Genomic DNA, 70,948 nt, shown 5'->3' on the forward strand with positions numbered 1-70,948 from the left:
CGAGACATAATATGGGAGCAGATTCTCACATTTTCCTGATGCAGGGTTCTTGGTGAACTTCCTGATGAAGTTTCTGGTGCTGGTTACTGCTAGAGACAGAATAGTGGACTAGATAAATCTTGAGCCTGATCCAGTCTGGTAATTCCTAAATGTCTGTTGTTGTGTGCTCAAAGGAAACATGTTGCATAAGAGAAGAATTTAAATCAGTTTCACCAGGGGAGGGTGGGAGAGTTCCATTATAAGGGAGCAAAGAGGAGGGGAAATTTGGCTAGGTGCATGATTGGATGAAGAGGTTAAATCTTCCTTTTGAATTAGAAGATGTTCACCACCATAGGGAGGCAGGTTGTCAAGCTATAGATAAATCATTGGTTTGTTTTGGTATGATTTCTGTGCCACTAAGTACAGTAGAACCCCATTTATCCAAGCCTCCATTTTCTGGCTCTCCGTATTAACCAAATCAGGCAGTGTGGATCAGACTGTCAGCCCTGGGCAGGGTGGGTGGCCCGACTCTCTTGCTGCACAAGAACGAGGGGTTGTATTTTCAGTTAAGTAGATAAGAAGGAGGGGTAAGTTTTAATGCTTTTCCAGGAGGGGTCAGCTAGTTTAAAAGTAACTCTGCATCTTTAAATAACAGATTGGGCAAAGAGCTTTCTTTATTCTGATTATATGAATTTTTCATTATCCAGTCTGGCCCCGGTCCCAATTAGATTGGATAAATGGGGTTCTGTTGTATGTAAATATGGTGTTGGTCTTGCTGGGAAGTCAGTAAACTAGATGTGACAGATATTGCAGTTGGCAGTCTTATTTCATTCTCATTTTCGAATAACATGTCATTAACTTTGTACATGAATTGCCAGAAAATCTTAGAGTTTTGTAAGTATTTTGGGAGAGCATGGGTACACTGAGCTAATGTATAATTGAGAAATGATGGTAGTTTTCATGTTCTTTAGCATGGATTTCAGCACTTTAATTTTTTTTTCCCCCCTCTTTAGCCCCTGGCGGATAGTGGATGACTGTGGTGGTGCCTTCACAATGGGAGCCATAGGTGGTGGAATCTTCCAGGCTATCAAAGGGTTCAGAAATTCCCCAGTGGTGAGTAAAATAATTTCTTGTAGATAAACTAATAGTAGCTTTGCTTCCCTTTCCTTCCAACAGTAAACGTGTGGGAGTGACCTAAGAGGAGAAAATAGCTCAGTGGTTTGAGCATTGGCTTGCTAAAGCCAGGGTTTGGAAGTTCAATCCTTGAGGGGGCCATTTAGGGATTTGGGGATTCAGTTGTGGGATTGATCCTGCTTTGAGCAGGGGATTGGACTAGATGACCTCCTGAGGTCTCTCCCAATCCTGATATTCTATGAAGTACTTCTATGAAGTCATCGTATTGAGAGGCAGGGCAGAACAGGTTGCAGGCCAAGTAAATCACCCACGAGCCACATGGATTCCAAGTCTATCTGTTTAGAAGTCTTGTGCCTCTACACCAGCTCAATGCCTTCTGCATGTTCTCTGTAGCTTATACCGCTGGTGGCAGCTCCAGGGAAACCTCTTTGAGACATCTTCCTACAGGGGGGCCTAGAAAATCACCGGGATTCACAAACCTGGGTTGGGTGCACGTGCTTTCTATACAATGAGTGGAGAGAGATAAGCACCTAAGAACGAGATTCACGAAAGCCCGTCCACTAGGTCAGTGTTTCCCAAACAGTGGGTCCTGACCCACCAGTGCATCATGGGAAGGTTCTAGATGGGTTGCCATGTCCAGGGCCGGATTAAGTTTGTCACTGGGCCTTGGCCTAGGCAGACATACACACATGCAGGCCAGGAGAAGTGTATGAGAAGAATAAGCCCACCCCGCACTCACCTTGCAGCAGTGGCTCCTGTCCCTTCCCAGGCATTGTGACCTGGTGCCTGGGGTCGCAGTGCCACTTGGAGGGGCAGCCGGACCACATCTTTCATCAGCCAAACTAAGTCGCACTCTGCTCCCTGCACCAGGTCGCAATGCTGAGAGCAGGGAGCTGGACTGAGCTCAGTAAAACAGGAGCTGTCGCTGTGGGGTGAGTTCAGGGCAGGCTTGCTCCCCTGGCCCAAAGCCTCCTCTCCACACTTGGCCAGGATTAGGATCAGTGTCATAGCCAGGTTCTAAGAGCCGGGGGAGCGAACACATTAAAAAAGGTGCCACCCTCTGTGAAGCAGCGAAGGAAAAAAAGAAAAGAAAAACAAAACCCAAGTCTTGCCACCGAATTACCCACCACTGAATTGCCGTCAAAGACCCGAAGCGACTGAAGCACCTGCTGCCGAATTGCTGCCGTCACCAAGAGCTGCCTGTGGGAAACCTGCGCTGGATTAGTCCTCAGCCAAGTGCAGCCGGAGCCACAAACTAACAGGCACTCCCCAGCGGGCACAGAGAGGAGCATCACCCGGCTGACACAAAGCAAGGGCGGGAGGAGCAGGAGAAGCACTGGCCGCAAGAGTCGCCGCTGCAAGATGCACACAGTGAAGCCCCAAGTGAGTGCCGCCAAAGACCCGACTGTGCTGGGAAGCGCCGAGTGAGTGCTCAGGGGAGCGGCCGCTCCCCTTCTCCCCCCGCCAGCTATGCTACTGATTAGGGTTGCGGTGCCAGGCTGGAGGATGCGTATATGTGATGGTGGTTTGCAAAAAAAAAAAAAAAAAAGACACACAAGGTTTGGGAACACTGGGTTAGGACATACACATAAGAGGTGGCAGATCTCTGTTTAAACCCCTTCTCATCCAGTGGTTGGGGTACTACTTGTGCACATTGAGTGGATGTTTTCTGAGAATCATCATTTTGTATGTATAGTTTGAGATTGTTTTCCAGTGTGCATTACTTTGCATTTATCAACCCTGAATTTCATCTGCCATTTTGTTGCCCAGTTACTCAATAGTTCTTCTCAATCTGCTTTGGACTTAACTATCTTGAGTAATTTTGTATCATCTGCAAATTTTGTCACCTCACTGTTTGCCCCATGTTCCAGATCATTTATGGATATGTTCAACAGCAATGGTGCCAGTACAGACCCCTTGGGAACACTTCTATTTACCTCTCTCCATTCTGGAAAGGTTATTGATCTTAAAAGTTGAATTCCTCTCTGTTCTGTGTGGAAGCAAAAGTGACACCATCTTAATTAAAAAAAAAAAAATCTAAGTTTTTTTTTTAAGAGTTTAAAATAGTTTGATTGCTACACTTTTTTTGAGTTCTATTAAATTTGAAGATAAAACCGTATTTTCATGTTTTAAAAATATTTTTCTCTTCACTGTTGCGGTGTGAAAGACACAAATGATGAAAACTGATTATATGGGAGAAACAAAAATTCTGTAGGAGAAATAGTAAAACTGACTATAGAAAAATTGCTGTAAAACTGAAAATTTAAATATTTTCACTAATATCTTTCTAGTATAGCAGTCTTGGGAGTTGCTTGTAACAGTAATAGATGATATATTTTTAGACAGAAGTGTAGTAACAGTTTCTCTTTAACATTCCCATGGCAGTCTCTCATAAAAGTAGGTTTCCCTAGCATATGTGGATGAAATTTCCTCTCTGTTCACTTGTGTGCATTATGTTGTACAAGAATTATCTGTTGACATGCTTCCACTCTGAATTTCATTGGTTTTCTGCGTGTATACTTTGTGAAGCAATTTGGGATCATTCAGGAGAAAAGGAACTACAGTAGAACCTCAGAGTTATGAACACCTCGGGAATAGAGGTTGTTCGTAACTCTGAAGTAGTTGCAACTCTGAACAAAAGATTATGGTTGTTCTTTCAAAAGTTTACTACTGAACATTGATTTAATACAGCTTTGAAACTTTACTGTTCAGAAGAAAAATACTGCTTTTCTTTTTTTTTAATAGTTTACATTTAATGCTGTATTTGCCTTTTGTTTTTTCGGGGGGGAGTCTCTGCTGCTGCCTGATTTGTGTACTTCCAATTCCCAGTGAGGGGTGTGGTTAAATGATCAGTTTGTAACTCTGGTGTTTGTAACTCTGAGGTTCTACTATATATAAATGTAAAATACTATCATGTAACATTTGTTTTTTTAATGTGGTAAAAACATTACTTGGTGTCTTGGTTTAAAAAAAAAAAAAAAAGAAAAAAGTAAAGGAAAAAATAAGTGGTCCAGCAATTAGACTTTACATCATCACAGACAATTATATACAACTATTTGTGTAGTTTACAGGCGTTATAATTACATACTAAATATTAACCGAAAATGAAAATGTCAGAAAGCATTGATAACTATATGAATTATAAACAATTCCACTTCATCAGTTTATGTATGAAATGGCAGTTTTTAATAAATTCCTGACAAAAACAGATTTATAATGAAAACTTCCAGATGCTTAGTAATAACTATAACTGGGTCTGAAAGCATGCAATTAATTAGCTGTAAAAATTAAATGTTCAGGTTTTTTTCATTCTGATTGTCGTCTTTGGTTTATTTTAGGGTGTAAACCACCGGCTGCGGGGAAGTTTGACAGCTATTAAAACCAGAGCACCACAATTGGGAGGTAATTGCAGTCTGTACACTTAAGTCTGTTTTAAGTCTTTTTCCAACTTTAAAAGAGAACTTCAAGGGAACAGAATAGCTCAGGGGATTTGGATGGGATTCAGAACCTCTAAGGACTTGATCCACAAAAGCACCTAACTGCCATTTGAGGCACTTAAGTCAAAATTTAGACCCTCAATACTCAGTTGCCATCTAACCCTTCAGGTGCCTACATTTCTGCTGATAGTGTGCACACCTACCTGACACCTGCTTCGTACCTAAGCCCCAGTGAGATTTCCAAACTAGATGTTTGCCACCTATCTTGCCTGTGGGGCCTGATCCAGTAAGAGTGCTCAAAGGTCACCTTAGAGCATGCCTAGTGGATTGGGCCAGAGAGAAAGTGAGAGTGACGTTAGAACTCAGTGATTAGGGAACTCCTCTGGGATATAAAGAGTGAGGCTGAAGTGCCTATTCCAATGAATATTTAATTATTTTATACAAAGTTGACCAGCTTTAACAGGAACCAGAGAGAGAAACCTATCCCAGGATACCCCATAGCCCAGTGATTAGGGCACTCACTTGGGAAGTGAGAGACTGAACTTCAAGACCCTGCTCCTCTTTGGGAATTGTATGCACTGACCACAGAACTATAGGGAACGAAGCGATAGCTGCTGCCACCTCTTCTTCCTCCTTCTGCTTTTTGCTAGAAAGGATTGACCTAGCTTTGATGCCTAACTCCAGGAGAGGGTTCGTGGCTGTGAATCTCTCCCTCTGACTTGGAGTTAGGTGCCTAAGTCCCTTTAAAGGGCTGGGCTTATACCACACCCTTCCTTGCCATTCATTAATGACTTGGAAATGGAGTGGAGAGGATGCTTATAAAATATGTCTATGACACCAAGCTGGGAGAAGTTGCTAACACTTCAGAGAACATGATTAGAATTCAAAATTCATTTGACAAACTGGAGAACTGATCTGAAATCAACAAGGTGAAATTCAATAAAAACAGGTACAAAGTACCACACTGCAAAATGGGAAATAACTGACTAGGTGGTCACACTGCTGAAAAGCATCTGGGGGTTATAGTCTATCATAAATTCAATATGAGTCAACAATGAGATGCAATTGTGAAGTTATCATTCTGGTGCGTTGTTACCAGGAGTATTGTATGTAAGACACAGGAGGTAATTGTCCTGCTCTATTTAGCACTGGTGAGGCCTCAGCTGGAATACTGTGTGCCAGTTCTGGCTGCCACACTTTATAAAAGATATAGACCAGTTGGAGGGAGTCCAGAAGAAAGCAACAGATGTGATAAAAGATTTAGAAAACTGGACCTGTGAGGAAAGGTTTAAAAAAATTGGGTATGTTTAGTCTTGAGAAAAGAAGACTGAGGAGGAACATGGTAAGTCTTCACATATGTTAAGGGTTGTTATAAAGAAGATAGTGATTACTGCTCCATGGCCTCTGGAGGTAGGAAGAAGTAATGACCTTAATCTGCCGCAAGGGAGAATTAGGCTAAATATTAGGAAAAAATTTTTAACCACAAGGCTAGATAAGCACTGGACCAGGCTTCCAAGTGAAGTTTTGAAGAACAGATTAGGCAAACCCCTGTCAGGGATGATCTAAGTGTACTTGATCCTGCCTCAGTTTGGGAGGCTGGACTAGATGACCTCTCAAGGTCCCTTCTAGCTTTACATTTCCTATGGGCTAACTTAGGCAGCTCCCCACTCTGTTGGCTTTTGTAAATACACTTTTTAGGTGCCTAACCCTCCACATACATTGTATAGGGAGCTTGAGCACCTAATTTGGAGCTATGGATTCCACTAAGTGTCAGGGCACCTAAAGTTAGGCACTGTAGTGCTGAGCCTGAGTCCCCTTTTTGGATCTACCCCCAACTGGTTATCTGACCTACAGTATGTTGTTTTTGTAAAAGGAGTCGGAGGTCTCAGTGGACAGCTGTCCAAAATCACAACATTATTATCCATATTTGGTCTCTTGGTGGCTGTTTCAAGGATTTAGTCAAAATGAAGCTTTAACAATCCTATCACCCGTAAAGGTTATTTGGTAATAAGGTATACATGAAGTTATATTCCTTGTCTCACTGTTGCTATTCTAACAAAAAGTTGTATGTTCTGGGTAATTTTATTTCAAGAAGGAAAGAGGAAGGAATATTGACTAGATCTTGCAAGAGGGAAAAATTGAAGGAAGAAAATGCATTGATGGCAGCAGACTTCTTGAAGAGCACAAAAATTGGTATTGCATTCTGGAGAAGCTATTGTTGCTGTTCATCGTGCCCTTCTTAAAATAGAGGACTGAAGTCTCCTGTTTTTATTTTCTGGCATTAAGCTTTTACAAGCATGAAGGCACTGCAAAATAAAGAGAATTGCAAGAAAATGTACTGAACTAGATTTTTGTTAGGTAGTTTTTTAATTTGCCTTTCTAGAAATCTTGCCAGTGGCATTCTGCTGGCAGCTGCCATACAGACTAATATTAAACGTTTTGGAGATGACAAAAGCAGTATTGAAATAAGATACTAAACTGTCATACAGCATTTGTTTATGATTTATGATTTTTATGTATTAGCAGGACTGTTGTAAGCAAGACATGAGAAGTAGTTCTGCTGTACTCTGCACTGATTAGGCCTCAACTGGAGTATTGTGTCCAGTTCTGAGTGCCACGTTTCAGGAATGATGTGGACAAACTGGAGAAAGTCCAGGGAAGAGCAGCAAAAATGATTAAAGGTCTAGAAAATATGACCTATGAGAGAAGATTGAAAAAATTGGATTTGTTTAGTCTGGAGAAGAGAAGACTGGGTGGTTGGGGGGTATGATAAGTTTTCAGGTACATAAAAGGTTGTTACAAGGAGGAGGGTGAAAAATTGTTCTCTTTAACCTCTGAGGATAGGACAAGATGCAGCAAGGGTGGTTTAAGTTGGACATTAGGAAAAACTTCCTAACAGTCAGCACTGGAATAAACTGTCTAGGAAAGTTGTGGACTCTCTGTCATTGGAGATTTTTAAGAGTAGGTTAGACTAATACTTGTCAGGGATGATCTAGATCAGTGGACTCCAACCTTTTGACGCTCAAGATCACTTTTTGAATCTAAAGGCAACCCAGGATCTGCCTAGCCCCTTCGCCAAAGCCTTGCCCACTCCATCTCCCCTCTCTCCATTGCTTGCTCTCCCCCACCCTCACTCACTTTCAGGGGGTTCGGGAAGGGGTGTAGGCTCTGGGCTGGGGCTGAGGGGTTTGCAGTGTGGGAGGGTGCAGGGGGTTGGGGTACAGGAGGAGGTGAGGAGTGCAAGCTCTAGGAGGGAGTTTGGGTGCAGGAGGGGCTGGGGCAGAGTGTTGGGGTGCAGGAGGGGGTATGGAGTACTGTTTCTGGGAGGGTGCTCAGGGATGGGATTTGGGGTGCAGCCTCCCACCGGGCAGCACTTACCTCTAGTGGCTCCCAGTTGGCAGCAGGCACAGCAAGGCTAAGGCAGGCTCCGTCCCTACCACAGTCCCACACCGCTCCCAGAAGGGGCCAACATGGCCCTGTGGCCCTTGTGGTGAGAGGGGCATGTGCCTCTGCACGCTGCCTCTCTCTGCAAGCACTGCCCCTGCAGCTGTCCCGACCAATTGGAGCTGCAGGGGTGGTGCTTGCAGGCAGGCACAGCGCACGGCGGGAGACCTCTGTCCCCCCCACCCGAGGCTGTGCTGGTCTCTTCTGGGAGCGGCGGGTGGCTGGGGTAGGCAGGGAGTCTGCCTTAAAGGCAGCTACACTATGCCACTGGAGGTCGCGATTAACTGGGACATCCTCTAGGATCGACTGGGGTTGGTGACCACTGGTCTAGACAATACTTACCTTGAGTGCAGGGGATTGGACTAGAAAACCTCTTGAGATCCCTTCCAGTCCTACACTTCTATGATGGTTCCATTGGCAGAAGGGAAAAAAACCTTTAAACTGTTAAATTTATAGTTAAATACTAAAGATCCTCTGATCATTAAGTCAGCAGTAGTAGGATGGCTTAATGGCTTTACAATCACTGATATTTGGGAGGCATTTTGTTGTCTAAAGCAAAACAGTAAATATTATTACCCACTTTATTGGATGAGTAAGGATATTTCCTGATTTTTGTTTATTTAATGTTTTAATCTAGTTTTTGTGAGTTTGGGTATATTTTAAGGCTCAAAAGTAAATTTCCTAAAATATTCCAACACACAACTTTATAATGTGGCTGGAGTATAGCTTTGGTTACTGTGCTTTAAAATTTTTTTTTCCCAAACAGGTAGCTTTGCAGTCTGGGGTGGTCTCTTTTCCATGATTGACTGTAGTATGGTGAAAATGAGGGGTAAAGAAGATCCATGGAACTCAATCACAAGTGGTGCCTTAACTGGAGCCATATTGGCCTCAAGAAGTAAGGAACTGCGACCTGGGGGCAATGGGTATTGAAAAGCCTTTATATTAAACTATAAACACCAATTTTTTGTGCCTGTCAGACATTTCAGTGATGATCAGGTAATTAGAAAGAACTTCATTTATCTTTTATGAAACTTTGGAATCCCATATACCTAAAAAGCAATATTAACCCTTTTTGTTTTCTATTTTTAAGAATATAGTATGTTGTAATTGTCTTGACTGTTTTATCAATAGTGGCATAATACATTCAAAATGGTTATTTAAAGATCTTTTAACATGGTGGATTAGAGTTTACTTTAAAGTTGCAATACTCCATTTAGGCCCAATTCAGGAAGTATTCTCAGTAGTCCATGGGACCTAAACATGTTCTTAATGCTCTCCTGAATTGTTCCATTTGTAAAAATTGGAAGTAGAGCAGTTAGACCTTCTCAACAATGTTTTGTTGAGTGTGTTAATGATGACAACACTGTTAGTTGAAAGGGTTTTTTGTGGGTCTTAATGGACATTGAAGATCTAATTTTGTGGATGACAAATTAAGCATGGATAGTATTATTTTACATATAGTAAGTACATTTGTGTTTATAAATACAAATATTCTAAATAGTCTAGTTTCTTAATGGTAAAAATGATCTTTAATCTGGATAATAGTTGAATTAAATATGTCCACGAATGACAACTTGGACTCCCATCTATTAACTCCAGCACAGAATCTGGAGACTAGACACTTTTGTGAAAAGGGATGGACTTAAGCATGTGCTTGAGTTTTTTGTTTGGCCACTGCCAATACTATGAGGAAGGATTGTGTAGTGATTAAAGCACAGAACTAGGAGTCAAGATTTGCCACTGATCGTCTGTGAAACCCTGGGCAAAATACCTTTTCTTTGCTTTCATATCTCCCTTTGTAGAATGAGGATAACGCTACAACACCTTGCACAATGGAGTCCAGGCTAGGGCCCTTAGGCACTACTGCAATACAAATAATAAATAGCACCTAACTCATTAGGGCATCATGAAGTATTTTGAAGTCTGTGGATGGAAGGTGCTAAAGAAAAGCAAACTAAAATGTCTGTACTCTTAAAGAGTACCAGTACTATCTTGTTTCATTAGGGACAATTATGTGTGGTAATTATATCTTTACTTGTAATGTCAGTGGTGACAAATCTACTTCACAGTCAGATCACTGGAGTGGTGGTAATTTATTAAAAGTGATGTATAAATTGCCAATCCTGTACAAAACAGGGTTTTGAAAAGCAATCTGTTTTGTATTCTGACATTTTTAGATGGACCAGTTGCCATGGTTGGTTCAGCTGCTATGGGAGGAATACTTCTAGCTTTAATTGAAGGAGCTGGTATCCTATTAACAAGATTTGCCTCCACACAATTTCCAAATGGTATGTGTTCTGCACTTCAGATTACAGTACCTCAAAATGTTTGTAATGCTTTCTCAGAATACAAACACTCAAGCACAACAGTTTATGGGAAATGAAATGGCCAGATTCCTTTTTCAGGTATTGAAATACCGGATTCATTTTTTAGGATGTCTTTAGGATTCTGATTGTCTTCATTCTATATTTGTCTTTCCAATGTATAGTTCAGTTATGCAGATTTTTAAAAATATATATAATAGGTACTGTAGGAGTGAATTTGTTTGCATCCCTTCCTCCAACCTTATCACATTTGTACCTTTTTGTCCCCTTCTCATCTTCCACATTATTCACACATAGGCAGGTCAGCAGAACAGATCTCAGTACGTAAGTAAACTTTGTCACAAATGTACATGTGAATGGCTTTTGCCCTGCAGATAATAGTCTCTCTTCTGTGATGCAATTGATCAGGTATATTCAGGGACCTAATGAAAAAGAAAGGCAGATTAATGTTGTAGGCAGTAATATGATGTGGTGATGCCATTTCTGAGAGAGACTATTATCTGGAGGGCAAAAGCCATTCACATGGACATTTTGTGACAAAGTTTACTTATGTACTGAGATAAGGCAGGTGTTCCCATCCATTTTTGCTGTGTCAGGCCCAAATAGCACATCTGTGCTGGTACAAAGTATAAGTGTTGTTTAGTGTGTGCATTTCCAAGAACATGAAGGATCAATGTCACTGATAATTAACATGCAGCATCAAAACATAAATAAGATTAATTTGGGAAGCTTTTCCTATTTGATTGCAGACTAACATAGACCACAGTTCATGTTCTAAAGGCTCTTTTCGACTGGAAGGGAGCTAGAAACAACCATTTTAAGTTAGTGAGGACCCCAAATCTCTTAAGTGACTGTGGAGATCCACTTTCCCTGATTATATTTCGATATTGCATGATATTCCAGGCCACCTACTTTACACCTGGTCTCTACCACCTCATCATTAGGAATATAGCATTCCTAGATATATTTGGCCTATGTTCTTGTATTTGAATAATTTTCAGAGGAAGGACAGTGTAGTGTTTATAGCAGCAGGACTAGAAGTCTGTTCTCATTTCTTCCTCTGACTTACTGGTTCAAATCAGTTAACCTGTCTGCCTCAGTTGTCTCATATGTAGAATGGGGATAATACTCATAGACCATTACAGTGCTTAAAATATTGAAATCTTCACAGAGAAAAGTTTTCTTTGCAACTATAATAGTGAGAGACTATCTCTTTAAAAGAAAATGAAGTCAGAGACTCTGGTTAACTGAGTTTGTAACCAGTTATTTACATAGCTGGCTGTAAACATGGCCTGGATCGATATAAAACATGTTTAATACCTGGCTGGTATCCCTGGGAGTTGCATGTGCTGGCCTTGCCAGCAGCTGACGATGATGCATGGTTGTGTTTCTACAACAAGGTTATAAAGTTTTCCAGTGTAGACAGAACCTTCCATCTGTGCCTATGTAGTGTTTAGTTAGGTTTGCCCATCTTCCTCCTTCCCAGTTCTCTGTGCAGTAGGACATCCTAGAGTGCACTGATCTCTGTATTGCTGGTACCATTCTTTGTACATGTCCTCTGAGCATTCTGTCTTCTAATGAGGATAGCTAGGATAGCTGCCTAGATTTTTTTTTTTTTCCCCAGAATGCACTGAGATAAACAGGCAAAAGTGTGATAGCTGTTGTGAAAAAAGCTTATGTGTGAACATACCTCTGAGAGTTGTAACAAAGTCATAGGTACCTTTCACAGCCTGGGTACAAAAACACTATTGCACATGCAGTGTAGACTGGATCTAAGTAACAGGCCAACCTGAAAATAAAACAAAATTGCTCCATGATGCTGCCATGATTTAAAAAAAAAATAAATTGTGATTTCTCAGGGATTTATCTGTACAACACTATCTGTGCTCCCCCATAACAACAAGCTGGGGCAATGTTTGTATTTCATGGGGTATGCATGGCAGCCAAAAGACTTTTCCAGTTGCAGGGAGGCAGAAGTGAGCATCCCTGCTTCCACCTCCCTGCTGAGGCTGCAGCTGTTCATGGGAGTTAGCAGACTGTTCCAGTCCTGGACCTGTCCTGGGGAATGGAGAAAGATGGCAGGGTGAGAGAGTGTCACCATATGCTGCTGGGGTAGGAGTTGGCATCCAGCTTGCCCTGCACTCAGCTCTGGACCAGGCCAATTCTGCTGCTTTCTGTTTGGGGGGAGCATCAGTGGAAATGTGGTGATTAGGACCTTCAGCCTGCCCCACAGCAACCGGGCTCAGGGGAGACATTGTAGCACCAGCTGGCAAGGAATGAGACTGGGAACCATCCCTGCACCCCAATTCTTCTGACTGCGGTCGGCCCTCTCACACACCTGCTTGTGTTCCAAGTGGCGCTGGCATTGGCTTCAGTTGGTGGATGGCTCCTGCGCACAGTTTCCCCTGGGCCTGCTGGGGACCACTGTGGGCTGGGCCAGGCTGGAGCTCCTAATCACTGCATTATCAGTGCCTCTCCCTCTGTCAGCTGTGGAGTCCTGGGCTGAATCTGAGCACAAAGCAAGCTGGGCCACGATCCCTGCCCTGGGCCAGGCTGAACCAGCTGCACTATGTGGTGAAGCTGCTCCTCTTAGTCCCTGGGATAGGACTGGCCCACCACCTTCCTGTCCTCCTCCAGGATGGGTCAAGGCCTGCTAACCTGCAATGAGCAGCTGCAGCCTCAGTGGGGAGGAGCTAATTTCACTATTTCCATGGAGTCTGTGAAGTCGTGACTTACACAGGCCTTTAGGTATATTTAAGACACTAATTCCTGCTGACCTGGTATTTCAGCGTCTGTTCAGTAGCATTCTTATTGGTGTCTCCAAATTATCATAAACTTTCTTCTTTGATCCAGAATTGTTTTGTAAATCATGTTTGAGTGGTAACCGTGTTAGTCTGTATCAGCAGAAAGAACGAGGAGTCCTTGTGGCACCTTAGAGACTAACAAACTTATTTGGGCATAAGCTTTTGTGGGATAAAATCCACTTGATTGGATGCATGCAGTGCAATATACAGTAGAAGGATGTATATACACAGAGAACATGAAAAAACGGGTGTTACCATACCAACTATAACTAGACTAATCAATTAAGGTGGGCTATTATCAGCAGGAGAAAAAACCTTTTGTAGTGATGATCAGGATGGCCCATTTCTAACAGTTGACAAGACGGTGAGAGTAACAGTAGGGGAAAAATAAGCATGGGGAAATAGTTTTTACTTTGTGTAATGACCCATCCACTCCCAGTCTTTATTCAAGCCTAATTTAATGGTGTATAGTTTGCAAATTAATTCCAGTTGTGTAGTTTCTTGTAACACATGTGAGTTATTAGTGAAGGAGTGTTAACTGTTTACCTATCTTACGCTGCATGTGTCTAAATAATAAAAACCTGTGCATGTAGTGGTCAGAGCTAAGCCCTAGAAGTCAGGGCTCCATAGTAGTATTCATTCAGCTACACTGGCTAACTGATACTGGGCAAAGTGTCTAAATCCCATTGGAAGTCATTGGGATTTAGGCTCCTAAATTATGCAGGTAATTCTGAAAATCTTTCCTTTCATCTCTCCGTACCGCATGTCTTCTGTCTGTAAAATGGGGATGAAAACACAACCAACCTTGCATGAGTGAGGCTTTATTTTTGTGAGTAATGCTTTGATTTCATTGAGTGAAAGAGACTATGTACATGGAAGCCTTCTTTATTCTTGGTCCTGCTAATCCAGAAAGGATTTATGCAAACAGACAATACTTTGAAAGTGTATCATAATATTTTGTCATAAATCACTGTCCTACTAATCTTCCTTTTGCCTTTATTATTTTCTTCCCTTTAACAGGCCCTCAATTTTCAGATGATCCCTCCCAGTTGCAGCCCTCCCCATTTGGAGATTATAGGCAATATCAATGATTACATTGTTCTACTGTTTCATATTGTACATGTGAGCTGTCATTTATAAAGTGCTGGAAAACCAAGATACAGAAAATTGGAAGTGTATGGTAGACCTCTTTGTGCAAACTATGGCAAGAGGACACTTAGCACTTTTTCATTGTAAAGATGCACAAGAGAACTTTTAGAAGATCATAAATATATTTATTCATCATAGGATTCCATTGTTGTAAAGTTGATATGTCTGACATAACACATTAATGCGTAAGATGAGGATCAAACAGAATGCTATACTACTTTGGATATGGAATGAATTGAATTTCCTTGGGGACTTCTCTGAAGTGTGGTATTAACAAGGGTTCGATTTAGTCACAGAATCCATGCCTTCAGCCAGCGCTGGCCGGAAGCTGCAGGGTCCCCTGGTGCCTGTGGAGGCCAGGAGATGCAGGAGCCCCCTGCTGCTCCCGGCCACCACAGGTGGCACGGGGGATCCCTGCAGCTTCCTGCCACGGCGGGCAGCACAGGGGATCCCCACCGCTGCAGTGGCAGGGGGGACCCCTGGAGCTTCCGGCTGTTGTGGGCAACTGGGGGAAACCTCGGCCACTTGGAGCCACCAGTGGAAGGGGACCCTGGAGCTCCCAGTCCATGTGCAGATGCCTAGGCTCCCAATTTTGTCATGGATGTTTTTAGTAAAAGTCAGGGACAGGTCATGGGCTTCCATGATTTTTTTATTATTATTATTGTTATTACTATTGCCCATGACCTGTTCCTGACTTTTACTAAAAATATCCGTGACAAGATCTTAGCCTTAGGTATTAACCATTAACAATAGAACTTGTCCTCTCTCTTCACAATCAGTATCACATGTAGGTCACAATACTGAGCATTTCAGTTTATTTTAAGAAAATTCATTCACCTACATGAGTTCCAATCAACACTCCTGAGGTGAATTTTGGGGAGGATATTGTGTGTTGAGCCAATGAAGAGTAATACATTTTTGTAACTCTCCTTTGTGCTGCATAAAGTATTTCTTTCCACACAAATGAAAGCCAAATTGTAAGTAAAATATCTTGCTTATAAAAGGTGCCTGTTCCAGAATTCTTCTTCCTACAGGGCGACTGTGCCTTGATTCCTGACCTTTCTCTTAGTTTTACTGGTGTGTAATGCTCAAAATACTTCAGAAGAAAAGTTCTGTATTGATGAGTGTTATTTGCATTAATAAAAAGTTACTGATTTCCTCAGGTGCAGTTGGAAAGAAAATATTTTTCATGTTTTTTGAACATGGGCCGGGTATTAATTAAAGCAGAACTTCAATGATTTCCATGCTTTTATAATGCATAAAAATGTTTGCCTTACTCCACTGCTCAAAGATGTGATGACAATATGAGACCTCAAGGATTTCATTATTTTTACAAAACTGTTTACCACACTAGTATATGAAATAGCATAATAAATAATTAAAATGACACTACATCTGTGTGTTGGGGGGGATGAGCAACTCAATTTTGTGATGCAGTATCCTTAGTTTGTGGAACTTTAGGTACTAATGTTTGAAATGTGGTAGCTTTCACACTGTGTCTCTTTCTGTCATTAATGGGAATTAGTGAGGTTTGGCTGTAGCTTATAGCTCATTTGAGCAAGAAAATGTAAATACATAGTGTCTATAATGCATATTTTTTAAATCTTGTCTGTTTGTGAGCCTGAGCCTTGAAATGGGTCATTTTAAAAGGATTGGAACAAATGCTGTACTCAAATAAGCACAATATGTTTAGTCAGCCATATCTTCTTCGTGGATTGGTACTAGTAAGTGATCATGCTTGCTTAAATAGAAAAAAGAATGTCAGAGAATTACCATGTATCTAAAGATGCTCGTGTACAAAATGGGGGGGGGGGGAAATAGTTTATAATAAATATTCTTAGTGCAAATACCAAGTATGTGAAGTGTAAGATCTATTCTGAATTTTAAAATCTCCTTCCTTTTTAACTGAGCTTTGTGATGATCACTTGTGCAAAATACATTTATTTTTGATAAAGCAAGACAGAAGCTAAAGGTGGACTGAGAAATTCCCAAAGTACTGAAGTTTTTTGCTGACTGAGGCCATAGCAAAGATGGTTAATACCTCATGTACCTGCTCCTCAGTGCCTCCTGAGCAGAGGTGGTGGAGTATAGCACCATCCTTTGTGAGGCGGCAGGGCTTTATTCCCATTGGGAACAATGATGGTAATGGCCATCTTTGCAAAGGGCAGCTTGTGACCTTAGTCCCATTGTTAGAGGGCAGTTCTTAGGGAGTTCTCTGAAGATTTTATGTACCCACCTCTGCTGAAGGAGAAACTCCCAGCTATGAAGAATAGGATGAAAGGTTATTTTTGGTCAAACACAAATAAATAAACCCAACCAAACTGAAAATCCATTAGACTAGAGCTACTCAACAGGGAGAGGAGGAAAGTGGCGTGAGCTGTGCTGTGTGAGTGAGACAAAACTGCCAGATGACTCTAAAAGCGAACGTTTTATAAAATTGACTTAAGACTGACGTTTCTAATCTGAAATTATAATCACATGGTAGAATTCTCTTTGGGTCTCTTGGTTACTGTTCCATATATGAACAATTTAATAATTAAAAAAAGAAACTCAGTCCTAAACTGTTGAGTGGAGTTAAGGCAGAGTATATATCAATGTTTTTAAAAAGCCTTACAGGAATTCATGATTTTAAGGCTAGAAGGGACCATGGTGATCTTTTAGTCTGGCCTGCTGCATACAAAGGCCACAGAATTTCACCCCGTTATCTCTGCATCAGGCCTATAATTTGAGTTAGTGTATCATTTAGAAAGACATTTAATATTGAGAAGGGTGACTTTAAGACAGTAGTTGACCACTACAATCCCTTTGAGAAGCCATGGTGTGTGATGTGGGAGAAATGGGTCCTGCTCCTGGAGGAGGGTGATGGGGGGATTGGAGAGTGAGCACCTGTTCCATTGGCTCTTACGCGTCATGTGAGGCTGTGGCATCTGCTGACAGGTGGAAGTCTCCCCCCACCATGCCCCAGCCTCCTCCCTTCCTGGCTCTAATGCCACCAAATTGCCTGCTCCAAACTGGGCTGTGGTGGGCTAAATAAAATGAGCTGCTGGTAGTTGCCCAGTCCTGATGAAAGACTTCAAGTGATGGAGAATCCAGTACATCTTTTGACAATTTGTTGCAATGTTTAACTAGCCTCACTGTTAAAAATTTGCTCATTTCCAGCATGAATTTATTGACCTTCAGCGCAGGTCCCAGAGCAATGAGGGTGCAGCAGGTCATGCTTCATTGCAAGCCAGCCTCCCAAGTAATTACCCAGGGCTGCAGGCAGGCTTGTGGAGCCCATGCTGAAGCACGTGTTGCCACAGCTTCACTGCTGCAGGACCTGAGCTAGCTAGTTTGGGTCTGTCTGGTCACCGTGTGATTGCAGTGGAGACATAGCCTTAGCCACAGCAGAGGAGCTCATGATCAGTGTATTGTTCATGGTGACTTGTAAATCCTTTTAAGAATCACTTAACCCTCCCCCCCCCCCAATCCAGTATGTGTGTCCTATATTCCTTGTTCCTAAATGTACGTACTTGCATTTGGTGGTATTAAAACATCTCTTTTCTAGAAAAATCCAGTGTAAGTGATTCAGATTGCTCTGTAGAACTGACCTGTATCATCATTTCCCCTCCACCAATTTTGTGACACCAGCAATAATTTTATATTTTATTCTAATCCATTGATAAAAATATGGAATAATGTTGGACCAATGACTGAACGCTGTGGGACCCTATTAAAAGCCTCACCCAATGACTGATTCCCTACTAACATTTACTTTTTGCAATGTATCAGTCAGATTTTCATCTGTTTAATGTGCACTACATTGATATGAATAGTCTGATTTTTTTTTTTTAAACTGGAATGTCATGCAGTCAAATGCCTTACAGAAGATGGCATACAGTGTGTCAGTTACACTTATCTACCAAATTTGTAATCTCATGAAAAACATCAGGGTTGTTTGACAAGTCCCATTTTGCATAAAACTATGGTGCTTGGCATCAGTTATGCTGCCCTCCTTTACCTCTTTCCTGAAGGCATCATGTATGATACTTTCCATGATTTCATTCAGGATGGATGTCAGGCTAACCAGCCTGTAGTTACCTAGATTGTCCCATTTACCATTTTAAAATATTGGCATGTGTCAAGGTTTCTTTCCCCACTCTGAACTTTAGGGTACAAATGTGGGGACCTGCATGGACACTTCTAAGCCTAATTACTAGCTTAGATCTAGTAACTCTGCCACCGCCCAGAATTTCAGTGTCTGGGGCACTCTCTGTTTCCCCCTGGGTTGCCTTGAGGGACTTCACCAATTCCCTGGTGAACACAGATCCAAACTCCTTGGATCTTAAAACAAGGAGAAATTAACCATCCCCCTCCTTTCCCCACCAATCCCTGGTGAGTCCAGATCCAATCCCCTTGGATCTTAAAACAAGGAAAATCAATCAGGTTCTTAAAAAGAAAGCTTTTAATTAAAGAAAAGGTAAAAATTATCTCTGTAAAATCAGGATGGAGAAGGCTTTACAGGGTAATCAGATTCCTATAGACCAGAGGGAGCCCCCCAGCCTTAGGTTCAAAGTTACAGCAAACAGAGGTAAAATCCTTCCAGCAAAAAGAAACATTTACAAGTTGAGAAAACAAACATAAGACTAACACACCTTGCCTGGCTAATTACTTACAAGTTTGAAACATGAGAGACTGATTCAGAAAGATTTGGAGAGCCTGGATTGATGTCCCGTCGCTCTCAGTCCCGAGAGAGAACAACGAACAAACAAAAAGCACAAACAAAGACTTCCCTCCACCAAGATTTGAAAGTATCTTGTCCCCCTATTGGTCCTCTGGTCAGGTGTCAGCCAGGTTTACTGAGCTTCTTAACCCTTTATAGGTAAAAGAGACATTAACCCTTAACTATCTGTTTATGACACGCCCCTCCCCCCCAAATCTCAGACAGTGTGGAACCACACTGGCGGTGATTTCTTCCTAGAACTTTAGAATAAACAGATTAATAAAACACAGGCACCTTTACATATACTACTAATTATCTAAAACTACAAGATTTTCCACATTTTAAGGACAATTTTTAACCAGTTGATTCTGGGAAACTTTCACGGGAGAGTGCATCAGCTACTTTGTTAGAAGCTCCTGAAATGTGTTGAATTTCAAAATCAAAATTTTGGAGAGCTAAACTCCATCGAAGCAGTTTTCTGTTGCTTCCCTTGGCAGTATGAAGCCACTTCAGCGCAGCATGGTCGGTTTGTAGCTGGAAACGCCATCCCCAAACGTATGGGCGTAGCTTTTCCAGGGCATACACAATGGCGTAGCATTCTTTTTCACTGATTGACCAGTGGCTTTCCCTCTTAGACAGTTTTTTGCTGAGAAACACGACGATGAAATTCTTGATCCGGTCCTCCCTGTATTAAAACTGCTCCTACACCACGCTTAGTCGCATCTGTGGTTACTAGGAATGGTTTGTTAAAGTCTGGGGCCCTTAGCACAGGGTCAGACATGAGTGTTGCCTTAAGCTGGGTAAAGGCCTTCTGACACTCATCAGTCCACTTAAGTGCATTTGGCTGTGTCTTTCTGGTCAGGTCTGTTAGTGGGGCAGCGATTTGGCTGTAGTGTGATACAAATCGCCTGTAATACCTGGCCAAGCCTAAGAAGGATTGGACCTATTTCTTTGACTTTGGGACAGGCCACTTTTGGATAGCATCCACCTTGGCCTCTAGGGGAGTTATCGTTCCTTGACCCACCTGGTGTCCAAGGTAAGTCACCCTGTTTTGGCCTATTTGACACTTTTTAGCCTTAACAGTTAATCCTGCCTGCCTGATGCGCTCAAAGACTTTTTCCAGGTGTTCCACGTGTTCTGCCCATGAATTAGAAAAAATGGCCACGTCATCGAGGTAGGCAATTGCATATTCTCCCAATCCTGCTAGGACACCATCTACAAGTCTTTGGAAGGTGGCGGGTGAATTTCGCAGCCCGAAAGGAAGCATATTAAATTCATACACCTCTGCATGGGTGATGAAGGCCGACCTTTCTTTGGCGGGTTCATCTAGCAGTACTTGCCAGTACCACTTGGTTAAGTCTATTGTAGAGATGAACTGGGCATGTCCCAATTTCTCCAGTAGCTCATTGGTGTGTGGCATTGGATAGTTGTCGGGACGAGTTACAGCATTTAGCTTATGGTAGTCCACGCAAAAGCGTATTTCCCCATCTGGTTTGGGAACTAGGACCACTGGAGATGCCCATGCACTGTTAGAGGGGCGGATTATACTCATCTGTAGCATGCTTTGGATCTCCCATTCTATAGCAGCTTGGGCATGAGGAGACACCCTGTAGGGTGGGGTTCTAATTGAGTGAGCATTACCTGTGTCAATGGAGTGGATGCCTGTTCAGTCTGTCCTGGGGTGGCTGAGAACACTGGGGCGAAGCTAGTGCACAGCTCCTTAATCTGTTGCCGCTGCAGACATTCCAGGGTGGTTGAGAGGTTCAGCTCTTCCACACCACCATCATTTATTCCTTCGTAGTAGACACCTTCAGGCCACTCAGCGTCATCTCCTCCCTGGGCTGTAAACTGACAAACCTTTAAGTCTATGGAATAAAAGGGCTTGAGAGAATTAACATGGTACACTTTAGGGTTGAGCTGGGGAATGCTATGAGATAGTTAACAGCTCCTAGGCGCTCTTGAACTGTGAATGGCCCTTCCCATGACGCTTCCATCTTATGGGCCTGTTGCGCCTTCAAGACCATAACCTGGTCGCCTACTTTGAAGGAACACTCTCTGGTATTTTTATCATACCAGGCCTTTTGCTCTTCCTGAGCATCCTTTAGGTTTTCTTTAGCAAGGGCTAAAGAGTGCCGGAGGGTGCTTTGTAGGTTGCTTACAAAGTCTAGAATGTTAGTTCCTGGAGAAGGCGTAAACCCCTCCCATTGCTGCTTCACCAACTGTAATGGCCCCTTAACCTCATGGCCATACACAAGTTCGAATGGTGAAAACCCTAAACTGGGATGTGGTACAGCCCTGTAGGCAAAAAGCAACTGCTGCAACACTAGGTCCCAATCACTGGAGGGTTCATTTACGAATTTATGTATCATGGCCCCCAAAGTTCCATTAAACCTCTCCAGGCCATTGGTTTGATGGTGGTAAGGGGTGGCAACCAAGTGATTCATCCCATGAGCTTCCCACAGATTTTTCATGGTCCCTGCCAGGAAATTAGTTCCCGCATCTGTAAGGATGTTGGAGGGCCAACCTACCCTGGCAAAAATGTCTGCTAAGGCCTGGCACACAGTTTTAGCCCTGGTGTTGCTTAGAGCTACTTCTTCCAGCCATCGGGTAGCAAAGTCCATGAAAGTCAGTATGTACTGCTTTCCTCTGGGGTCTTTTTTGGGAAAGGACCCAGAATATCCACAGCTACTCGATGAAATGGGACCTCAATTATGGGAAGTGGCAGGGGAGGGGCTTTGACCCAGTCTTGGGGCTTCCCCACCCATTGGCACACCTCACAAGACCGGACATACTTAGCAACATCCTTGCCCATTCCCTCCCAATGAAAAGACTTCCCCAAACAGTCTTTGGTTCTATTCACTGCAGAATGGCCACTGGGATGATCATGAGCTAAGCTCAAGAGTTTTCCCAGGTACTTAGTTGGAACTACCAACTGTCTTTGAGGACGCCAGTCTTCCTGGTGTCCACCAGAAAGAGTCTCCTTGTATAAAAGTCCTTGTTCTACAACAAACCGGGATCGGTTAGAAGAGCTGAGAGGCGGTGGGGTGCTCCGTGCCGCCGCCCAAGCTTTCTGAAGGCTGTCATCTGCTTCCTGCTCAGTCTGGAACTGGTCCCTTGATGCTGGAGAGTTCACTTCCTCCTTAGACTGTGGACTTGGGCTTGGTCCCTCTGGAAGCGATGTAGGTGATGGGATTGTTTTCATTGATTGTGAACCGCTTTCCGCTGGTGCACTACGTGATATTTCAGGCTCTGGCTGAGCCTCTTGGGTAGGGTTGTCTGCTGCTTCTGCCAGTCCAGGCCCGCTGGTGCCCTCTGGCATTGGAGTTGTAGATGGGTTTGCAAGCGCTGGCGTCAGTGCTGGCAACGGTTCTGGTGCTGGTTGCTTTTCCGGTTCTGGGAGTGGATGCACTATGGCTGTTGCAGTCGTTCGCAGGGGATCCGGTTCCTCCACCACTGCCTGGGTCTCTGGTAACACAGATGGGGTCCTTGTGGACGGCTCAGGAACAGGGACGGGTGTGGAAGCTTGCCTGGCTTGGCTGCGTGTGACCATCCCCACCCTCTTGGCCAGCATCACATGGTTGGCCAAGTCTTCCCCCAGTAGCATGGGGATGAGATAATTGTCATAGACTGCAAAAGTCCACATTCCTGACCAGCCCTTGTACTGGACAGGCAATTCAGCTGTAGGCAAGTTTCAAGATTTTGACGTGAATGGGTGAATTGTCACTTGGTCCTCTGGGTTGATGAATTTGGGGTTCACTAAGGATTGGTGGATAGCTGACACTTGTGCCTCGGTGTCTCTCCGCGCGATAACCTTTCCGCCCATTCTCAAGGTTTCCCTTTGCTCCGAGGGTATTTAAGAGGCATCTGGGCCTGGAGATCTTTGGTGTGATGGTGGTGTAATGAACTGTACTCGGCTGGGGTTCTTGGGGCAGTTGGCCATTATATGTCCCAGTTCATTACATTTAAAACATCGCCCAGCTGACTGGTCACTGGGCCGAGGTGGGTTGCTGGAGACTGGTGAGGTGGGACAATAGGGTGTCTGGGGCTTTCCTTGGGTTATAGGTGGGGTCTTGGGTTGCCACCGGTGGTAGGGTTTATTTTAGGTTTGCCCCCTCTATTTGCTCCCCTTGCTAGTTTTTTTTTTTGTTTTGTTTTGTTTTTTTTTGCCACTTCCACTCATTTGGCTCCAATCTCCCCCGCCTCGGTTACAGTTTTGGGTTTCCCATCTAGGATGTACCTTTCTATTTCCTCAGGAACACCCTCTAAGAACTGCTCCATTTGCATTAGGAAGGACAGCTCTTCCAGAGATTTAGCACTTGCTCCTGATATCCAGGCATCTCAATTCTTTCCAATGTGGTAGGCGTGCCGGGTAAATGACACATCTGGTTTCCATCTTAGGGCTCTGAACCGCCGACGGGCATGCTCAGGTGTTAGCCCCATTCTGATTCTGGCCTTGGTTTGAAAAAGATTATAATCGTTCATGTGTTCCTTAGGCATTTCAGCCGCCACCTCTGCTAAGGGTCCACTGAGCTGTGACCTCAGCTCTATCATGTACTGGTCTGCAGAGATGTTGTACCCAAGGCAGGCCCTTTCAAAATTTTCTAAGAAGGCCTCAGTGTCATCACCTGCCTTGTAGGTGGGAAATTTTCTGGGATGGGAAACAGTACCTGGAGTAGGGTTGGCTGGTCCCTCCTGCTTAGCCTTTGCTAAGTCCAGTTCATGCTTTCTCTCTCTTTTCCTTTCTTTTATTTTTTTTGTTTTATCTTTATTTTTTTTTCTCTCATCTCCATTTCTTTTTCTTTCATCTCCATAGCTCTCCTGTGATCAGCCTCTTTGGCTTTCTCTTCTGCGTCCAGCCTAGCCAGTTCCTGTTTAACTGCTTCCTTGGTACTCATTTTTCTGCTTTCTTGTGCTGGCCACACCCTTCTGCAGCTCACTGAAACTTGGGATGCAGTCAGCAGGGCTGCTTGGTTAACAGAGACTTTCTAACTAGCTATACCCCCTTTTGCTGGCTGCTTGCTTACAGCTTGAAGCCTCCTCTTAACAAAGACCCTTGTTAAAAAAACTTAACACCTCTGCCTTCAGGCTGCTTTCCAAGCAGCTAGAAAGGAGACAAAGGTTCCTAAAAAATCCTACCGCTCCCACCATGTCAAGGTTTCTTTCCCCACTCTGAACTTTAGGGTACAAATGTGGGGACCTGCATGGACACTTCTAAGCCTAATTACTATCTTAGATCTGGTAACTCTGCCACCACTCAGAATTTCAGTGTCTGGGGCACTCTGTTTCCCCCTGGGTTGTCTTGAGGGACTTCACCAATTCCCTGGTGAACACAGATCCAAACCCCTTGGATCTTAAAACAAGGAGAAATTAACCATCCCCCTCCTTTCCCCGCCCCAATCCCTGGTGAGTCCAGATCCAATCCCCTTGGATTTTAAAACAAGGAGAAATTAACCATCCCCCTCCTTTCCCCGCCCCAATCCCTGGTGAGTCCAGATCCAATCCCCTTGGATTTTAAAACAAGGAGAAATTAACCATCCCCCTCCTTTCCCCGCACCAATCCCTGGTGAGTCCAGATCCAATCCCCTTGAATCTTAACACAAGGAAAATCAATCAGGTTCTTAAAAAGAAAGCTTTTAATTCAAGAAAGAAAAGGTAAAAATTATCTCTGTAAAATCAGGATGGAAAAGGCTTTACAGGGTAATCAGATTCCTATAGACCAGAGGGGACCCCCCCCCCAGCCTTAGGTTCAAAGTTACAGCAAACAGAGGTAAAATCCTTCCAGCAAAAAGAAACATTTACAAGTTGAGAAAACAAACATAAGACTAACACACCTTGCTTGGCTAATTACTTACAAGTTTGAAACACGAGAGACTGATTCAGAAAGATTTGGAGAGCCTGGATTGATGTCCCGTCCCTTTCAGTCCCAAGAGTGAACAACGAACAAACAAAAAGCACAAAGACTTCCCTCCACCAAGATTTGAAAGTATCTTGTCCCCCTGTTGGTCCTCTGGTCAGGTGTCAGCCAGGTTTACTGAGCTTCTTAACCCTTTACAGGTAAAAGAGACATTAACTCTTAACTATCTGTTTATGACAGCATGAGATTGGGGAATTTCCAGAGGACTGAAAAAATAACCAGTGTTCCAAGATTTATTAAAAATCAGCATTGATGGTTCAGAGAACTTATTGGCCAGTCTTTTTCAAACTCCTGCATGCAAGATATCCAATCTTGCATATTTAAATATGTTTGGGATGTGTAATTATCCCAGAAACAAAAATTATAAAGGGAGATTTCAAATTTAAGGTTAAATTTAAGAATCTAAATATGTTAAGGTAGGGAGCTGCCCAGCTGAGACATCTATACAATCTCAATTCTGCCCCGTGGTTGGGTATGTCTGTGTGGTGTATACACACACCCTGGCTCTAATTTATCTATGAGCAACCACAATGGATCAAGGCCAAAACAGCAAGGAGGAAATACTGCCAGATACTTCAGCAGCAGCCCCCTGGCTATGAACAGTTACAAGCCCTCTAGCAGCAGCTCCTGGAGTGTGTCACAGCTGAAAGTCTTTGGGGGGCCAGTCTGAGATACCTTGGTGCTGGCTTTCAAGCGGATGACCTCAGTGGAGAAGGGAAGCGCATTGCCATAACCAAAGGCCGGGGGAGTCTTGCATTGAGTACCCAAAAAACTGCAGCCAAATCTGAAGGTTTGTGAAGCAGGGATGGTGGGTGTTCAGTGGTAATTTGGGGATGGCTTCCACTTTTGATGCTCAAATAAACTTTTGAAGGGGACTGCGTCTCCCAGCACTATGAATGACTGCTTCTGGGCTCAACACAGCCTTGAAGCTGGGGTCATGAGAGAAGAAACGGTATTGTTAAGACATGCACAGACCAGTAGTGCTTTACCCCAAGGAATCTTCTGGACTCTGCACAGGCTGAGGCAATGCTAAGAGAAGGGTGTGGCAGCGGCCTCCTTTCCCACACTAATGAGTTGCTCTTGGAGCACCTGGTGAGCAGAGCATGTTGGGGATCTGCTGATGAAGGCACAAAGGTCAGGAACACAGCAGCCTGCGCCGTCTCCATCACACTATGCATTCTTAGATATTTGCTTATCCCAGTTGAGTACAGCTGGATGCCCCCTCTCCATGCAGAGAACCCCTCCCCAGGCCCAGCCCATCTCACCCTGCTGAAGTAAACACTCATAGTGGGCCGATTTCTGCCAGCAGGACTCAACTGCCCCATTGCCCACACTAACATGAAGGCCCTGTGGACAGACAGACAGAGGTAGCCCTGATGCTGAGCAGAGGTGAGGCCATGCTCTGGGGACTGTGATGGGGCAAGGCCAGATGGCTACAGTAAAGTACTGAAGAACAGGTATGTTAGCCCCAGGCTAAACAAATCCCTAGGACCATGGTAACCAAATGGCAGTTGCTCCAGGTTAATCAATGCACCTGGGGCCAATTAAGATCTTTCTAGAAGGCAGTGGAGATAGCTACATTGATTAGAACACCTGCAGCCAATCAAGGCAGGCTAATCAGGGCACCTGGGTTTAAAAAGGAGCTCACTCCAGTCAGGCAAAGAGGAGCCAGAGGAGAGGAAGCGTGTGTGAGGAGCTGGGAGCAGGAGGTTCAAGGAGCTGAGACTGTGCTGCTGGAGGATTGAGGAATTATCAGACAATCAAGCATTATCAGACACCAGGAGGAAGGTCCTGTGGTGAGGATAAAGAAGGTGTTCGGAGGAGGCCATGGGGAAGTAGCCCAGGGGAGTTGTAGCTGTGATGCAGCTGGTACAGGAGGCACTATAGACAGCTGCAATCCACAGGGCCCTGGGCTGGAACCTGGAGTAGAGGGCAGGCCTGGGTTCCCTCCAAACCTCGCAACTCCTGATCAGACATGGGAGGAGTTGACCCAGACTGTAGGTTCCACCAAAGGGGAAGATCACTAAGGTGAGCAAATCTACCAATAAGCGCAGGACCTACCAAGTTAAAGGAGGAACTTTGTCACAGAACATATACATGGCACAGCCTTCACTGCAGAAAATGGAGGTGCCAATACACCCCTGCCACATGCCCAGTGGGAAGCCAGCAGGTCATAACCACTTGGGCATCACTCTACCAGGACTGGAGATTAGCAGTGGAAGCAAAGGAAAGAGAGAGCGCTAACTTTAAGTGGGGAGATTCAGGGGGATGGATGAGACAAATGCGCTGACACTTCTCAAGCAAGCTCCTGCTCCTGGTAGCTATAGTATAGATGGGCTGAGGTGCTCCTCGAGCTCAGTTACGAGCAGGGCCAACAAGCATTCACTCTGCCACCATTGCATGCTGTAGCCTAGAGTGCCAAAGCTGCCAGAATAGACACAGCCATAGGGCTGAGAGCAGTGTGGGAGGGGATCGGAGTTCACTGAAAGCTAGGGCCCAAGTGGCAAAGCGCCTGCCTTGCCTCCAGCAAAGACGCTAACTGGCCCATTGGCTAGGGCAGGGTTTAGACCATGCCAAGGTGCAGAAGGGCAGGGCGGTTGTGCCCATAGCCTGAGCCCTGCCTCTGGCAGAGGAGGCTAGTTAAAAATACTTGTGCATATTGGGGTGGGCACCAGGCAACCCTGTAGCTTGGGCCAATAGAGGATAGGCCTGTGCCTGAGTATGCCTGGCCTACAGCTTTGGGGAGCAAAGCAGCTTGTGGGGCCTTATAGATTAGGGCAGGAGGCCCCATAAAAGTGTCTCCGGAGGAGAAGGTTCAGAGTACCAGCAGCATGGGAGAACCAGGGCTCCATCACCTGCGGGGGAGACAGGGCAGTTGTGAGGACTGTGGCCTGGCTGCAACCAGCACCCGCTGCACAGCGGGGAGGGCAGCCCAGAGGCTGGGGGGGCAGTAGTTCAGGGACAAGGGAAAGGATGTGGGGGCAGGGAGACACCCCCTACTCTGGGAGTCACTAATAGTGCTTCAGGGTAGGAACCTTGTCTCATGACATCACCCCGCCTGTGCTGTCCTCACTGGTGTGGCTATACAAAGGCATTGCTCACATCTGCAACCCTGCATCCTCTCTGTGGAACTCAATGGGGTGGAGCAGCCTGATGGACCATGGCGCTGCTTGCAGCACTGATAGAGTGGGGGGTGGAGGGGACATGCTGTACCAGCCTCAAGGTCAGTGCCCCATGTGCAGAGCAGCACTGGGAGAGGCTGTGACTCAGGCAGGCCCAGGCTGCCCCATGGTGTAGCTGGGGCTGTAATGCCCCCAGCCCACCTGTTGAGGCTAAGGTAAATAACACTTGATCTCATGCAATTAGGTATGGGGGAATGGCCAGATGGTTCAGCCCCAAGGCCCACCTAGTCCAGTGGTCTGTTGCTGCCCAAGGCCAGAACCAGCTACTTCAGAGGAAGGTGTAGGAACCCTGCTGTAGCAAACAGCGTATATTCTGCCACCTCCTGCCCATGAAAGTCTCTGTGTAATCAGATTCGTTCAAGTCCTGAAGCAGAATGTATTAGCCCAGCCAAAACTTTATTTTTAAAGCAAGATAGTCTAACACTTGTCATTAGCCACATAAATGCCCAAGCTCCCTTTGAGTATTGCTAATAGTAACTTCCTCTAGCAGTGAGCTCTGCCGTTTAGTTACACGCTGTGTAAAAAAAGTATTTCCTTTTATCAGTTTTGAATTTGCATCCTTTTAATTGCATTGAATGTCTCTTTTCCTTATGGTATGAGCCAGAGAACAGAAGCTCCCATTCTCCCTTCTCTAGACCAGGCATCAGTTTGTATATTTTTAGCATGTCTGCTTCTATTTGTCGCCTTTCTACTGTAATAATGCCAGTCTTTTCAGCCTCTTTGGAGGAGAGTTTTTCTAAGTTCCTCTTCATTCTCCACGCCTTTCTCTGAACCGCCTCTGCTGCTTCAATACCCTTTCTGAGCTGGGGGACTAGTACCGCACACAGTATTTATTTATATAACGGCGTTATAATATACAAACGGGGAGTGAAGCATTAATGAGTACCACTCAGCACCACCGTAACTGGGATCTGGAGTGTCTAAATTCAGCCCTCTGTTGGCTGCTTTCGTTTCACCCACGGGCGCTCTCAGAGTGCAGGACAACAACAAAGCAGCGTTGTTCCCCAGTTCAGAGGCAAATGACCACACTTGGGGTCTCAAGAACAGCGCTCTGTAGCTGCGATGCAGTGAGCAATGCTGCACACCTACTGGATGGCTGTTCATCTTGTGCTGGCCTGTCAGTCCTTTCCCGACTCCACACAGCTGACCCCAAAGCTACAGAATGGCTAAAATGTGTGTGATGTCTCCCTAATACCTCTGCAGACTTTTACTTATACATTTCTGTTTTATCTCCTTACTTTATATTGCTGAACCTTTTCCCCTCATTGCTGCACCACTTGTGCAGTTGCTACTAATACTGATATTCTCTGTAATACTCTCCATCCCGTTCCTTTGACCATCTAATATTTTGTTTGCTTCATTTGCCCACAGTGAGCCGGTGTGTGCAGTGAGGTATGCATTGGGATGAGCCAGTCTCTTTCCTCAAGTGACAGTTAACTTTGGATCAGGTGAAGTGTGTTCATAGCTCCCAAGGCCAGAGGACCTAGCGGGGCTCATCTGGGCTGACCTCCTGTATAACACAGGCCATGGGATTGTCGTGACTTTGTTCCTGTTTGACTGATTTTTTGAAATCTAGTTCAATCTTGATTTAAAATTGCCAGTGATAGACAATCCACCATGATCCTTGGTGAGTTGTTCCCATGGTTAATTCCCTCACTGTTTCAGTTCTAGCCAGTGGCTCTCACTCTACCTTTGTCTGCTCAAATAGAAGCTCATTATCACATTTTGGGTCCTCAAGAAGGTACCTACAGACTGTGATCCAGTCACACTTTAGCCTTCATTTGATTAAACTAACTAGATGGAGCTCCTTGAGCCTCTCACTATGAGGCAGGTGGTCTAATCCCTTAATCACTCTGGTAGCTCTTCGCTGAACCCTCTGCAATTTATCAACATCCATTCTGATGACACATTTCCCCTTCAGCAGGCATCACCTGAATTTAATCTGCCATCATGTTGCTCATTCAACTAGCTTGGTTCGATCACTCTGGTGTTGCTCATGGCCCTCTAGTCCTGACCAATCTACAGAACTAAATGCTAAATTCATGTAGGCATTGCAGCACCTAACTCCTGGTGCCTTGCTAGAGAGTGGCATCCTCACCACAGAGAGGACTGGGCACCTAAGAAAAGGTCCTCAGAGGCCAGCCAGCCAAGCAGGCCGCACCAGAGCCAGCCAGGGGTGAAATGCAGAGGTATTTGGGTGCCTAATACCCATTGACAGACAGGCAGGAGGCAGCTCCCTGCACTCAGGATTCTCACCTGTGCAGAGGTATTTGGATGCCTAACTCCCACTGACAGGCAGGAGGCAGCTCCCTGCACCAGTGAACCCTCATCTGGAGTTGAATACCAGGCCAGCCCTTGCCCTGTCAGACAACACCCAGAGTATAGGTGTAGTCTGACTTATATGTTTGGAGGGGCCAGCACAGCCTCATGAGGGGAGGCAAATGCCACACCTGCCCGAGGCTTGCAATGCCCTCCTCCCACCAAACTACACCTATGACTCAGACCTTTCTGACACAAAATCACCCTGTTTTAACCAAGAGCTTGGTGGAGAGGGGACTCACCCAAGCTAGGGGAGAGCTGGCTTCCAGGTGGTGCTCCAAATCTGACAGAGCAGGGATTTAAGTTGGGTCTCCCACAGCCCATGTGAGTGTCCTGACCACTAAACTGGGACACAGACATAGATACCCACCAGCTGTCCCTTGTGACAGACAGCTGCCAGGTCTTAGGCATGCTCCCAGAACACCTGCAGGATCAGGCTCTGCTGCTGAGATGGGCAGGTGAATGCGAGTTGAGAATCCTGCTTTGAGGCTGGCAGGGCTGCAGTTTCAGCGTGAGGGGTCACGTGTTCAGCCATGGCGCGGTGGGTTGGGTCAGGCCCACCAGTGGAACTTAAGCACCTCAGGGGTTAGGTGGTAGCTTAGTGGTGGTTTTGAGAACCAGCTGTCAGAGGGGCTTGAACAAACAATTCAGCACTTAAGTCTCTTTGTAGATCTAGGCATGAATTTTGTCACCTCACATTTCCAGATCATCAAGGGTCACACACTTCCTCACTTCTGCAGACTGGGTTCTTCACCCATCACGCCTGGCTCCTGACATGCTTCCATTTCTCTCCCTCCCCTCCTCCCATCATGCTTTGAGCTGTGTGCGTGGCCACCTCCTTCCAGTGCTGCCCAGAGAATTCAGGGGGCCTGGGGTCTTCGGTGGCAGCAGGGGGCCCCCACTTTGGAGATAATTTGGCAGCAGGGGGGTCCTTCCGCTCCGGGACCTGCTGCCAAAGTGCCCCGAAGACCCACGGTGGGGCCCCCCACCACTGAATTACCACTGAAGTGGGACCCGCTGCTGCCAAAGACCTCAGGTCCCAGAGTGGAAGGACCCCCCCCCCACTGCCAAAGACCGAGAGCAGAAGCTCCAGGGGCCTGGGCCCCGTGACAGTTTTCTGGGGCCCCCAGAGCGAGTGAAGGACTCTGCTCCAGGGGCCCTGAAAAACTCTCATGGGGGCCTGGGGCAAATTGCCCCACCCCGTGGGGCCCTGCCTCCTCCCTCCCTCTCCTACCAGGGGTCCATACACTCTCTCCTCAGACCTTGGGCTCTGCCCTTCTATTCCCAGTGTTCCCCATTCTCTCCCTCTATGCCAGGGTCTGTATGCACATCCACATTCCTGTCTGGGCATGCTGAGAACACCTGTGGGATTGGATTGGGAAGCCCCAGCCCGAGAATGTTACCAGGGAGGCTTCACAGAGGGCTCTGTGCAGCTCATTAGCTGTCGGGTTGCACTAAGGCCCCAGCAGCAGCTCAGTGGTTGGTCTGAGTGGACAGTGTGGCCCTGCCCTGAGATGCTAAGCTGCCTAAGGCCATGTCTACATCTAAAATTTTGCAGCGCTGGTTGTTACAGCTGTATTAGTACAGCTGTATAGGGCCAGCGCTGCAGAGTGGCCACACTTACAGCAACCAGCGCTGCAAGTGGTGTTAGATGTGGCCACACTGCAGCGCTGTTGGGCGGCTTCAAGGGGGGTTCCGGGAACGCGAGAGCAAACCGGGAAAGGAGACCAGCTTCGCCGCGGTTTGCTCTCGCGTTCCCCGAACCACCCTGCAAACCGCAGGGAAGGAGACCTGCTTGCTCGGGGTTCCGGGAACGCGAGAGCAAACCGGGAAAGGAGACCAGCTTCGCCGCGGTTTGCTCTCGTGTTCCCGGAGCCACCCAGCAAACCGCAGGGAAGGAGACCTGCTTGCTCGGGGTTCCGGGAACGAGAGAGCAAACCGGGAAAGGAGACCAGCTTCGCCGCGGTTTGCTCTCGCGTTCCCCGAACCCCCCTGCAAACCGCAGGGAAGGAGACCTGCTTGCTCGGGGTTCCGCGAACGAGAGAGCAAACCGGGAAAGGAGACCAACTTGATTACCAGAGGCTTCCTCCTTCCACGGAGGTCAAGAAAAGCGCTGGTAAGTGTCTACATTGGATTACCAGCGCTGGATCACCAGCGCTGGATCCTCTACACCCGAGACAAAACGGGAGTACGGCCAGCGCTGCAAACAGGGAGTTGCAGCACTGGTGATGCCCTGCAGATGTGTACACCTTCAAAGTTGCAGCGCTGTAACTCCCTCACCAGCGCTGCAACTTTCTGATGTAGACAAGCCCTCTGTCAATATATCTTATGTCACTCAGGGTGTGCAAAAGCCACCCCCACCCCTCCCTGAGCGACACAAGTGTCATGCTGTCCACAGGAGCTGCTCCCCCACCAACAGAGCTTCCGCTTCTCGCTAAGGTGGTATAATAATGCTGTTGGTGCTGCGCTCTCCTCTGGGCACATGGGGTCTGCACCAGATGTGCTGCAGCTGCGCTGATGTAGCGCTGTAGTGTAGACTTGCCCCAAGCAGCTTTGTGGCTCTAGCCCTTCCTGCTTCTCAGCCACAATGAAGGTGTGTTTTCTGTTAGATTTCTGAATACTGGCTTAGCCCTGCTCATTCCACTCACCTTGCAGCTGTAGTTTATGCTCCTTTTTATTGGCTTCACTGGGGCTAAATTTCCACATTGCAAAGGAGCGCTAGGCTCAGATAACCTCGAGCCCCCTGACCTTTAGCCAGATAGTTTACTACTTGTTCAGCGGTACACACATCTTCAGAGACAGTCCTATTCTGTCTTTATGGAGCATCCATGCCATATAAAGAATTTTACTTCCTTCATTTTTGAGTTCAGGGCCTTTGCAACGAGCTGTCTCACTGTGGTGGAATTTCCCTTTCAAAAGGTTCTGGCACCGAACCTACACTGCTGAACTGGCTAATAGACCAAGACACCATTATTTAGTGGCTAAGTTGCTATTACTACCTGATCCAACCCCTGCATGTTACTGACAAGTCAGTCTCTCCTGCTGCAATAAGCAATCGTTGAATGGATTGAGGAATTTGGAGCTGGTTAGTTTAAGTCCCCCCTTATCACCATTTTGCCAAACTTGCAGTCTCTGCTCTCAGCACTGTGCTCATGGCCTCGTCCGGACCCACAGCCCAGCAGCAGACCCCCCTTGGCTTAGCTGCAGGCTCCACCCCAGCCTCAGCAGGAGCCACCTTTCCATTCTCACGGTTGGCAGTGCCCAGTGCTGACAGCTGACAAACCAGGACACGGAGGCTCCCAGCATGACAATAACTATTGACCTTTTTATTTCAGTCAGCTACAGCAGCTCTACATTCCCCTAAAATACTGTCCTGACCCTCCTGTGTTACCACAAACAGTTCATGGGCAGACACATTGAAGTGGCACCAAGTTTCTCTTTAAAGCTTAGTATTAAATATTAAATAGTCTCTTATTCCATTTACATTACTGTGTCAAGAAAAAGATAGTTAAAAGGTAAGTTACATGAACCTGTGAACAGCCCCTGTTCATTAGCACTGCAGGCTCTCGGGCCAGTCCTCAGGAAGGCGTTGCTCCTTCAGATATGGAGGAGATCCAGACCATGGACTAATACATGAGTTTCCTGTCTCTCCAGAACTGGGCTAAAAATGGGTCCACCCTGGTGTGCTGGGGAGCAGGCAATCTGCACCCTTGACTTTCGGAAACAGAATTTCTGCACTAGACAGAAAATCCTAATGTGATTAGAACACTGTGTGGTGGAGGAGGGTTTTTACTCCCCAGGAAGGGCTAATAGTTGAACGTGCTTCTTCCTATTGGCCACCATTGGCAATGTCCAGCAAATCACTAGGAGATAGAGCAAGGATTTGGTCATCATGGACTTTGCTGGAGAACATTCTCTTAAAAAACAAAACAGAAAACCCAAAGAGTTGAGTCTTCCTTTGATTTTAGCAAAGTAGTAGTTTAAAAAAGCACTTAGGAAGCTGGTACTAAAGTCATTAGATGTTCTCAGAGCAGAGAGTCGTCCGTACATCCACCTTCGAGTCCATAGCGAAATTCTTGCAAGTTTGAGACTCCATAGAAGTGGACAAAGGCTGCAGCCACCACCAGCACATGGAAGATCTGATGCGACTGGAACTGTGGGAAGGTGAGATAAAGCCCTTAAAAGTTAGACCAGCAAGAAGTCAACAACCACAAAAGGTGAGTCCTGTCCTGAACTGTCAGAGCTCCATGTATATTGCAGCATCACAAACCAGGCAGACTGGTCAAGGGTCCTTTTAGTACCTCTAGTCATGACCTATTGGTTCAACCCACTGCTTATCTGGTAGTTTACATCTCAATGCCAGGGGGAAAAAGCTCAATACACAGGATAAAGAGAGATTCTATTTGAAACGGGCCATTTATCTCACCCCATTGGAACTAAAACTGCCTGGGACACAGAGGTACATTCCTCTGTGTAGGTACGTGTGGAATCACAAGCCAAGCTAATTGCAGGGGAGCTGAGCCAGCTGCCTTCCCTGGAGCTGGACTTGATGGCAGAGTCAAGTTCCTCTGAAATTAGCCCGACAGCAGCTAAGAGCTGCAGGAAGGAACCCACTGGCCTTTGAACTTTCAGTTTGAAATACATACTGAGGCCAAGATATCAATAGACATGACCTACAATTCTGAAGAGGGACCTAGATGCTTTGGGCTGCAGAGCCCGCAGACGACCTAGGCAGGGCAAATCCCTGAGCACAGCTGGCTCCACTGCTGAAGCTGCCTGGCTTGCCGAGCTCAGTCTGGGTTCCCCTGGAAAGGCTGGGGCAATGGGAAATCACCGCCCCAGAAAAGAAACACTACTTCAGCCTCAAAAGGCAATAAGCAAGGGATGTACGGGGTCCATTTTGAAAAGAGCAATGGGAGGCCACAGACCCAGGGACTGGAGAGCTTTAGGGGCAGTAACAGCACTTGTTACTGGCCCATGGAGACTACAAACCCCACATGGGCTGCTCCAGCCTGATCTAAGCAGCAAGGCTGCATTGCATGCTGAATCCTACAACCACAGGCTACCCCTGCCTTCTCTTTTGCCCCTCTTGCTCTCTTCACAATCTGCCCTTCATTACCCAGCAGAGCCCCACATTCCAGAGCTGTCTCAGATGAGTCTAACCCAGAAGCTCTGGGCCCACGCTGCCCTCTGGAGTGCATCTAGCACCACTTCTCCTGGCTTTCTCAGCAAGATACCCCTCAAGGAGAAGGTAGGCTCTACCCATGCCCCCAGCAAAGGCTGTACTCACCCAGATGTCAAACTTGCCAGGAAAGAAGCGTTCTGGGATGCGGGCAGCGTACAGCCCTGCTCCTGTTATGTACATCACAGCCATGAGGAAGAACCAGCCCATCTGGCCCACAGTGGTTGCTTTCACAAACCCCTCAGCAATGGTGAAGTGCATGGTGGGCACAACGCCACTCAGCCCCAACCCCAAAAATACCCCTGGGGGAAAGAGAGAGAAAGAGAGTGAGCCCTCAGCCTTCATTCAAAATACAGCCAAGGCACCTGAGCCGGAGGCTGTCCTGCAGCTCCCACGATAGCAGAATGCAGGTCTCCTCTAGGCCAGGAGGGAGTTGAGTGTTGGGGAGAGTTGCTGGACTGACCGCTCTGGGATGAATAGCTCCCACATCCCTCCAAGCTGCCCCCCAGAGGCTGCCCAGGGAGGGAGAAGAGTTGCAGAGCAATGAGTACCAATGGAAATAGGCTGACTTCACAGACAGGAGCCTTGGCTGCCCTGCTTAGCCTTCCAGAGAGGCCTACATGGGCCATTGGTGATGGGACAGTAGGAGTGGACTGAGACCAGACTCCTTCATGTGCCGGTCAGATGGAAACTGTTTGGAGAGCTCAGCCCCAAGACTGCATTTAATGGGAGACCAAGAGACCACATATCGCACTAGCAATCTACTGAACCAGTCACTCCCCCATCGGACAGAACCCAGGCAGCAGGTTTCATTCAGCACCTTCTGGGCTGGTTCTAGCTTTGCTCTGCACTGCCTGGGGGGCAGGCTGGATTTCAGTACAGCCGGCTCCCCAAGCACTCCTCTCTCCCCTTGCTCTCTCCAAGCTAAATGGAAATGTACTTTTGGGGTAAAGTTTCAGCCGAGTCCTGGTAGCTGCTTTTGAGTTCCATGAAAGCCAAGTCTGGGAAATGCAAGGGGCTTTTTGGCATAGGCAATTCAGAAAGGGCTGAACTGCCCAACACGGAGCTGTCAGGGTTACTTGTGCTCCCCAGGGACTTGGTCCTTTAGTCGTTTGCAAAAAGTCCCCCGGAAAAACGTAAACATTTAAAGAGCTGGGCTCTGCCTCTGCACAGCAGGCCCTAGGGCTAATGCTGGGAGAACAACCCTATGATCAGCTCAGAACCAACACTGACACATGCTCCCCAGTGTCCATAGCCTTCTCTGCAGACCGATTGTCTACTGAGCTCTCTGGGCCCATGCAGCATTTAGAACTAGGCACACAGGAACCAGCTTGTCTGCAGCATCCACCACTTGCTGTGGAATCGAACCATTTTAAAAGATTTCTAGATGTTGAATTGCAAAGAAAAATTTGCAAATGGAACTGATGTAGTGATGTCTTCCTGAGGCCGCAGACAGTGCCCTCGCCACAGCAGCTGAGCTGAGACCCCCCCAGTTTGGGATTCAGAACAAGCAGCAGGTAAGTTTAAATGGCAGAATTGTTAACTGTGGTCATGTAAGTAGAAACACCCAGCAAACACCGCATGGTCGGTGGAAGCCTGCTCAAAACCTTGGCTGAGAGGGGAGTCTAGGTTACAACACTGCCAGCTCAGATGATCTGCACTGCCACTGAGCAGGGTTTCAAGCCAACTCCAGATACACCCCCCTTTGTGGCCAAAGTAGCGAGGCCGATCCGTGCCACTCCAGCAGCTTGCACTGAAAAGCACTGACTGGCCTGGGGCTTGTTTTCTTTTCAAAAACAGGGACATTAAACAGCAAAATCTAGGTCAATGCACCAAATGTAACTGCACAGAAGTCAAGCAGTGAAGGTGCTCAGGCACTCTGGGACGGGGACCAGCCATGGCTGTGCAGTCTCTGTTTGTGTCGTGTTAAACTGTTCCCCTAAATACATACACTGGTGTTGCCAGAGAGATGCCCAGGCTGAATGGGTTGGTTGGGTTAACCCTGCATTGGCTGACCCTGGTGCAGTTCTACTCATCTTCGGGAAGGGCCAGCAATAACAGGTTTTGTATTTTATACAGCATGGCCTTCCACTATGTGACTCCCTCCTGGTCTCTGGGGCTGTGACCTTGGTGCTGACTGCGAGAGGCTCCAGTGGGGATACAGTGTGGACTGTAGCAGACTGTGGCACATACAACAGAGTACGTGAGCTGTTCCACCAAGCACCTGGGGCCACTGGCAGCACACCAGGACACTACAATCATTACCGCTACAGCAGCTCAGCCGAGATACAGGCAGCACTAACCACTGCAGCCCTGCTCAGCCCAGAGCCCAGGTGGCAAGTGGCCCAATGCAGAAATGCTCCAATGCAGGTATGCTGCCCCTCCACTCCCTCCACCCCCACCCCCCCACTGGGGAGAGCAGAGGGAGGTTGACAGGGATGAATGTGGAGGAGAGAGCTCATTCCTACAGCTGAGTGGCAGCTTTTGGCTGCCAAGCCACTGCCCAGAGAAAGGAGGTCTCTGCTGCAGCAGCCTCTGGGCCTTTCCAGATAGCAATCAAGGGGTTTCAAACTCCAGAGGGTGTGCCACCAGGCAGGAACCTCCTGCCCTTTGGGGCAGCTGGCAGCCTGTGCCCAGCATCAGCATATTCAGAACCTACAGCACAGGCAGAAACAAGCCTGGCACCAGCTCCGCTTCTTCCCTCTACCCCAGCCTCTGTCCCACGCCTCTCCACTAGGGCTGCACGCCAGCTCCTGTGGTCCCAGGGCAGGTTTCATGCACTAGCCCCTCAGGCAGGAAGTCTACCAGCTGGAGTGCCACTGTGCAGCAAGTGCCATATCCCACAGCTGCCTTCCACTCCATGAGCTCCCCGTGGGGGACGGGGCTGCTGGCCTCTGCCATGCATCCCCTGTGAGGCCTCACCAGCCCCAACCCCGGCACTGGGGGTCCTGCAGGCACAGAGATTGAGAGCTCAGCTTAGGGGCTTCAGGCCAGCTTCACTCCACCCAACAGGGCACAGCCCCCTCCTTGTTTCACTCCATCCCATCCTCATTAGCAGGCCCAACCAGCAGTAGCATCTTTCAGCCGGGTGCAGGAAAGGGTCCCTGACAGCTGCCCTGGTGGCAGCACTGCTGGGGCACCCCTAGCTCCCACAGGTCACAGCTCTATGCCTGGCCAGGACCAGACACTGGTGAGGTGTCACCCCAGGCCCTGCAATCTGAGCAACCAAGGAGCGTCACTTCGCCAGTGCTCCTGTTCAGATATCAGAGGCCGCATCAGAGGCTAGGGGCGGAGGGAAAGGAGGCGCACAGGGCCTGTAGGGCATAGAGAAGTTCCGTGCACGGCCCATAGGGGGCGTGTGGGGGAAGGGGGATTCCGCACAGGGCCCATAGGGAGCATGTTGGGGGCAGGATGGGGGAGCCAGAAGGCAGAGCTGGAGTTCAAGGCAAGCAGCTCCATGCCCTGTGCCACCCCTTGGGCAAAGGCACAAACCCTAGAGATTTGGCCAGAGGGCAAGTCAGTGCATTGTGGTTTCCCAGCCTCCCCTCCCAGGTCAGTGCAGCACATTAAAAGCAGCAGCAAAACATGAAGTGTGGGCCTGGCCCAGATTCTGGACTTTTCCCCAGGCGAGGAGTGTTCACAGCATGGGGTCTGGCTGCCCTTGCATTGCCGGTTGGAGCAGAGCTAGACGGGGGCTCCAGCTCAGTTAGGGGCAGGCACCGGGGGAGAGGGACTGACCTAGGATAGTAGGACACAGGCTGGCCATGCTGCAGGGAGGGGGCCTGTGAGCCACAGTGCTGAGCATAGCAGACGCGGTAGCCATGGAGAGAACAGAGAGCCTTTGGGAAGGAGGCGCGTTCTAGAGTATCCATTGGCTGATAGAACCAGGCGCTACCTCTTCAGGCCTCTGGCAGAAGGGCCCCATGTCACCCGCTCTGTTCTAATGCACAGCTTTTCCTGATGTACCATGCGGCAGCCCCCATGGGGGACATCTCACCAGCTGGGCTATCTCCACCGCTCAGGGAGCAATGGATCCTCAGGGGGGCTAGAAGGATCTTGGTTCCACCATTTCAGTGGCTGTCCTGTTCAAGCAGTTGCCAGGACACCCACCCTGGCTTCCAGCAAGGGTTACAGCCTAGAGGACACAAAGCTGGGGTAAGAGCTGCTGGGTCTGTGTCTAGCAGGGGAATCATTCCCTGCTGAGAACAAGCCAACCAGTTTTCAGCTGTACTGCAAGACAATTCCCATGCTCTGGCACCAGTAACTGCTGCGACTGGCAAAGCCAACTTCGCTCGAGGCATGGGGCAGGGTCGGAGTGGGGAAGAAGAGATAAAAGCAGATGTCTCTGGTGAATGCTGCTCTGGGAAGGGCTCCCTGGACAAAGTCACAACCTCTGGCAGCAATTCTGCAGCTCCTGCTCCCCTTGGAGGGTTACCGGTTCTCAGCCGGTCAAAGAGGGAACAGAGAGGAAACCCCTGGGCTCACTAAACCAGTGGTTCTCAACCAGGGCACCGAGGCCCCCTGGGGGGCTGTGAGCAGGTTTCAGGGGGTTCCTCAAGCAGGACTAGCATTAGATTTGCTGGGGCCCAGGGCAGAAAGCGGAAGCTTCACTGTACAGGTCTAAAACCCGGGGCCCTGAGCCCCACCACCCGCGTCTGAAGTCAACACCTGAGCAAAGTAGCTTTGTGTGGGGCCCATTACAATGGAGCCCCAGGCAGCTGCCCTGCTTGCTACCCCCCAACGCTGATCCTGGCTTTTATATGCAGAAAACCAGTTGTTGTGGCACAGGCAGGCCACAGAGTTTTTACAGCATGTCGGGGAGGCCTCAGTAAGAAAAAAGTTGAGACTCCCTGCACTAGATGACCTCCATCCACCTCCAGGCCTCAGTGCTAAGCAGGCTGACTAGCTACCCGCTATGGCACGATCCTGAACAAGGATCACAAGAACCCTGTGCTGCCTGCAGCCTCTGTTTCAAGTGAGCCAGAGTCTCCCGGATCAGGGGGACTCTGACAACGGTATGACCCCGCAATTCGCGGCACAGCCAGCAGTGGGACAGCCCTGGGGGAAGCAGCCAGGACTCCAGCTGGGGCATGAAGCACAGGAACATTCATTTAAGCTACATCTAAGTGAAAACCACCTGTGCCTTCTGGACTAGTAAACATCCAGCACTAGCCATCGCTGCCAGGTGGCAGAGCTCTGCCTCTGCCCTGTGGCTGTGGGAGGGAAATGTATGTTGCCTTTAACTCTAATAGCAGCTCAGGACCAAGGCTAGCCAGATACAGCTGTCACACTGGAATGCTTCAGGCCCTTCTCCTGCTCTTCTCACTAGAGCTGGGTTGTGGAGGCTTGGCTCCGCATACCCAAATCAAGAGCAGATGTGTATGTCAGTCACTGACCCCAATTCCTGGGAGGCTGCCACTGCTCCACACCAGCCAATACCAGAATCACACCACAAAAGTGACAGCTCGCCCAGGCACTCAGTGGCCTACAAATAAAGGGTGTGATCCTGTTTCCAATGAGGACACTAAGAGCTGTGGCCTTAACATCAATGGCACCAGGCTTGTGCCACTTGCATTGCCAGGCCAGGCCAGGCCAGTCTACCCAGATCGGCACTCGAAGCCCAACATGGGCTCTCTCCTGGAACATTGCTGTATTGCAAAGCAAGGAAGGTACTGCAGGAAGCTAAAGACAAGGACAGTGATGGGAGTTTCCATTGCCAGAGAACTGGTGGACTGAATCCTTCTGGGGCAACTGGATTTTGCCCACACCGATTGGTAGCTTTTCTATGGATCCCCAAATGGCTCATGCACTGAAGTTAGCCACTGTAGTTCTCTGGGAGGCAGCAGCCTCTTTATCCCCAGTTTACAGATTGAGGAATGAAGTGACCTACCCAGAGGTGGGAAATGAGCTCAGATCTCCTGAGTCCCTGTTAAGTGCCTTAACCGCAAGCCCTTCCGTCAGGCTGTGGGGCTTTCCATGTCACATCCAGTGGGAGTGGCCCCGCCCACACCCAGCATGTACAAAGTCAACATCCACTAACACCAGCTGAAGAGCTTGTGGCTGAATGAAAAGCGTTCCTACCTGCTCTGGTCTGTCTGTGCTTGGGGGTTGCAAACCGGTCCCACTGAGCGACAATGATTGCAGAGATGCCCAGGACGCAGACAATGGAGAGGTAGATGAGCCGAGGCTGCGGTGAGCAGTAGAATGAGTAATAGAGCCAGGGGACAAAGCTCCCCATAATCAGCAGTGCTATTCCTGAGTAATCCAATCTAGAACACAGAGAGAGAGAGAAACCCAGGGGTCAGTTTGGAAGTGCACTCCCCTCACTCTGGCATGTCTACACCCTCAGATCCCGTTCTCGCAGCCCAACCGCGAGCTCTCCAGCTGTAGCCCTCCAGACTTTGCGACCCTACCTCCGTCTGTAGGCCTAGCTAGGGGGAATGTGACTGGGAAGAACTGCAGCAATGCATTGTGGGTGCTTCTGTTTGCGTTCCAAGTGAGTTTGTGGAGCAGAAACGTAGGAGGGTGGGTCTGTCTGGGCGGTACAGGTGTGAGCAGAATTAGGTGTGTCTGTGCAGTTTTCTGTTTAGTGACAGCATGGACAGGACAAGCACTGGCACAATCTCGGGGAAGCAGTAGCTCTTAGTCCTTGTTTGCACAGGAATGCTGACAGCTTCTTTCATCCCCAAGTGCTTGCAAATGATACACATGGGAATCACTTCCTTACTGAAATGCAGCCAGTGCTGGGGTGAAGAGCAGCAGCTATGTAACATCCCATGGCACATCAAGGCATTTTGGCTAAGGGCACCCCCCTCTTCCCTCCCCCCAATCTTAGTGCTGTGCAAAGCAGCACCTGGTGGATAAATCCCTTTGGCAGACTGGCCTGAGCAAGATCTGCTCCAAAAGCCCCGCACACTATGTTGTTCAGTGCCTGGCAGGCTAAGGCTGGGCTAGGTCAGCCTGCTGCTAGGACACGACCAGGAGTTAGCAGCTGCTGCTGAACAGTTTTGTGGTTGTTTTGCTGCAGCCGACTCACTTTGAAAACGTCCGGGAGACCTTCTCCGAGTGACAGTAGACGGTGTGGAAAAGCCAGGAAAAGCTGAGGCATAGCACTGCTCCAAGGAAGAACATCCCGAACACCACCTTCTCCTGAAGAGGGGCCATGAAGTACATATTGGGCCTGAGCATGGTCAGAATCCCCAAGAAGAGGAACAACACAAAACCTGCAGCCAACACACCAAAGAGTCAGTCAGTCAACAGGAGCCACTTCCAACAGCTGCCCAAGGGAGTGCCTGTGCAATGGCAGCGAGCCAGCGTTTCACAGCAGACCTGGGGAAAATCAACACCAATGGTCTTTGTAATCCCTGCCTGTGCCAGGAGAGAGCAGCACAGAAGGGTCACACAGCGTCAGTCCTGTTAGCAGGGGAACTTGATAGCTGCCCGGGGAACAAGAACAGACACGGGGCTAGTCTGGATCTCCCTGGCAGGGCCTGCAGCAGGGTGTTGCTGAGCCCAGTGCGACATGCATTCCACTCTGCTGCCTTGAAGGGGCCAAACCCGTTTGGGGGGATAGAAGTGGGGAAGGGCCAGGCTGTCTTACTTATTCTCCAAAGACTCAGTTGCCTCTAGGGAGAGATGTGTGGCACTCCTGGCCAGGCTCATCAGTTCTGCTCCTGGGGGAGAGGAGATGAGGAGTCATTTGAGGTGCTTCTTCCCCCGGAGGCCTTAGCAACACTATGTCTTGGGGTCTGGGAGCTTGGGCCTGGGCCCTGCGTGCCCCATTTGTGCTGACATTCGACTGCCAGGCTAGCCACTGATACTGACACCACTCAGTTCCAGACCGTGCTGAGGACACACTGTCCCAGCTGCTCCACACACGATGGGCTCATGCATGCAGCCTTTCCCTGCCTGGACCTTCTGGAAGGCCCTGAAGAGCATTCTGTAGCACTGCCAAATGGCTCCAGGACTTGTATTTGAGGATGGGGCCCACTTGGAGATAAAAGCACAAATGATCCAGTCCCCATGGGCAGCAGGGCTCAGCATACCCTGGAAGGCACATGCCCACAGCCTCTGGGGACTTGATGTAAGAGCTCATTTTTGCGTCAGACATCTGGAGCCAAGAGGGATCACTGCCTGCAGAGCTAGAAGACGGATGGCATGTGATGTGGTTAGCATGGCCAGGTGAGTGGTCTGACTCGGAACTGTTTTAACATGGCTTCAGTCTGCACCTGGCCCTAAGCGCTGGCTGCCTAGCAGGAATGTTGCTGTTGCAGGCCAGTTCACTGCATCCGTGACATACTTCCCACGCTACAGGAGGAACTGTGAATCTGACCATCATTAGCAGCCCTGGGTACACTGAGCTGCACCTCCAGCCAAAGGCCACAAGCAAAATCTGCCTCTTCCTGGGTTCCCCATATGATTTTATGAAAATATGCTAATGAGTGTGAATATAATGCAACTGGAATATGCTTCATGCAAAAGGTCTCTTGTAAGGTATCATTACAAAGGTTATAATCTACTGAGCGTGGTCATCCTATTTGTATGTATGTATCATTCTTGTATTTGAAACTAGAAATATGAAATACAACTCCGAGGTCCTATTGTAATTATGCAAATGGTGGTTTGAAATCTTGATGGCTCCCATCAACTAGGACAATTGGTTGTAAATGGCTCTGTTTACTTGCAAGCCTTCCTGTGAGTCAGGCCAGGAAGAATGAAAGTTTGGGGTTTCACAGGACATGTGACCATGTCACCTGGTATTGGAATCCATCTAAAACCTGGTGCTTTTCCACTTAGGAGGAGGGGTGGAGACCCAGAGAGACAAAAGATCCCCATCTTGTGCCAAAGCTATAGAAGGGGGTGGAACAGAACAAAGGAGGCTGCAGTCACAAGAAATCCCCTAGCTACCACCTGAGGTGGAACAAGGACTGTACCAGAGAAAGGATTGGGCCCAGGCTAGAAAGGAGCCTAATCTGTGAAAGAAGCTTATGGGAACATCTTTGAGATTTATCTGTAATCAGTTTCTTAATGTATTAGGCTTAGACTTGCATGTTTTTGTTTTATTTTGCTCATAAACTTACTTTGTTCTGTCTGTTATTACTTGGAACCATTTAACTCCTACTTTTTATACTTAATAAAATCACTTTTTGCTTATTACTGAACTCAGAGTTAGTGACTACTACTTGGGGGGAGCACACAGCTGTGCATCTCTCTCTCTCTCACTGTTATAGAGGGTGGACAATTTATGAGTTTACCCATACAGAGTAAAACAGATTTATTTGGGGTTTGGATCCCATTGGGAACTGGGTGTCTGGGTGCTAGAGACTGGAGCACTTCTTAAGCTGTTTTCAGTTAAGTCTGCAGCTTTTGGAGATGTGGTTCAGACCTGGGTCTGTGTTGCAGCAGGCTAGCGTGTCTAGCTCAACAAGACAGGGTACTGAAGTCCCAAGCTAGCAGGGAAAACTGGCTCAGAGGTAGTCTCAGCACATCAGGTGGCAGTCCCATGGGAGTTTCTGTGACCCCACTCATCACACAGATATCACTCGCTGTGCGCTCCCCTCACTTTACTGAAATGGAGGCTGAGCTGTGCTGCCCGTAGCACTGACAGGGACACTGTGAGGTCAATGGCAGTTGTGAGCTAGACGACAGATGTGCTGGCCAGGACCTTTCCGGGAGCTACTGCCTGCCTGGCAGTTACATTTACTTGACTGCACCCCCTCCTTGAGCCGGTCCAGCTCTGAGGACATTGGATGAGCACAGCTGAGAACTGGCAGATCACAGTTGTGCCAGCCGCCAGACAATAAGCTGGTGCCTACCGTAACAGGTTCCAGGAGAGCATGAACAGTCTCAGTTGACCTAGGGGGTCAGATCCCTCTTTGCCTTGTGATGCTGGGGAAAAGGAGTGGCCTGTTCTCCCCATACATGGCCCTCACCCAAAGGTCAAGTGCACCCTGGCAGCAATGACAGCAACATAATCCCTAAAGTGAATCCAACTACTTGTCTAGTGCTCAGCACGGATGCCAAGCCTGGATCCCTGGCCAGACGACGAGGAAGCAGGCTACACACCCTGATGGGACAAGCCCACTCTGACCCTGACAAGGTGTGTTCTGTGCCAGGTGAGGCGAGAGCTTCTGGTTCCTCATTTCTGGCTCCCTAGTGACAGAGCAGTACATCTGAATGGGGGCACCCGACCCCCCACGTAGCACAAAGTGAGGATTAGGGAGCACAGAGGGCTCAGCACCAAACAGCTCCCATACTCCCACTCTCTGTGTGCGGGAGGGAGGGGGAGGAGATACAGACATTCTTCACTGTTCTCAATGGGAGCAGTGCCCACTTTCCCCTTCTGTGAGCCCAGCAAGTCCCAGTTCTGCTCTGCAGGTCTGTCAGATTCTGAACACAGACGTGTCTGTTCACATGGGTTAATCCTCACCAGCGCCCCACATGAATCCCTGTGTCCATCCCCTGTGAGTCCAATGGGTTATCGCTCTGCCAGCTCCACACTCACTCAGTGCATGTAGTGAGAACATGGCTACTCGAGTCCTGCACAGGACTCCCACCTGCCCCTGCTATTATGGCAGTGGGTCTTTCAGGGATCTACACTAGTCCCACACAGGGCTCAAATGGCTACCATCCCAGCCCAGTGGAGGATCTGGCACAACAGGCCATGGGAGGCCAAGAGTGACCTCGGCCCTGAAACAGTCTACCAACACTGGTCAGTGGAATGATTTGGAGGCAGCATGGGGGCCCCCAAGAATCCCGAGCTCCTGGACAGACAGGTTTGCTGCCCTGGCAGAGTATCCAGCCCTTTGGGGAAGACAAAATAACTCCCAGGAATGCCTCTGCCCCTCTGACTGAGGGTGCAGTCATGACAGGCCCATACCAAGCTCCCTCCATCCCCTCGCTGGGGAGGAATTCTCCCCTTCTTCCTGCCCACTAAAGAGAGAGCAGAGGGAGGATGCGGGGGAGAACAGGACACTCCCTCCCACCCTTGACTGTTGATGTGACAGATGACGCTGAGTGAAACTTTTCCCCTGGTAAAAGGCATCAACTAGAGTCAGCCTCTGAATCCTCTGAGGCAGGGCCCTTGCCTTGTGGGGTCTCTGTACTGAGCAGGGCATGCTTGTGGGGCCACAGCCATACTCATCAGCCCCAAGGATAGAGCTCCCCCTCAGTCACCTAGTAAGTGAGTCCAGATGTTGCCCGTCTCGGTGTGTATTCGGAAGATGCTCTTGAAGCAGGCTCTGAAGGACGGCATAGGGGGTCTGTGTCCATGCAGGAGGTAATCGTTATCCTTCAGCCAGTCCGGTAGCACATCATAAGGAATCACCCTCCAGCGCCCTTCCCACACCTGCAACACATCAACCCACGCAGGTTGTTACTCTGACTGGCGGCCCCTGGCCAGGCATGGAAGCCGTTCCAGAGCCACTTCTATCCCCGTGACTGCTAGCTGTTGTTTCCATGGTGCCCATCACTGTGAAAGTTACGCTGAAAACCACATAGAACCAGTCAGTCTCTTCTGTGAGTTAAGTACTGAACTGGCCAAGCCTTCTCTCCTCAGAGGACATGAGAACTCAAGAGGAAGTTCCATTGTTGCAAAATTAAATGCTTTGCAAATACCCACAGGATGCCCATAAAGGGCCTTCTCCACACTCAATACCCTAGGACTGACAGAGACCAGCACCCTCAGAATTTGGCCCTTCATCACCCTAACAGGCAACACTGTCAGCAGAGCCACGGTTGGAGACGTGACAGCTCTTATGGGACATTGTGACAAAACCCCAACGGAGTTCATACAGGAGCGCCCTGGAACCACGTTTTCATCCTGGCCCCAGCAATCGCTGCACCAGCCCTTCTCTCCCATGGTTCCACAGGTGTATGAGTCAGTATAGGAGCTTCTGCTTAGTCCCCAAGGCACACCACAGCAATACTGGATAGGTAGCAGTCAGTGCTCCAGACCTCAGGACAGATCAGAGGGGCAATGCTGAGCTAGATTAGGGCAGGGGTTTGCACCACACTTGCCCCTGCCAGACATGGATAACCCTCACTGTCACATGCACTAGATACACCTAGATGGTTCCACCTGTCAGGTCCTTGGCATTCTCCAAACAGCACCCAGGGTCACTGCTGGCTGTAGAGGGCTTCTCAGGAGCACTGACAGCAAGGGCAGGAAGGAGAAACAGCATTTCACAGGTGCTGCTGTTCACTTCCCATTCCTCTTGGCCTTGCAGTTGAAAATTTGTTAAGCTCTTGGCTTAGGCCCCCTGCCCATGCTAGGAGGAACCCCAGTGCACTGGATTTAGTCATCCACATTTATGGTGTCCTCCTAACAGGGAAGATTAACCCCAATGCAGACCCAGCACAATGCCTCAGACTCTGTCACAGCAGAGGACAGCGGCCCTGAGCCCTGGCTGCCGTCCTCCATCGGCCGGCATTCAGGGCTGCCATGAGCTGACAATACCTTGTACACAAATTCCTCCATCTTTTCCATAGCGTGATGAGCCTGCAGAGGTAGAGTCAGCACGCGAACCACCTCCTCTTCCTCCTCCTCCTCCTCCTCTTCCTGCGGCGCTGTGCATGGCTGCTCCTTGACCTAAAGGGAGAGATGCCATTATTTGACACAAGCCACAACCCACCAGAGAGATGGACCATCAAGATGTGGGGAACTTAGAAAACAGCAAGTATATTCCAACCAAGAGGGGTGTGAACCCTTAGAATATATAGGTGCTACAGCCCTTCTGAGAGGGGAGAGATGGAAGCCTCCCCAGTCACCATTACTTTTGCATCATGGTACTGTCTTAAACCGCACACAGAAGGGCTAATCCCAGATTCAGTTTTGTTTAGAACACGGAATAGAATGGAGGATCTTCCTTCTTTACAGTCCAGGGGGCAGCCTGAAATGGCCACTCTGCTCTAGCCAGGGAAGTGCACCCAGGAAATAGGCCAGGTACCAGCCGAAGCAGAAGCGTTAAAGAACAGAGGCAGCCCCTTTTCACTGCATGTCTAAAGCAGAGGCTGCTGTGAACATGCTGCCCCTACCTATTACTAACAGGTATTAGAAGATGACTCCTAATCTTAAAAGCCACAAAAGCAGAAGAACCAATAAAAATGCTCCTTAGAATTCCTGCAGTGCACCCTGTTCACCTGCAGGCAGTGCTTTCAGCAGGAGTGCAGAGAGTGTTCCTCGGCTGATATTATGAGGCGAGGTTTGTTGAAGGCTGGCTGAGACCAGTTCACCCTCCTCCCTCTGCCCCAGAAAACAGGAGCACACTGGGGTGGGAGGGGGTTGTTTGCTTATGACAGATTACTTTCTATGCAATGGAATAAAATTTCCAGGACAGATTTTCTGACATGTCATCACTCTGAACAACAGAGAGTGGGTGCAAATCCTCACCATTCAGATTCAGTCCATTTTCACCCACAATGTGCACTGGTGTAAAGGGATGACAAGGGTCAGGGTCTATTGTAGGGAGCCCAAAGCCCCACACTTCCATGCACTATGTTGCTAATGGGATTACAGGCAGATTTCTGGGTTAATCTGCAAGGACAGTGTTGAGAGCCTAAATAACTAGGAGTATATCTGTCTGTAACTCTAGGGCATTCAGGACACATTCAACAGGACCGACTGGAAGCAATTTATAGGAAGAAAAAGCACCGAATGGGTTTGGTTTGCAGATCCCAGCAGCTGCCCTGCCTGGGGGCACTCCGTTGGATTGTGCCTTACGCTGGCTGAGCTGACAGCTCCCTGCTCTCCCTTCTCCTCTAGCAGCGGCCCCAGTTCTGCCAGCTCCAGATCGTCTCCTTCTCGGCTGCTGTTGGAAAGTCCATTTCCTTGGCTGGTTGCTGACCCTTTGCGGGACGACATCTGGTCAACACACAAAAGGTCTTGAGCTTCTGTGTTCTTGAACATTCACACTAGGAATAAAAACAAGACAAGTGACACTGCAGGCCTGCCCCCTTCCATTCAAATCCAAATCTGTCACACCAAGTGACCCAATACTTTGCAACTTATTGCCTTGGCCAACACCGATGACAGCATCTACAAGAGCCAGCTCCTCAGCTCAGTGCCCATGGCAGCAGGCCGGTGCTTGCAAGGTGCAGCTGTACTCTGGGCACGGGCCCATTCAGAGTTCATGAGAACTGGAAAATCCCAACCCCCCTGTGACACCCTAATATTCACCACTGTCATGTAATTAGGATAAGTTTTATACAAAGTATGACTTGTGAGGTATCATTCTAAAAGTCTTGATCTGCTAGACATTAACATCGCATTGTCATATGTGAAGTTATGAACTTTGGCTAGGTATGCCTTACTGAAACATGTTGCGAGGTTGAAAACATCCACAAGCCGCCTTTCAGGTACAACAATAATGCTAATGGCTTATTGAGAAAATACACACAAGCACAAGTATTACCGCAGGAACTGTCTACAAAAGAAAACTCTCCGAGATAACACTACACAATGGGAACTGTTTGACCCAGATCACAGCAAAAGAGTTTTCCAAAGTGGGAAGAAGATATAGAAGCAGGACAGTGACATCATGAGGGTACCACACTCTCCCTGCAACAACACACCTAGAAACACCTGAGGGGCAAGGACTGAACTGTGGGAAATGATGGTCCCAGGTTAGAAGGATCTTTAGCCTGTGAATGAAAGCCTGGAAAAGCCAGTGCAACTTGTGCCTTAAGAATCTGCCAGCCTGTTTATCACTCAGGGTGAGAATTTGCTAATTTATATCCTATCTATTTAGTGTTTTAAGATCAGTTTGCGTTTTTATTTACTAAGGCAATCTGCTTTGATCTGTTTGCTATCCCTCATAGTCACTTAAAATCTACCTTTTCTAGTTAATAAACTTGTTTTTGTTTATTCTGAAACCAGTTTGTGGAATTCATAACTGAGGGGAGCAAAAAGCTGTGCATATCTTTTTCCACACTGAGGGAGGGGGTAGATTTCCTAAGTTTACACTGTACAGTTCTCTGTGCAGCACAAGACAATATAATTTTGGGTTTACATTACAGAGGGGGTGTGCACATGAGTGCTGGGCAATTCCCGAGTCCTCCCACACAGAGCTGATCTCAGTGTCGTGTGTCTTTGTGCAGCTAGGTGTGTACTGGAGGAGGCTTGAGGGCTTGGCTCAGCAGGGCAGCGTAAGGGAATCCTGACTGGTAGAACCAGTGGGCTCAGTGGTACCCCAGTACATGAGGTAGCACCCCAGGAGTGAACAATCCATCACCCCCAATTTGGAATCTCCTTCTCCCTGGCTTCAGGCCCCTTCATCCAGATTCCAGCCAAGCTTTAAAGGGAGCCCAGGGAATCTCAACTCCCAGAGGAGGCAAACCCAAGATGGCAGCCACAACCTTCTGTGCTGCATCAACAGTGTCATGGGAGGGTGGGTCTACAAGGGCAGCACCTTTGGAAGTGCATGTGGTTCTCTGGATACCACCACGCTGGACTGGAATTTCTAAACACAACCAGGATGCTGTGACAGGATATGGGCAAAAGCAGAGTTTTCACTGGGAATCTGCCATAAACTAGGATCATCCAAGTGGAACCCCATAGTCTGAAGAGAGAAGAGGACTTGGGAGTACTCTTTAAATGAGCAATGGAAAATCAGAATGCAGAGATATTAGGTGAGAAGGGAAACGTTCACCAAACCAAAGGAAATATGTTTATCATTATAAGCCACGCAGAGACACTCAACTACCTCTCCAGAGAGGTGAAGCAAACCCCATGGTCTAGCAGTTAAAGCAGGAGACCAGAGCGACCAGGATCCCAGCTCTGCCACAGGTTCCCCTGCTGGCTTCCACCAAGTCTCAGTCTCTTGGAACCTTAGTTTCCCCCTCTGTAGGACATGGGTGATACTAATATGCCCAATTCATGAGGCATTTAGGGAACAGCGTTTGTACAGTCCTGTTCCTGTGAACATGACTAGAGAAGTGCTAAGCAGCATTGTGTGGACGGAAGGGATGAGGATTTTGGCCTCATTCTATTTACTAGCCAGGATCACTTCACGTCACAAAACTAGCATGGTTTGGCAGAACTGGCCATTTCTGCTCAGAAGAGGACCAAGAAGCAGGATGCTCAGGATGTAGACACAGGGGATGCTGGCCTAGCAGCTGTCTATGTCGTTCAGCCCTCACTTATGAGAGCCACCCTAATCACACTGTTGGTATCTGACCCCCAGGCTACTTTCTTACCTCAGGGTGACAAGCATTCACCCTCTCTTCCAAACCCCAGGGGAAAATATCATGCCACTAACCTGCAGCTTATGCAAAGCATCCCACTGTTAGGAACCCATCTTAGTTATCTTAGGCTATGTCTACACTACTGCATATGTCGGCAAAACTTACACTGCTCAGGGCTGTGAATATTCCACCCACTCGAGCAACATAAGTTACACTGACATAAGTGCCAGTGTGCACAGCGCTATGTTGGTGGGAGAGCTTCTGCCACTTGCAGAGGTGTTTTTTTTATGCCGACAGGAGAGCTCTCCCTTCGGCATACAGCATCTTCAACAAATGCACTGCAGTGGCACAGTTGTATCGGTACAGCTGCACCACTGCAGTGCTGTATGTGTAGGCATGGCCTTAGAGTTGGGTCTTGCACCCTCTGAAGTCCATGGGGGCAGGTCCTATGTTGTGAGCACTTCAAGGAAGGGACAATGGACCAAATTCACTACTGCGAGTATGGGTGCCAGTTAAATCAGGAGTGAGGTGGTCCTTACTTATTCTAGGGGCAAATTTGGCCCTACACTTGCTTTTGTATAGTGCGGTACACATTGAGAATGCTCAGGAAAAATCCAGTATCGAGTCCCACAAACCCCAGTATCCTAACCCAGCTGCATGACAGTCTCATGTTTCACAAATGGTTCCAGATCTTATTCAGCACAAAACAGTCAATGGATCAGAGCCCAAAACAAAAGGAGACACCAGTCCAGGAACCTGAGTCCACAGCTGGCTTATGCATTAATTCTACTCAGTCAGGACAAGTTCTCTCTTTATGGGTGAACAAGATGTTAAGTTTTCCATCATGACCACCAGAGGAGACCACCAGACTACACTTAAATACAGCAATGAGTGTTACAGAACCGCTCTCTCAGCAAAGTCTGGGAGGCCATTCGAACTCTTAAGCATCTTGTCTCCTTATACACAAACAGCTGACACTGCCCAATAATGTAAGCGGAGAAAATAGTAAATTAAGAAAAAATAACCAACTCTGCTATTAGTACACCCTGGAGTACCTGAATGAGCTCTTCTTTCCCTATGCAACACAGTTGGCTGCTGGGCTGGGTCCGTTCTCACTCCTTAAGAGTCAGGGGCCAAGACCACGCAGAGGCAGACTTAATGGGACTTGCCAGAACTCCACTGAGCATCTTCGTTTGCAGGATTCACTCTTGCAGGGTCAAGGTCCCCTCTCAGGTACATTCAAGCCTTGAAAGATGCTCCTGTCTTCTCCCCAATGAGCAGTGGGAACTCTTCTGTGTGAGTGTAAGGGCTTAACCTATCAATCCTATAGAATTTGCAAATAATTTTTTGTCTTTATGGTTGTGAGGAAAAAAAAATCTTTCCAAATACAAAGAATGTAAGGATGTGGCATTGCGCTCCTGAGTCTGCACACAGAAGGCTCGAGTGCCTCTCTGGTAATCTTCACTTGGCAAGCAGCAGTAGAGTGAAAGTGACAATACTAATCAATGCTACTAGCCAGAGGCCTGTGCACAGCAATGAAATGTCAAGAGTTGGGTGAATTTCAGTATACTGCTGCCACTAAGGAAAGCTATCAGCAGCAGCAGGCAGCACTGGAGTTAATGGTCAGGGAGAAGGCTCCCCAGAAGAGGTGGTGATGGGGCGGGGGAATAGAGTAGCAAAGCTAATGCCACAACCCTAGCTGAAAGGGCCAAAGCTTCCAACCTATCAGATTCATATCAGCTTCTGGCTAGTATATAAGACACATGGAGATGCTATTGGAGCTAGGATTCTCACACGGGTATAGCCCCAAGACGTCTCTGTAAGATGTTCAGCCTTGGCTGCCTTTGCACCTGGCTGCAATTCCCATGCATTCAGCTGGTCTTTCCAAGACTGCTTTCCCAGATTGAGGTGTCATTAGAAAAGGTTTTGGAACAAATTAATAAATTAAACAGTAATACATCACCAGGAGCAGATGGTATTCACTCTAGAGTTCTGAAGAAACTCAAACAGCAAACTGTAGACCTACTAACTGTGGTGTGTAACCTATCACTTCAATCAGCTTCTTTACCAGATGACTGGAGGATAGCTAAAGCTACGCCAATTTTTGAAAAAGGCTACAGAGACGATTCCGGCAATTACAGGCTGGTAAGTCTTATTTCAATACCAGGCAAACTGGTAGAAATTATAGGAAAGAACAGATTTACCAGGCACGTAGAGGGACACAATTTGTTGAAGAAGACTCAACATGGTTTTTGTAAAGGGAAATCATGCCTCACCAATCTCTTAAAATTCTTTGAGGGATTCAAGCAGGCCTTTGGAGTGCAGCAGCTCCGGAGCAGTGGAGCTCCAGGTTTTTGCCTGGAGCTGGAGAGGAACACAGCTCCAAAGCCCTGGATTCAACAATCATATGGACAAAGGTGAGATGGTGAACGTAAGAACGGCCACACTGGGTCAGACCAAGGGTCTATCTAGCCCAGTATCCTGTCTTCCAAAAGTAGCCAATGTCAGGTGCCCCAGAGGGAATGAACAGAGCAGGTCATCATCAAGTGATCCAGCCCCTGTTGCCCATTCCCAGCTTCTGGCAAACAGAAGCTAGGGACACCATCCCTGCCCATCTTAGCTAATAGACATTGATGGACCTACCCTCCATGAACTTATCTTGTTCTTCCTTGAACCCTGTTATAGTCTTGACCTTCACAACATCTTCTGGCAAGGAGTTCCACAGGTTGACTGTGTGTTGTGTGAAGAAATACTTCCTTCTGTTTTAAACCTGCTGCCTATTAATTTCATTGGATGACCCCTAGTTCGTGTGTTAAATAACACTTGCTTATTTATTTTCTCCACACAGGTCATGATTTTATAGACCTCTATCATATCCCCCCTTAGTCATTACTTTTCCAAGCTGAAAAGTCTCAGTTTTATTAATCTCTTCTCATATGGAAGCCGCTAATATTTTTTTTCCCTTTTCTGAACCTTCTCCAATATATCTTTTTTGAGATGGGGCAACCACATCTGCATGCAGTATTCAAGATGTGAGCATACCATGGATTTATATAGCGGCGATATGCTATTTTCTATTTTATCTATCCTTTTAATGATTCCCAACATTCTGTTCGCTTTTTTGACTGCTTCTTTACACTGAGTGGATGTTTTCAGAGAACTATCCACAATGACTCCAAGATCTCTTTCTTTTGAGTGGTAACAGCTAATTTAGACCCCATCATTTTATACGTATAACTGGGATTATGTTTTCCAATGTGCATTTCTTTGCATTTATCAACACTGAATTTCATCTGCATTTTGTTGCCCAGTCAACCAGTTTTGTGAGACCCTTTTGTAGCTCTTTGTAGTCTGATTGGGACTTAACTATCTTGAGCAGTTCTGTATCATTGGCAAATTTTCCCACCTCACTTCATGTTTACCTCTTTTTCCAGATCATTTATGAGTATGTTGAATAGGACTGGTCCCAGAACAGCATCTGACAAAGTGGGTATTCACCAACAAAAGCTCATGCTCCAATACGTCTGTTAGTCTACAAGGTGCCACAGGACTCTTTGCTGCTTTTATAGACCAGTGTTTCCCAAACTTGGGACACCGTTTGTGTAGGGAAAGCCACTGGCGGGCTGGTTTGTTTAACTGCCGCGTCTGCAGGTCCGGCCGATTGCGCCTCCCTCTGGCCACGGTTCGCTGCTCCAGGCCAATGGGAGCTGCTGGAAGTGCAGCCAGTATGTCCCTCAGCCCACGCAACTTCCAGCAGCTCCCATTGGCCTGGAGCAGCGAACCACGGCCAGTGGGAGCCGCAATCAGCCAGACCTGCCCTGCCAGCCAGGGGCTTTCCCTACACAAGCGGTGTCCCAAGTTTGGGAAACACTGTTATAGACTAACAGACATACTGGAGCAGATATCCACTGGATTCCCTCAAAGAATTCTAGTAGATGGGAAATCATGCCTCACCATTTACAAAAACCATGTTGACTCTTCCCCCAACAAATCATGTTCATCTATGCGCCTGACAATTCTGTTCTTTACTGTGGTTTCAACCAGTTTGCCCGGTACTGAAGTCAGTCTTACTGACCTGTAATTGCTGGGATGATCTCTGGAGCTCTTTATAAAAGTTGGGGTCACATTAGCTATCCTCTAGTCAGAAGCTAATTTAAATGATAGGTTACAAACTACAGTTGTTAGTTCTGTAATTTCACATTTGAGTTCCTTCAGAACTCTTGGGTGAAAACCATCTAGTTCCAGTGACTTATTACTGTTTAATTTATCAATTGGTTCCAAAACCTCCTCTAATGACATCTCAATTTGGGACAGTTCCTCAGATTTGTTGCCTAAAAAGAATGGCCCAGGTTTGGGAATCTGCCTCACATCCTCAGCCGTGAAGATTGATGCAAAGAATTCATGTAGTTTCTCCGCAATGGCCTCCTCATCCTTGAGTGCTCCTCTAACATCCAGTAGCCCCACTTGTTGTTTAGCAGGCTTCCTGCTTCTGATGTACTTTAAAAAAAACCTGCTATTATTTTTTGAGTCATTGGCTAGCTGTTCTTCAAAGTCTATTTTGGCTTTCCTAATTATATTTTTACATTTCATTTACCAGAGTTTATACTCCTTTATATTTTTCTCACTAGGATTTAACTTCCACTTTTTAAAGGATGCCTTTTTGCCTCTACTTCCTTTACTTTGTTGTTTAGTCATAGTGGCAGTTTTTTGGTTCTCTTACTATGTTTTTTAATTAGGGGTATACATTTAAGTTGAGTCTCTATTATGGCTTCTTTAAAAAGTTTCCATGCAGCTTGAAGGGATTTCACTTTTGGCACTGTCCCTTTTAATTTCTATTTAACTAACTTCCTAATTTTTGTGTAGTCCTCCTTTTTGAAATCAAATGCTACAGTGCTGGGCTGCTGTGGTGTTTTCCCCACCTCAGGAATGTTAAATTTAATTATATTATGGTCACTATTACCAAGCAGTCCAGCTATATTCACCTCTTGGACCAGATCCTGTGCTCCACTTAGTGGCGGGTTCCAGGACCTACTGCTACTTGGAGCAGTTATTTAAGGTGTCAAGAAACTTTATCTCTGCATCCTGTCCTGAGGTGACATGTACCCAGTCAATATGGGGTGGATATAGTGTACTTGGACTTTCAGAAAACCTTTGACAAGGTTCCTCACCACAGATTCTTAAGCAAAATAAGCTGTCATGGGATAAGAGGGAAGGTCCTTCCATGGATCAATATAACTGATTTGGATCATTGGTTTGACCTAGTATGGCCATTCTTATGTTCTTATGCTTTTTTAAGCCATTCCCTTTATTTTCAGTGTCTGAAATTGGGCCAGCCCCATTTTTTGTGTTGCTGGAAACCAGCTCCATTTGGATGAGAGATGCCTCGCATCTTCAGGGGGCACTGACTGCATTTCTCAGTGTGTTCTCTTTGTCATTTCATTGCATGACACAGATGCCTTTCATGCAGTGTAATTGTATCTGTGTCAGTCCCAGGACACTCGAGAGACAAGATGACTGAGGAAATAACTTCTATTGGACCAACTTCTATTAGTGAGAGAAATTTTATAGCTCTGTTGGGCCTTGAAAGCTTGTCTCTCAACCAACAAAAGTTGGCCAAATAAAAGACATTACTTCCCCCAGCTTGTCGCTGTCATAGATGCCTTTCAATAAGTGACATAAAGTATGCTGTTCGCATATTTAAGTTTTTAGATCCTGTTGTTGCCCCAGATTTTAAAGCGAACCGTTCCCAAGAACCTATCCCTAAATGGCCTGATGCAACCTACGCTGGTCTCCAAGGGGCAGGAGGAACAGCTCTGCTTGGGAGAGCGGCCTGTCGAGCCCCTAAGCAGAGCAGCCGGAGAACTGCTGACGTTCGCAGGGTGCCACCGGGCCTGAGGCTTCCACACTCAGATCCGTTTCCACGGTCCAGGGCGGCCGGCGCGCTCCGCGGCCGCAGCAATAAGCACGTCCCAGGCCCGAGGTGCCGCTACCTCGGGCACCCAGCTCCCCCGCCCGCCGCTCACGGGGGTCCTGCTCGGGGAAGCGGGACAAGGGGTCACCCCAGCCGGGGCAGGTCACGCGCGGCCCGAAGAGAGACCTGGACCGTGGCCTCCAGCACCGAGGAGAGGCGGCCCCCGGGCCAACACCCGCCACGGGCCCGTGGGACGCGTCAGCCCGCGCCCCTCCCCCGACCGCCCGCACTCACCGGCCCCTACATCCCGGGCGGCGGCGGCAGCGGCGGCTCCGGCTACAATGGCAACACCGGAAACAGCCCTGGGCGTTACGCCACTTCCGCCGCAGGAAGCACCGCGCAACCTACACGCCACGTGATTCAGGGCACCAGCACTTCCGCTGGGGTCGGGGGCTGTGTGTAAGGCTGCAGGGGTCAAGGCATGAGCGGCCCCGGGTGTTCCCCGCGTTGGTGTGATTGGATGCGTGAGTCACGTGGGCTGTTTCTGCGGCCCGACTGCTGGAGCTGCCCTGGGACTGGCCCTATTGGCATCCAGCGGGGGTGGGCGGGCGAAGCCCGCCCACTTCTAAAGGGCCTCCCCCCAGCCTAAGGGGAGGACCCACAGGTCTGGGACACCAAATTATTACGGGGGACAACTAATGAAAAAAAACAGGATCGGGAGTGAGGTCATAGGGCTAAACGAAGGGAACCCGATGGGGACACCGAGCAGAGAACCCCGGACAACGCCCACTGCTCCTCGAAGACGTCAAGGGAGCCAGTGGACGCCGCCCAGAGGAACTCTGCCCGGATGCGTGAGCAGACGGAGGAACGGAAATAGGCCCTACAGTCGCAGGAAATCCCGTCGGCCAACCTCCTCTTCCTGGTGTTGTAGATGGTCAGTTTGGCCAGGGCCAAGAGGAGGTTGAGAAGGAGATCCCGCGACTTCGTGGGGCCACGGATGGGGAGCGTGTAGATAAAAAGGTGAGGGGAAAAGTGCAACCAAAAACGCAGGAAAATATTCAGGAGGAGCCGGAACAGGGGCTGCAACCTGGCACACTCCAAATAAACGTGCGCCAAGGTCTCCTTCTCCCCACAGAAAGGGCAGGTGCTAGGGACAGATGTGAACCGCGCCAAGTACACGCCCGTGCTCACGGCTCCGTGAAGGAGCCTCCAACTGATATCCCCGGCGGGCCTCGGGACTGCCCTGGGACTGGCGCGTGCGCTGTGCTGGGAGCTGCTCGCTGGTCCCGCCCCGTCCCCCCTCTCGCGGCGGTGGGGGCAGATTCCCTCAGCCCGGCTCTCCGCGGTGGCTGTCGTGTTTGACCCTCCTGGGGGCGGGGCCGGAGGCGCTTTATCCCGCGGAGTGGGACGCAGGGACCGCGGGCAAGGCCGGGCCTGTACCGGGCAGGGCGGGGTTTGTGGGAGTGGCCCGCGAGGTCAGCTCGTCCGGGTGTGTCTCACCCGCACCAGGCAGACGCTCCAGCCTCCTTGTGAAACCTTCCAGCGAAGGCGCTTCCACAGCCTCCCTCGCGCTGCTGCTCTGACAGGAGCCGGGAGCGGTCCCTGAGGTTTAATCTCATCTGCTGTAGCAGCAGCAAAGACTCCTGTGGCACCTTATAGACTGACAGGCTACCCCTCTGATACTGATCTGTTGTGCTGCAGCTTCACCTCGTTGCCGCTTGTCCTGCCCTCTCTGGCCAGAGAGAACAACTTTGCTCCATCTTTGTATCTGAGCACCATTATCAGCCGCCTCCTTAATCTCCTCTTTTCCAAACTACACCTAGCCAGCTCCTTCAGCCTTTGCTCCTGTGGCTTCTGTTCATCCCTCTGATCAGCTTTGTCACTCACCTCTGGATCTTTTCCCATTTCTCTACATCCTTCCAATTTCTCTACAGCAAAATTGGACACCGTACTCCAGCTGAGTCCTAACCAGTAGAGCAGTGCTATTGCCTCCCATGACTTGCATGCTATACCTCTGTTAATGCAACCTAAAATTGCATTTTTTTTTCTTTTGCAGCAGCAGTGCATTGCTGACTCATGATGTGGTTGTGATCCACCACAGCTCCCACATCCTTCTCAGCAGTGCTGCTGCCAAGCTGAATATCCCCTATTTTGTATCGGTGCATTTGGTTTTTCTTCCATAAGTGTAGCACCTCACATTTGTCTTTGTTGAATTTAATTTTGTTGTCTATAGCCCTGGTCTCTAATTTATCACATTCCCTCTGAATTTTAGCTCTATCCTCCAAAGAGTTGGCAACCTCCTACCCAGCCTTATGTCATCAGCAAATTTGACACATCCAAGTCATTAATAAAAAGATGTTAAACAACACTGGACCCAGAAAGATCTCTGTGGACCCCATGTGAGATCTCCCTCCAATATGACATCATTTTTTGCAGTTGTTTAACCACTTATGTATCCACTTAATGGTAATTCTGCCCAGCCCACATTTCTCCAGCATACCTCTCAGAAAGTCATGTGGGACTGTCAGAAGCCTTGCTGAAGTCCAGGTTTTATTATGTCCACCATATTTCCCCTATCCTCCAAACCGGTTACCTTGTCAAAAAAGGAAATTAAGCTGGTTTGGCATGATTTGTTCTTGGTAAACCCAGTGATTGCCCCTTCATCCTCCAGGTATTTGCAAATTGAATATTTTATACATTGTTCCAGTAAATTTCCAGGTAGCGAGGTCAGGCTGACTGGTCTGTAGTTCCCCAGCTCCTCCTTTTTTAAAGATTAGCCCTTCTCATCTTCTGGGATCTCTCCTGTCATCCATGAGTTTGTAATTATTGCCAGTGGCTCTGAGATTTCTTCAGCTACTTCCTTCAGTACCTTTGGATGAACAGTATCCGGCCCCACTGATTTGAATTCGTTCAGATTGGTCAGAAGATCTCTGACATGTTCTTTATTTATCCCAATCTGCATTCTTTCCTCTTTATTGTCTATGGGAACTTCAGCAGTCATCCGCACATTATTTTTTGTGAGAAGACTGAACCAAAGTGGGCATTGAGTAGCTCTGCTTTCCTATCATTTTCTGTTACCAGCTCACCTTCTCCATTGAGCAGTAAACCAACACCATCCTTGATCTCTCTTTTTTTGTTATTCATAATGCTGTGTACAATTCTGATCACCCGCATTCACGAGAGATTAATTTAATCTGGAAACAGGTGCAGAGAAGAGCTACTAGGATGATCAGGGGAATGGAGAGCCTGTCTTATGACAGGAGACTGGAAGAGCTTGGCTTGTTTAGCCTAGCAAAATAAAGCCTGCTATAAATATGTTAAGGGATAAAAAGCAGGGTGGGAGAAGCACTACTGAAGCCAAAGGACAATGTTGGTATGAGAACAAATGGATATAAATTGGACATGAACAAATTCATACTGGAAATTAGAAGAAGGTTTCTAACCATCAGAGGGTGAAGGTTTGGGACAGCCTCCCAGTAGGTGTTGTTGGGGTGTAAGAGTGCATGGCCATCCTTCCCTGTCAGTCTTGGAAGGAGGCCACCCTCCATCTCTGTCTCATTCCTAGAAATGCAGTCTGGAAAGGGGGAAATTAGCTGTCTCTCGTACCCAGGCCATCTGACCTGGGCAGTAATTAGTCTCTGGGGCTCAAGCCCTCAGGCAGGGTGGAACCCCAAATAGTCTAGGGCTGTGGTAGCAATCAGTCTAGGAGCCAAACCCTCAAGCATGGCAGGGCACCAAACAAACTAAGGAGTTCTCGCCCACAGGCAGAGCCAAGCAAACAGGCAGTCTAGGAGCCCAGGCCCTCAAGCAGGGTGGGGCACCAAACAGTCTATGTGGCTCTGACCTTCAGACAGAGCAGAGTAGCTAAGCAGCCTGTTGTTCTAGAGTTGGCAGACAGCAGGCAAATTCAGACCTTTTGGCCTGTGGCGGGGAGGCTGCCACCTAAGGGTGGGTTTTGCATCAGGGAGTAGGGGTCCCAGGCTCACCCTACTAATTGGGTCCCGCTCCAGGGCCCTAGCAGTGGCGAAATGTTCCACCACTGGGTCAGTGGGTATCCAGCTGGAACATGCTGACCTGGATGTAGGCAGCAATGTAGCCAGCCTAGAGTCTGCTATCCCTGGACTCCTTCCTCCCCTCCCCTCGTGGTGTATCTGGATCCTGGGGTTGTCCTCCATATCTCTGGGGTACACTGCCAGTGACAGTCCCAGCAGCTTCTTTGCATCTGAGGTGTCTGGCAACTCTGGTAGGTCTGCAAGTCTTTGGTTCAGCAGAGGTCCTCTCCAGACCATTCCAGCAGCAGGTGAAGAGCATATATCTCCCTCAGCATCTCCAACCTAAGTGAGCTGCACAGTCTTTTGTACTTCTTGTCCCACTCCCATGCTTTTGGTGGGGTGTGTGTGTAGCCTTCCTGGCATTGCTCATCAGGGGGTGGGCAGGTATGCCTTCCTGTCAATGTTGGAAGGAGAACAAACCCCCTCACTGCAGCGGGCCAACAACTTACTTAGTTTTAAGACAGTGCTGGACAAATTTGTGAGTGCAATTGTATGACAGGGTTGTTTGTAGTGACGGGGAGCAGGGATCAGCAGCTCTGGGGCTCTCTTCCAGTTTGTCTGATGTTCCTAATGCTCACATGTCAGGGTTTCAGCAGAGGTCAGAAAAGGATTCCCTGCCCCCAGTGTTTTTGGGAGTTTTTTTTTTTTTAATCTCCTTTCTCTGAAGCATCAGGGTTGGCCGTGGCTGGACATGGGACACTGGGTGGGGTGAGTCAGGGCTCTGAGGTAGCACCAAGCAGTCTCTCTCTCAGGTGCTTGACTAGCTGGTTCTTGCTCACATGCTCAGGGTCTAACTGATCACCATATGTGGGGTTAGGAAGGAATTTAACCCAAGGTCAGAATGACAGTGACCCTGGGGGGGGTTCATCTTCCCCTGCAGTGTGTGGATGCGGGTCACTTGCCAGGATTAACTGGGTATATCTCATTTAATCATTTCTCTGCCATTGCAGGGGCCTCAAGCACTGGTGCACTTCGGTGCCTCCTACTCTTTGCCTGTGGCACGTAATCTAGTCTCCTGTAGGCTGTAATACTTTGGTCTCATTTCATTTGGTGTGCGAGTGCTGGGTGGTGTTGGTGACCTGTGATATACAGGAGGTCAGACTAGGTCACTTCTGGCCTTAAACTCTATGACAATGACTCTAAAAGTATCCTGCCCTAGGAGTCACCTACTGGGTTCTGGTCCTTTCTCTTGTCATTTATAAATCATTCACAGTCTTGCCATCCAGCATTCAAAGCAGCAGTCAGACCCCAAAAATCATGTGATTTAAAAAAAAAAGTCAACACTGTGGTCTGTTTGTTTGCTCTTTGCTTTTTGAACCTTTAGGGTTCATGTTTTCCGGCTTTCCTCCACAATCAGGAAGGCCAGAAACTTACTTTCATTTTTCAGTGAAAGCTAGAATTCTCACCTAACTGAAAGACCTGAGGCTTTGAGAAAAACACCAAATATCACAATACTCATGATAATATCACGAGCTGACAACACTGGTGGTGTCACCCTCACAGGCAGAAACATAAAGCCAGCCCATAACAGGAACTGATAGTCTTAGCTTCAGTGAACTCTAGCCTCAACCCAATCACAGGCAAAAGCCTCAGACATGATGGACCATATGTTATCTTGAAGGTCAGTAGCCTCGGAGGAATGGGGGAAGAATCTTCCAGAGTGTAGGATCTTCTACTGAATTCCAGTATTGCCAAGATCAGCAGCTCAGAATCATGGTTTTTGGCTGGTGTTCTGATTTTGGAACTCTCACCCTGACGTATGTGTGATGATTAGTCTTTTACCAGCTCTTGCACATTTTTAATAAGGTGATTTTGGCCCCAGCTGCAACAGCATCTGCAGGGGGACCCAGCTGAGAGCAGGGTTTCATTGTGCTTGACTTTGTACAAACACTTGTGAAGTGGGTGTTGAGGCGGGTTGTCATAAACAAATAAGTAAGAGTTAATAGAACAGAAGTGCTTCATATCTCTTTTGCCTGTAAAGGGTTAAGTTCAGTGAGCCTGGCTGTCACCTGACCAGAGGACCAATCAGGAGACAGGATACTTTCAAATCTTGAGGGAGGGAAGTTTGTGTGTGTGCTGTTAGTTTTTGATTGTTGTTCACTCTGGGGGCTCAGAGTGACCAGACATGCAACCAGGTTTCTCTCCAATCTCTCCGATACAGGCTCTTATAAGTTCAGAATAGTGAATACCAGGTAGATAAAGCAAGTTAGGCTTATGTTTGTTTTCTTTATTTGCAAATGTGTATTTGGTTGGAAGGAGTTCAAATTGGTATTTTGCTGAAAAGATTTTAATTTGTACTTGTATACTTAGGCTGGGAGGGTATTCCCAGTGTCTATAGCTGAAAGACCCTGTACCTATTCCATCTTAAATTTACAAAGATAATTTTTACTGTTTTTTCTTTCTTTAATTAAAAGCTTTTCTTGTTTAAGAACCTGATTGTTTTTTTTATTCTGGTGAGACCCCAGGGGACTGGGTCTGGATCCACCAGGGAATTGGTGGGGACAAAGGAGGGAAGGGGGAGAGAAAGGTTAATTTTCTCTCTGTGTTAGGATCACTTTTTCTCTCAGGGAGAATCTGGGAGGGGGATTGAGAAGGAGAGGGGAAGGTGGATTTTCCTCTCTGTTTTAAGATTCAAGGAGTTTGAATCACAGTGATCTTCCAGGGTAACCCAGGGAGGGGAAGCCTGGGAGAGGCAACGGTGAGGGAAAGGGTTTACTTTCCTTGTGTTAAGATCCAGAGGGTCTGGGTCTTGGGGGTCCCCGGGCAAGGTTTTGGGGGGACCAGAGTGTACCAGGCACTGGAATTCCTGGTTGGTGGCAGCACTACAGGTTCTAAGCTGGTAATTGAGCTTAGACGAATTCATGCTGGTACCCCATCTTTTGGACACTAAGGTTCAGAGTGGGGAATTATACCATGACACGGGTAACAAGAGAGAGCACCTGACCTGAACTCACAATTTAGTGTAACACATGGCCTCACAGAATATGCCAACATTTTTATGGCTGACTTAGAACAACGCTTCCTCAGCTCTCATCCCCTAACGTCCCTGCTCTACTTGCACTACATTGATGACATCTTCATCATCTGGACCCATGGAAAAGAAGCCCTTGAGGAATTCCACCATGATTTCAACAATTTCCACCCCACCGTCAACCTTAGCCTGGACCAGCCCACACAAGAGATCCACTTCCTGGACACGACAGTGCTAATAAGCGATGGTCACATAAATACCACCCTATACTGGAAACCTACTGACAGCTATACTTACCTACATGCCTCCAGCTTTCATCCAGACCACACCACATGATCCATTGTCTACAGCCAAGCTCTATGATACTATCACATTTGTTCCAACCCCTCAGACAGAGACAAACACCTACAAGATCTCTATCAAGCGTCTTACAACTACAATACCCACCTGCTGAAGTGAAGAAACAGATTGACAGAGCCAGAAGAGTACCCAGAAGTAACCTACTACAGGACAGACCCAACAAAGAAAGTAACGGAATGCCACTAGCCGTCACCTTCAGCCCCCAACTAAAACCTCTCCAGCACATCATCAAGGATCTACAACCTATCCTGAAGGACGATCTTTCACTCTCACAGATCTTGGGAGACAGGCCAGTCCTTGCTTAAAGACAGCCCCCCAACCTGAAGCAAATACTCACCAGCAACCACAGACCACACAACAAAAACACTAACCCAGGAACCTATCCTTGCAACAAAGCCCGTTGCCAACTCTGTCCACATATCTATTAAGGGGACACCATCATAGGACCTAATCACATCAGCCACACTATTAGAGGCTCGTTCACTTGCACATCTACCAATGTGATATATGCCATCATGTGCCAGCAATGTCCCTCTGCCATGTACATTGGCCAAACTGGACAGTCTCTACATAAAAGAATAAATGGATACAAATCAGACGTCAAGAATTATAACATTAAAAAACCAGTTGGAGAACATTTCAGTCTCCCTGGTCACTTGATTACAGACCTAAAAGTCGCAAAATTACAACAAAAAAACTTCAAAACCAGACTCCAATGAGAGACTGCTGAATTGGAATTAATTTGCAAAATGGACACCATTAAATTAGGCTTGAATAAAGACTGGGAGTGGATGGGTCATTACACAAAGTAAAACTATTTCTCCATGTTTATTCCCCCCGCCCCCTCACTGTTTCTCACACCTTCTTGTGAACTGCTGCAAATGAACCATTTTGATTACCACTACAAAACGTTTTTTTCTCTCCTGCTGGTAATAGCTCACCTTAACTGATCACTCTCATTAGAGTGTGTTTGGTAACACCCATTGTTTCATGTTCTCTGTGTATATATATATCTTCTTACTGTATTTTCCACTGCATGCATCCGATGAAGTGAGCTGTAGCCCACAAAAGCTTATGCTCAAATAAATTTGTTAGTCTCTAAGGTGCCACAAGTTCTCCTGTTCTTTTTACAGATACAGACTAATATGGCTGCTACTCTGAAACCTGACATAGTGGTGAGTTTGTGATGTGGGAGCTAGATACTTAACTCATCTTATGCAGGGGCCACCACATATTTGATAGATGGGAACAATTTTTAATCCCTGCTGAGGTGCTCAGGTTCCAAACTGGTGATCTACAGGTGACAGGCTCTGTAGCTCATTAGCAATGCCCTTAGCAGAAACCAGTGCAAAAGCTGGGATTCAATCTCTGGGCGGGCAGTTTAGTGCATGTTCTATTAGGCTATAGGGAGTTGTCTAGGAAAGTGTCTTAGGCTGGTTTTGCTTTCCCAAAATAATATGAGGGCTGGAGCTTTTAATGTCATCGTGAGAATGGCTGCAGCATGGACCAACATCACATTATTTGCAAGAGTCAACAGCACTAGTATTCTGAATTCCCTACACTTCTCCCTCCAGCCCAGGGGAAACTTAAAGGGCTCTTCCAATTCCCACTCCACAAACACAGGGCACAAACCAACCCTCAGTAAACTCTTCAGACAGCATTTTCAAACCTAAAGTCAGGCCCCAAACCAATGTTGTCAACCCCCAGCATTCAAAAAGCATTAGTTAGGCTCCCAAAATTGTGAGATTTAAGATTTTTTTTCCAAGCTTTTCTCTGCAATCATGAGATCTAGAAACTTTTTTTAAACTGAAAGCTGAGATCTCACAAATCTGTTGATTCCAGCAGCTGGGCTTTAAGGAAAAAATCAAATACCGCAAGATTTGTTATGAAATCATGAGAATTCATGATACTGTGCTATCCCCATGTGGTCATCAGTGATCATCTGATCCAAGGAGTCTAATAGAGCTCTGCTTCATTTGTTGCCTGAGTTCTAACCAATCAGCTTTGCATTACATAACAACAATTTTCAACCAGCTTGTGCCAGAGCCTGTTAAAGGTACAGTTCCCTGCATCTTCTCCTGCCAAACATATTAATTAACAATCAATATTAGCATAGATAGGAAGGTAAAGGAGGTGGGGTAATATTGTATAGCAATAATGCAGTAGACTATAAAGAAATTAGATGTGGATAAAACAATTGGTTTGGGTCAAAATCACCTAGGGGAAGGCTTGTAAAAGAGATTCTGTTGAGGGAAGTGTTAGAGACTTGCTCTAGACCACTAGGGTTGGATTTGGATATGGATAGCAATCTCTGTAATAATATTAGAGAAAATACTATGAGAAATTGTGTCATTGTGGGAGACTAACTTCCCAGGTAGAATAAGCACCAATAATAGTAACTAGCTCTTATCAGGACAGCGGTTCTCAAACTGGGATCCACAGACCCCTGGGGGTCCGTGAGGGTACTCCAGGGGATCCGCAAGTCATGGCTGGGACTGCTGGGACTGCTGATCAACTCCTCTCTGTCCCTCCCAGTGCCTCCTGCACACCGTGGAAAAGCTGGGAAGGAGGGAGAGGAGTGGGGATGGGGCACACTAGGAGGAGGGGGTGGGAAGAGTTGGGGCAGGGCCTTGGGGGAAGAGGTGGAGTGGCAGTGGTGCCTGGGACTGAGTAGGGGTTGAGCACCCCCAGGGAAAATTAGAAGTCAGCTTGGGGGTCCATGAAAATTTTTTAAATCAAGATGGGGGTCCTCTGGTTGCCAAAGTTTGAGAACTGCTGTATTAGGAGATCTTCTCATCTACAGATCAGCATTCATGGCACTTGCAGAGGAAACTGGTTTGTTTATTTACCCCAACTTAAAGGTCCAAATTGTAAGCAGCTGCAAGACATGATCCTGCCCTCTTAGCAATCATAGAGGAAAAGGGAGTGTTATTTACCACTTCACACAACACAAGAACTAGGAGTCACCCAATAACATTAATAGGCAGTAGGTTTAAAACAAACAAAAGGAAGTACTTCTTCACCCAATGCACGGTCAACCTGTGGAACTCCTTGCCAGGGAACATTGTGAAGGCCAAAAGTATAACCGGGTTCAAAAAAGAACTAGGTAAGTTCACAGAGAATGGGTCCACCAATAGCTATTAGCCAAGATGCTCAGGGATGCAACTGCATGCTCTGGGTGTCCCTAAACACCTCTCTTTGCCAGAAGCTGGGACTGGACGACAGGGGATGGATCACTCAATAAATTGCCCTGTTCTGTTCATTCCTTCTGAAGCATCTGGCACCAGCCACTGTCAGAGACAGGATACTAGGCTAATTGGACCATTGGTCTGACCCAGTATGGCCGTTCTTAGGTCCCCACTCTTTCACTTTTGTGCACTGAACAAGCAGTGAATGGAAGCCAGTTTGATACACTGAAATGCATTTCCACTGAAGGGCAATTATCAAGTTATCCATCCCCTGTCATCCAGTCCCAGCACCTGGCAGTCAGAGACTCTGAGCAAGGGGTTGCATCCCTAACCATCTTGGCTAATAGCCACTGATGGATCTATCCTCCATGAACTGATCTAATTATTTTTTTGAACGTAGTTATACTGGGACAATCTGGCACAAACCAATTCAAGGCAACCAGCAATAGAATGAGAGCATGCATATCTCCTTGCTAGACCTGGAAGACCTGATCCTACATGTGTGTCTTTTCTGCTCCATTCCAGGGATTTTAAAAAAATATTTTTTTAGCAATTTTAAAACCATAGATGTGACCAGTTTCCTTTCTAAAGGAGCCAGTCAGGATGGTCTCCTAGGCCTTCTCATTCTGATGGACAAAGATGAGTTAGTTGCTAACCTAAATGTAAGCAGAGTCAGGATGAGCTCTACCCTGACATCTGGTGGTGAATTATGGGGAGTGTGGAAAGGAATTTTAGGTATTTGCATTGGCACACCCACCCCACCTAGCATAGCCCACAGCAGCCTGGGATGGTTATTTTGACAGCTCTGGGATCTCCAATTTCTTTGGTATTGGGGCAGGAGGAATTAAGTGTTGTCACCCTGATTATGTGAGTGAGGAACTATGAGACTGCTTTATGACAGAGATGTCTCAATGTCAATTAAGTAGCACTTGCTAGACAAGGGATATGGGTGTCAAAATGCATTGAAAGGGGAGAGGTTGGGGACTGGTGTGTGTACCTGATGGTATGGGCCCCCTTTTGAGGTCCTGGAACACCAATTGCACATCCTCCTCTCTCCACTATTGAAAAGTAAAGCTAATTTTGATTCCATTAGGATTCCATCTAGAGGCTGCTGAGCTGAAGTCATGTTGGGCCAATGGTGCACCAGCACCAGCACCGGGGCTCCCCTACTACAAGCTGAAATCACTAAAAAGAGATAAGCTTACTAAGCTGAGATCACTTAGTGCTGTGTTAAGTAGTGAGGGAGTCTGAAGATCTATCGCTAAGCGGCTGGCAGACCGGAGCAGTTTGCAGCATGTTGGAGCAGCCCATGGAACAGTGAGCAGAGTGGAGTGGTTTGTGGGGATGGCTGGAGTGGCAGCACAGCTGGTGTAGTGGAACAGGTTGTGGTGAAGGCTGCAGCAGAACTCCATGGAGAGGCAGAGCAGTTGGCCCTGGCCCACGTAAGGTGCCCCTTAACACCCTGTATGTGCTCTCTCCCATTTCCACCCAGGCTGGGGGGGTAAAACTCTGCAGATAAAATTTTGAACTCTGGGGTGGCACTGACCAGAGACTTTCGGGTTGTTGGACTTTGGGGTGATTGGACTTAAGACCCTAAGGGGGAAAGAACATTGCCAAACGTACTTGGAGGTGGGTTTTTGCTTATGGTTTGTGTTATAATCCTGTTTGTGGTGTTCCTCCAACGTGATGCCACATTATTTCCCTCCTTTATTAAAAGGATTTTGCTACACTCAGAATCCGGGCTTGCGAGTGGGGAAATATTGCCTCCCAGAGGACTTCCAATGTAGTTTCAATATTAAAAAAAAATAAAAATTAAAAGGGATGATCCAGGGAACTATAGACCCAATAGCCTGACATCCATTACAGGTAAAATTGAGGAAAGGTTAATAAGGGGCTGTTACCAACAAAGAATTAGAGAATAAAAATATAACGAATGCTGGTGAGCAATGAGCATAGTTTCATGGAAGGTAGATCTTGTCAAGCAAATCTGGTATCTTTTTTGACAGGTTTACAAGCCTAGTACAGACAACTGTGTTTACACACTACACTTGGATTCTCCCAGGCATTTGCCTTGGTACCCCATGACATTACAATTAATAAGCTTGCATTATATGGATTTAGAGGGCACACACTACATGGATTGAAAACAGGCTCATTGGCAGATCTCAAACATAGTTGCTAATGGATAGATATCAGTGAGAGGGGCTGTTTTTACCAGAATCCCCCAGTGATCAGTTCTTGGCCCAACACTATTCAATATGGGTATCAATGACCTAGACAAGGCTATAAAACCTTTACTGGGAACGTGTGCAGATGACAAAAATTGATGGGATGGCAAATAAGGAGGAGGACAGGTTACTGTTACAGATTGATCTGAATCATCCGGCTCAATGATGACAATCCTATAAAAGGCATTTTAACACAGTGTGGCGGGGCTTGTACCTCAACGGCCCTTCTACGCCCAAGTCTGTGTTCTAAACCCCTCTGTAGTTAGCACAGCGTGGCCCAAGGGCCAGAGCACATCTACTTCCCCTTCCCTAGTGGGATAATGCAGCTTAGTGGCTGAAATTCAACCAACTCACAGTGTGGGGCCATCCCATTTCAAAGGTGGATGGCAGAGATGGGGGACCCGGTCTTGTCCCTGACCCAGGGCGCTGTTGGTGGCAAGTTCTCCTCACCACTGGTCCAACGGGGATTCTCCTGAAGCACACCAG

At 47.5% G+C, this 70,948-nt stretch overlaps 2 protein-coding genes across 4 annotated transcripts in view; one reads left to right on the forward strand and one right to left on the reverse strand.

Moving 5' to 3' along the window:
- The window catches only part of TIMM17A (translocase of inner mitochondrial membrane 17A), a 22,862-nt gene extending 7,921 nt beyond the window's left edge, over window positions 1–14,941 (forward strand). The window contains exons 2-6 of the mRNA XM_030561072.1: window positions 993–1,092; window positions 4,452–4,515; window positions 8,761–8,889; window positions 10,172–10,282; window positions 14,143–14,941. Coding sequence (XP_030416932.1) covers window positions 993–1,092; window positions 4,452–4,515; window positions 8,761–8,889; window positions 10,172–10,282; window positions 14,143–14,213 — 475 coding nt within the window. The 3' untranslated portion in view covers window positions 14,214–14,941. The remainder of the gene's footprint in view (window positions 1–992; window positions 1,093–4,451; window positions 4,516–8,760; window positions 8,890–10,171; window positions 10,283–14,142) is intronic.
- An 18,749-nt stretch (window positions 14,942–33,690) lies between these two features.
- ADIPOR1 (adiponectin receptor 1) lies at window positions 33,691–58,034 on the reverse strand. Of its 3 annotated transcripts, XM_030561074.1 has the most exons (9): window positions 57,958–58,030; window positions 52,808–53,076; window positions 49,222–49,481; window positions 48,028–48,159; window positions 46,746–46,917; window positions 42,607–42,793; window positions 41,652–41,839; window positions 35,679–35,872; window positions 33,691–34,542 (listed from the first exon to the last, which is right to left on the reverse strand). In XM_030561074.1, the coding sequence occupies exons 3-9, from the start codon at window positions 49,474–49,476 to the stop codon at window positions 34,414–34,416; spliced, it is 1,257 nt and encodes a 418-aa protein (XP_030416934.1). In that variant the 5' UTR covers window positions 49,477–49,481; window positions 52,808–53,076; window positions 57,958–58,030; the 3' UTR covers window positions 33,691–34,413. The 3 variants fall into 3 exon arrangements, with proteins under 3 accessions (XP_030416934.1, XP_030416935.1, XP_030416933.1); XM_030561075.1 differs by lacking the exon at window positions 52,808–53,076 and having other exon boundaries at window positions 49,291–49,481; window positions 57,958–58,034; XM_030561073.1 differs by lacking the exon at window positions 52,808–53,076 and having other exon boundaries at window positions 57,958–58,034.
- Between the last annotated feature and the right edge of the window lie 12,914 nt (window positions 58,035–70,948).

The sequence above is a fragment of the Gopherus evgoodei genome, chromosome 4 (assembly GCF_007399415.2).
Source record: "Gopherus evgoodei ecotype Sinaloan lineage chromosome 4, rGopEvg1_v1.p, whole genome shotgun sequence".
Taxonomy (NCBI): Eukaryota; Metazoa; Chordata; order Testudines; family Testudinidae; genus Gopherus; species Gopherus evgoodei.

What these genes read in the sequence shown, in the direction of transcription:
- ADIPOR1 (XM_030561073.1), bottom strand. Translation starts at nt 49,476, where the DNA reads ATGTTCAAGAACACAGAAGCTCAAGACCTTTTGTGTGTTGACCAGATG. An exon ending in TGGAGGAATTTGTGTACAAG is followed by an intron (nt 46,918 to 48,027) that starts GTATTGTCAGCT and finishes GATGTGTTGCAG; the next exon opens with GTGTGGGAAGGGCGCTGGAG. An exon ending in GTCTCCCGGACGTTTTCAAA is followed by an intron (nt 41,840 to 42,606) that starts GTGAGTCGGCTG and finishes TCTGTGTTCTAG; the next exon opens with ATTGGATTACTCAGGAATAG.